Source organism: Oncorhynchus kisutch, linkage group LG17 (genome assembly GCF_002021735.2).
Source record: "Oncorhynchus kisutch isolate 150728-3 linkage group LG17, Okis_V2, whole genome shotgun sequence".
Classification (NCBI taxonomy): domain Eukaryota; kingdom Metazoa; phylum Chordata; class Actinopteri; order Salmoniformes; family Salmonidae; genus Oncorhynchus; species Oncorhynchus kisutch.
In genome coordinates this window covers 20,118,053-20,190,141 of record NC_034190.2, presented here as the reverse complement: position 1 = coordinate 20,190,141, position 72,089 = coordinate 20,118,053, and the positions used below count along the sequence as shown (strand labels likewise).

The window sequence follows — 72,089 nt, the reverse complement described above, 5'->3', positions numbered from 1 at the left end:
CATCAGATTAAAATAAAAGCAACAGTGTCCCTTTCCAGATGATCATAAATCCCAAACCGATTATAGATTATAGGAAGATGTATGCTGCTCATCAACAGGCCCGATAGAATTGTGTATCACGGAGTAGATATGAAAAATTTCTAGTATAGAATTAGCATAAGATTACTGTTCTAAAAATGCCATGACGATTCAAATATTTTTGTTATCTAAAGTTCACTAAATTAGACTGTCCCAAGTACATTACTCTTTTGGAAAAGAGTCCACATAAACGCATACACACACACACACACACAAATACACGCACTTCTGTAATATAAACCAACATGTCTTTCAGTGATTGTGTGCATGTCAATTCAATGCAGCCCCCTGCTCCCTTCTCCCCTGCTCCCTCCTCCCCACTCCCCTGTCAAATCAAATCAAATCCAATTTATTTATATAGCCCTTCGTACATCAGCTGATATCTCAAAGTGCTGTACAGAAACCCAGCCTAAAACCCCAAACAGCAAGCAATGCAGGTGTAGAAGCACGGTGGCTAGGAAAAACTCCCTAGAAAGGCCAAAACCTAGGAAGAAACCTAGAGAGGAACCAGGCTATGTGGGGTGGCCAGTCCTCTTCTGGCTGTGCCGGGTGGAGATTATAACAGAACATGGCCAAGATGTTCAAATGTTCATAAATGACCAGCATGGTCGTATAATAATAAGGCAGAACAGTTGAAACTGGAGCAGCAGCACGGTCAGATGTCCCCTCCTCCCCAGTCCCTACCTTTCCTGTTCCCCACTCCCCGCTCCCTACCTCCTGTGCTCCCTACCTCTTGTGCTCCCTACCTCCTGTGCTCCCTACCTCCACTGCTCCCTACCTCCTGTGCTCCCTACCTCCACTGCTCCCTCCTCCACGCTCCCAAACTCCTGTGCTCCCTACCTCCCGTGTTCCCTACCTCCACTGCTCCCACCTCCCCGCTCTCTACCTCCCGTGCTCCCTACCTCCACTGCTCCCTACCTCCACTGCTCACTCCTCCGCGTGCCCTAACTCCCGTGCTCCCTACTCCCGTGCTCTCTACCTCCACTGCTCCCTACCTCCACTGCTCCCTCCTCCCCGTTCCTTACCTCCCGTGCTCCCTATCTTCTGTGCTCCCTACCTCCACTGCTCTCTCCTCCCCGCTCCCTACCTCCCGTGCTCCCTACCTCCACTGATCCCTCCTCCCCGCCGCCCTACCTCCTGAGTTTCCCTACTCCCGTGCTCCCTACCTCCACTGCTCCCTACCTCCCGTGCTCCCTACCTCCACTGCTCCCTCCTCCCCGCTCCCTACTTCCCGTGCTCCCTACCTCCCATGCTCCATACATCCACTGCTCCCTCCTCCCCGCTCCCTACCTCCCGTGCTCCCCTACTCCTGTGCTCCCTACCTCCACTGCTCCTTATCTCCACTGCTCCCTCCTCCCCGCTCCCTACCTCCCGTGCCCCCTACTCCCGTGCTCCCTACTTCCCGTGCTCCCTACCTCCACTGCTCCCTCCTCCCCGCTCCCTACCTTCCGTGCTCCCTACCTCCACTGCTCCCTCCTCCCTGCTCCCTACCTCCTGTGCTCCCTACCTCCCATGCTCCCTACCTCCACTGCTCCCTCCTCCCCGCGCCCTATCTCCCGTGCTTCCTACTCCCGTGCTCCCTACCTCCACTGCTCCCTACCTCCACTACTCCCTCCTCCCCGCTCCCTACCTCCCGTGCTCCCTACCTCCACTGCTCCCTCCTCCCCGCTCCCTACCTCCCGTTCTCCCTACCTCCCGTGCTCCTACCTCCACTGCTCCCTCCTCCCCGCTCCCTACCTCCTGTGCTCCCTACCTCCGGTGCTCCCTACCTCCACTGCTCCCTCCTCCCCGCTCCCTACCTCCCGTGCTCCCTACTCCCGTGCTCCCTCCCTCCACTGCTCCCTACCTCCACTGTTCCCTACCTCCACTGCTCCTCCTCCCCGCTCCCTATCTCCCGTGCTCCCTACCTCCACTGCTCCCTCCTCCCCGCGCCCTACCTACCGTGCTCCCTACTCCCGTGCTCCCTAACCTCCACTGCTCCCTACCTCCCGTGCTCCCTACGTCCACTGCTCCATCCTCCCCGCTCCCTACCTCCCGTGCTCCCTACCTCCACTGCTCCCTCCTCCCCGCTCCCTACCTCCCGTTCTCCCTACCTCCCGTGCTCCCTAGCTCCCGTGCTCCCTACCTCCACTGCTCCCTCCTCCCCGCTCCCTACCTCCCGTGCTCCCTACTCCCGTGCTCCCTCCCTCCACTGCTCCCTACCTCCACTGCTCCCTACCTCCACTGCTCCCTCCTCCCCGCTCCCTACCTCCCGTGCTCCCTACCTCCACTGCTCCCTCCTCCCCCGCGCCTTACCTACCGTGCTCCCTACTCCCGTGCTCCCTAACCTCCACTGCTCCCTACCTCCCGTGCTCCCTACGTCCACTGCTCCATCCTCCGCGCTCCCTACCTCCCTTGCTCCCTACCTCCACTGCTCCCTCCTCCCCGCTCCCCACCTCCCGTGCTCCCTACTTCCCGTGCTCCCTACCTCCACTCCCTTCTCCTCCCCGCTCCCTACCTCCCGTGCTCCCTACCTCCACTGCTCCCTACCTCCACTGCTCCCTACCTCCACTGCTCCCTACCTCCCATGCTCCCTCCTCCCCGCTCCCTACCTTCCGTGCTCCCTACCTCCACTGCTCCCTCCTCCCTGCTCCCTACCTCCCGTGCTCCCTACCTCCACCGCTCACTCCTCCCCGCTCCCTACCTCCCGTGCTCCCTACTCCCGTGCTCCCTACCTCCACTGCTCCCTACCTCCACTGCTCCCTCCTCCCCGCTCCTTACCTCCCGTGCTCCCTATCTTCTGTGCTCCCTACCTCCACTGCTCTCTCCTCCCCGCTCCCTACCTCCCGTGCTCCCTACCTCCACTGATCCCTCCTCCCCGCGCCCTACCTCCTGAGTTTCCCTACTCCCGTGCTCCCTACCTCCACTGCTCCCTACCTCCCATGCTCCCTACCTCCACTGCTCCCTCCTCCCCCGCTCCCTACTTCCCGTGCTCCCTACCTCCCATGCTCCATACATCCACTGCTCCCTCCTCCCCGCTCCCTACCTCCCGTGCTCCCTACTCCTGTGCTCCCTACCTCCACTGCTCCTTATCTCCACTGCTCCCTCCTCCCCGCTCCCTTCCTCCCGTGCTCGCTACTCCCGTGCTCCCTACTTCCCGTGCTCCCTACCTCCACTGCTCCCTCCTCCCCGCTCCCTACCTTCCGTGCTCCCTACCTCCACTGCTCCCTCCTCCCTGCTCCCTACCTCCCGTGCTCCCTACCTCCCATGCTCCCTACCTCCACTGCTCCCTCCTCCCCGCGCCCTATCTCCCGTGCTCCCTACTCCCGGGCTCCCTACCTCCACTGCTCCCTACCTCCACTACTCCCTCCTCCCCGCTCCCTACCTCCCATGCTCCATACATCCACTGCTCCCTCCTCCCCGCTCCCTACCTCCCGTGCTCCCTACTCCTGTGCTCCCTACCTCCAGTGCTCCTTATCTCCACTGCTCCCTCCTCCCCGCTCCCTACCTCCCGTGCTCCCTACTCCCGTGCTCCCTACCTCCACTGCTCCCTACCTCCACTGCTCCCTCCTCCCCGCTCCTTACCTCCCGTGCTCCCTACCTCCACTGCTCACTCCTCCCTGCTCCCTACCTCCCGTGCTCCCTACCTCCACTGCTCACTCCTCCCCGCTCCCTACCTCCCGTGCTCCCTACTCCCGTGCTCCCTACCTCCACTGCTCCCTACCTCCACTACTCCCTCCTCCCCGCTCCCTACCTCCCGTGCTCCCGTGCTCCCTACCCCCACTGCTCCCTCCTCCCCGCTCCCTACCTCCCGTTCTCCCCACCTCCCGTGCTCCCTACCTCCCGTGCTCCCTACCTCCACTGCTCCCTCCTCCCCGCTCCCTACCTCCCGTGCTCCTTCCCTCCCGTGCTCCTTCCCTCCACTGCTCCCTACCTCCACTGCTCCCTACCTCTACTGCTCCCTCCTCCCCGCTCCCTACCTCCCGTGCTCCCTACCTCCACTGCTCCCTCCTCCCCACGCCCTACCTACCGTGCTCCCTACTCCTGTGCTCCCTAACCTCCACTGCTCCCTACCTCCCGTGCTCCCTACGTCCACTGCTCCATCCTCCCCGCTCCCTACCTCCCTTGCTCCCTACCTCCACTGCTCCCTCCTCCCCGCTCCCAACCTCCCGTGCTCCCTACTTCCCGTGCTCCCTACCTCCACTGCTCCCTCCTCCCCGCTCCCTACCTCCCGTGCTCCCTACCTCCACTGCTCCCTACCTCCACTGCTCCCTACCTCCACTGCTCCCTACCTCCCATGCTCCCTCCTCCCCGCTCCCTACCTTCCGTGCTCCCTACCTCCACTGCTCCCTCCTCCCTGCTCCCTACCTCCCGTGCTCCCTACCTCCACTGCTCCCTCCTCCCCGCTCCCTTCCTCCCGTGCTCCCTACTCCCGTGCTCCCTACCTCCCGTGCTCCCTACCTCCACTGCTCCCTCCTCTCCGCTCCCTACCTCCCGTGCTCCCTACCTCCGGTGCTCCCTACCTCCCGTTCTCCCGACCTCCACTGCTCCCTCCTCCCCGCTCCCTACCTCCCGTGCTCCCTACCTCCAGTGCTCCCTACCTCCCGTGCTCCCTACCTCCACTGCTCCCTCCTCCCCGCTCCCTACCTCCCGTGCTCCCGACCTCCACTGCTCCCTACCTCCCGTGCTCCCTACCTCCACTTCTCCCTCCTCCCTGCTCCCTACCTCCCGTGCTCCCTACCTCCACTGCTCCCTACATCCATTGCTTGCTACCTCCCGTGCTCCCTACCTCCACTGCTCCATCCTCCCCTGCCAGTGTTGTTCTACATGACCCAGCTACTGTATTAACCCTTACATTTCCTCAAAACAGCTCTCTCTCTGAAGTTCAGTTCTCTAACTTAATGTATTGTAATTCCTGCTGTAAACTCTCTCTGAAGTTCAGTTCTCTAACCTAACGTATTGTAATTCCTGCTGTAAACTCTCTCTGAAGTTCAGTTCTCTAACTTAACGTATTGTAATTCCTGCTGTAAACTCTCTCTGAAGTTCAGTTCTCTAACCTAATGTATTGTAATTCCTGCTGTAAACTCTCTCTGAAGTTCAGTTCTCTAACCTAATGTATTGTAATTCCTGCTGTAAACTCTCTCTGAAGTTCAGTTCTCTAACCTAATGTATTGTAATTCCTGCTGTAAACTCTCTCTGAAGTTCAGTTCTCTAACTTAATGTTTTGTAATTTCTGCTATAAACTGGATCTGGCTGGCTAGCTCTTGTTGTTCTGTACTGTCCTCTCTGCTGCTATAGCAAAGCTTGGAGTAGTCTGGGGCTGTTTTTCACAGTTTTTTTATGTTTTCATCCGTGTTGTTTCTAGGTCAAGGGCTCTCCCTGTGGCGGCCTGCCAGTTGTATCCACAGTTTCACATAATTCAGATACATAAATCAAGCTAGCCTCCACAGAAATTCTCCTCCCAGCCTCGCTCCGCTTGGCCATCTCCTGCACAGACAAATACACCCTTGCCAGTCAGAGAGAGTGTTTGTGTGTGTGTGATTGTGTGTGATATTGTGTGTGTGTGATATTGTGTGTGTGTGTGTGTGTGTATATGCGTGTGTTCATGGGGGCAGAGCATGTCAAAGTGTGTGAGTGTTTCTGTATGTCTGTGTTTGCTCTGAGAGGAGAAATTTTGACAGGAAGCTGATTGCCAGTCATGCACCAGACAGTGTCTTCTCCGGCATGATGGGATTTATTGACTGTCTGACTCCCCACCCCCCTCTCTCCCCTACTCTCCTCTACCCTACTCTCCTCACTTTCTCCCTCTCTCCTTCTCTCTCTCACTCCTCTCCTTCTCTCCTTCTCTCTCTTTCCCTCTCTCTCTTTTTCTCTGACTCTACCAGTACTGCAGATCAGACCATTAAAGTAACAGTTTGTAAAGTTTCAACTAATTTCATTTCACACAATATAGCCATTGAACAGAGTGTGGCTTTAAGAAGTGGAGGGGGGCCTACACTTGCAGATTGAGTGACTGGCACTACCTGTTCCTCTTCATTGAAACCTGGGAATGTCCTGAACTCTGACACGTGTCTGGCCCTGGTCGTGGTGTTATAAACAGGGTCAACACACACGCACGCACACAGGCAGGCACCCACACACACACACACACACACAAAGGTACCCCCACCACATTTGCACACACTAACAAAATGACTCAAAACCTGTAGTCTATATGAGAAAGTTGACATGTTTTCTGTGTGAGTATTCATTCAGTGGCCATATCCCTTCCTGTAGCACACTGGACCACGGGAGTCTCACTAGTCTGTGTGTGTGTGTGTGTGTTTGGTTTTACTATCCTTGCGGGGACATTTTGCCCGTCCCCTTAACGAAAAAGGCTATTTTAGGCTTAGGGGCCAGGTTTAGGCTTAGGGTTACAATTAGGGTTAGGGTTAGACTTAGGGGTTAGGTTTAGGTTGAGGTTTAGCGTTTAAGGTTAGGTTTAGGGTTAGGTTAAGGGTTAGGGTTTGGTTTAGGGGTCAGGGAAATAGTATTTTGAATGGAAATCAATTGTTTGGTCCCCAAAAGGATAGTAAAACAAACATAATTAGTAGAGAAGAGAGTTCTTACTAGAGAGCACTGAGATAATACACATACACATGCGCGCACACACAAACGTTTTTTGACTATCCTTGTGGGGATCAAACAAATTATTCCCATTCAAAATCCTATTTTCTCTAACCCCTAAACCTAATCCTGATCTAACCTTAACCCTAACTTTAAGCCCAAAACCATAACCAGTGGTGGAAAAAGTACCCAATCGTCATACTTCAGTAAAGATACCCTAATAGAAAATGACTCAAGTAAAATTCACCCAGGAAAATACTGCTTGAGTAAAAGTCTAAAAGTATTTGGTTTTAAATATACTTAAGTATCAAAAGTATAAATCATTTCAAATTCCTATAAAGCAGACGAGACGGCATCATTTTCTTGTTTTTGACATTTACGGATAGCCAGGGGCATGCTCCAACACTGAGACATCACTTACAAACAAAGCATGTGTTTAATGAGTCAGATCAGACGCAGTAGGGATGACCAGGGATGTTCTCTTGATAAGTGTGTGAATTAGGCAATTGTCCTGTCCTGCTAAGCATTCAAAATGTAATGAGTACTTTTGGGTGTCAGGGAAAATGTATGGAGTAAAAAGTACATCATTTTCTTTGGGAATGTAGTAAAGAAAAAGTAAAAGTTGTCAAAAATAGAAATAGTAAAGTACAAAAAACATTCAAGTATTTTTCCTTAAGTACTTTACACCACTGACCCTAACCCTAAAACAAAACCTAACCCTAGTCCTAACCCCTAACCCTAATTGTAATCCGAACCCTAAACCTAAACCTATTCCTTGTGGGAACCGGTAACATGTTCCTGTGTTCCTGTGAGGACACACACACCCCACATACTATAGCAGCCGGTCTCTTTCTGTGTATGCCTCAGTACGTCATAGCTCCCCAGGAGTAAAGGGGCCTGCATTCCATGCTGACAAAGGAACCAGGGGATCCAGAGGAGAAGTAGACTTCCATTAAGGCAGCATTCAGAAAAGTCTTTTAGACACCTAACTCACAAAGCAGCGACAACTAGACTAATAAATTCACCCAACTCTCACTTATTGTATGACTGCATCACTCCTCTCTCTTTACAGTGTACAGTCCAAGCTTTCTCTGTACAGTAGGTACAGTCCTACCTGCTAATGTATATATTGAGTCTCACACTAAGTGACTGAGCTCTCTGTCATCACACTATACCACTGATGTGGTATGCATTGTTCTGCTACTGTAGAGAACTCCCTTACTCATGGCCACTTAGTTCTCAAGGTACAAACAGAAGAAGAAGAAGATGATGGTGATGGTGATGAAGATAGTGGTGATAGTAATGGTGATGGAGATAGTAATAATGGTGCTGATGACCACGATGATGATGATGATGATGATGATAGGGGTGATGATGATGAGGATATGATGATGGGGTGATGATGATGGGGTGATGATGATGATAGGGGTGATGATGATGGGGTCATGATGAGGATGATGGGGTGATGATGAGGAGGATGATGGTGCTGATAGGGGTGATGATGATGGGGTCATGATGATGGGGTCATGATGATGAGGGTGATGGGTGATGATAGAGGTGATGATGATGGGGTCATGATGAGGATGATGAGGAGGATGATGGTGCTGATAGGGGTGATGATGATGGAGTCATGATGATGGGGTCATGATGATGATGATGATGATGAGGGTGATGGGTGATGATGATGGTACTGATGAAAGGGGTGATGATGATGATGGTGAATATGGTGGTAGAGGTGGGGCTCTGTTTTATGACAGTAGGACTGATATCATCTGCTTTGTGTAACCACTTACATGACAGTCTTCCGTGACTCAATCTATGGGAATGAATATAAGGTCATAAGTGCATAAGGTCACTTGTGTCATGGACCATGCGATTCCTTACACACACACAGTGGAGTCCTCGTGGGGAGCTGTGAGTGCAGATGGTGATCCTCTGGTCATGGTTTATTACAGTATGTGTGGGTTGGGTAGCAACCTATGCTGGTCTATTTTTACCAGCCCTCCAAGTACCACCCCTCTATGCTTTAATGTGTGTGTGTTTGTGTGTGAGTGTGTGTGTATGTGCGTGCTGTGTGTTAATGTGTGCATGCGTGTGTGTTGTCAGTCAGCAGTGGAAAAGATTAGATTGTTTTTCTACCATCTGTGACTGTATTATGTTTCACATACAGTATCCCCTTTTACTGCATGGCATTGGCCACAGGGCGTGTGTTGAAGGCCATGTTGTTCTGAATGGTTTGTTGATTCTGCTGATGCAGGGTCGTAAAACACTCACAGGCGTGTATTACCAGCTCTCGCAGTCTCACGTCAGAATGAAATGTTCATCCATGTTTCGCGAACGTCACATTTTGAAGTTGTTCCAAACGTCAAATTACAAAGTGTTTAAGGTTAAGTTAAGGCATTAACTCTAAATTCTTAAGATTAGGCATAGACTGAAGTTAGGTAAGGTTTGGGATAGACTTTAAACAAAAATATCAAAAACCACTTTTGTTGGAATCAGAGGCAGATGCTTACGCCTGTCCACAATGCCCTAGCAATACTGAAACCTATTTGAAGGCAACAGTGTTCACTTTTGCCCCTTGTGGCTGGTTTCAACATCATCTCCTGACATCCTCAGAGTGGATGGACGTTGAATACTGACTTGTGTCGCAAGTGACCTGTAATTCTGTAATTATGCAAGCACATTCACAGCCATTCACACAGCCATTCACACAGCCATTCACACAGCCATTCAAAGCAGTGATGAGATACAGGTCTTGAATGACACACACAGGTCACAGGGGTCACAGCACACTCTGAACTATATGCTGACCTGATTTAGATAGCTGATTCAAGTCTGAGGCGTCACTCATCAACCGTTCTGACATTCTCTTATCAGACAACTTACTCTTCTCCACCTCCAGCCCTCTCCTTCTCTCTCCCCCCTCTCCTTCTCTCTCTCCCCCCTCTCCTTCTCTCTCTCCCCCCTCTCCTTCTCTCTCTCTCCCCTCTCCTTCTCTCTCTCCCCCCTCTCCTTCTCTCTCTCCCCCCCTCTCCTTCTCTCTCTCCCCCCTCTCCTTCTCTCTCTCCCCCCTCTCCTTCTCTCTCTCCCCCCTCTCCTTCTCCACCTCCAGCCCTCTCCTTCTCTCTCTCCCCCCTCTCCTTCTCTCTCTCCCCCCTCTCCTTCTCTCTCTCTCCCCCCTCTCCTTCTCTCTCTCCCCCCTCTCCTTCTCTCTCTCCCCCCTCTCCTCCACCAGTCAGTCAGTGATTATTTTAAAGGCATGAGCTGTTGAACTCCTGACATACAGTACATACCTCCAACCACGCTGACCAGACCAGGTGGCTATAGCAGCCCCACCATGGGGCACTAATCCTGGGCTGCTACGGCCCCCTCACCCCCAGGCCTGGACTGGGCCCCGTCCCTACAGTGCACACCAGGGCGTTAAGGCCTCGGGGACCAGCATAGCTGAACTTGGTCTACCCTGGCCTCATACCCACAACAGGTGCCCTTTGAAATCAACACCTCATGATGTTTGACTAGGGCATTATGGTGATACAGCACATTGTTTTTATTTAACCTTTATTTAACTAGGCAAGTCAGTTAAGAACAAACTTTTATTTACAATGACGGCCTACCCCGGTCAAGCCCTAACCAGGACGACACAGGGCCAATTAAGCGTCGCCCTATGGGACTCTCAATCACGGCCGGTTGTGATTCAGCCTTGAATCGAACCAGGGTCTGTAGTGAAGCCTCTGGCACTGAGATGAAGTGCCTTAGACCGCTGCGCCACTCGGGCTGTCATTCAACCACATTACAAACATGGCATGCTGCTATAAAGTAAAAACATGTTTTTACTAGGCCTATTGTACATTGTAGGTTTCTCTTTTCTAATAGCCTAATATTAATTTCTGGAGAAAAATGTACTTTAATCAAGGATGTTGACACTTTACACTTGGGGGAATTGGCCTATATGGATAGGGCCAAATGTAAATGTTTCACACGACTGCGGGTGGCATTGTAAATAGTACAGACTCGAACGAGCGGGGGTCTGACAAGGTGCAACAACCACATTGCAAACACAAAGTCAGTACTAGAGATAAAAGGGAAGCAAAGTATAACAACAGACTGGAGCGACATAACTGGGGCAATATGGGGAGCAGAGTTTATACAACCTTACAATCAGTAGAAAAGTAGGAGGAAGGGAGAGTGGGACTCGGACTTGAGCACTCCACTCCAGTCGCCATCACACTGGCTCTTTATCTTTCCTTGATTCCTCACATTTTATCTCCTCGCCTCCTCAAAACGTGTCGGAGAGGAAGGTCTGAGGGGAGGGATCTTGAATGTTTTCCTCCGATACGGGGTTGAAGGAGGCAAAGTGATAAGAATAGAAGAATCGCGGAAAAACAAATTGAGATGTCTCCATAATGACATTTCAGTGGAAGACAGATGATGTGCAACATTTTTATGATGCATTAGGAAAACAACCACCCATCAGAATCTCCCTACTCTACGGTATTTTTTTAAATTGTATTTTATTTCACCTTTATTTAACCAGGTAGGCTAGTTGAGAACGAGTTCTCATTTGCAACTGCAACCTGGCCAAGAAAAAGCAAAGCAGGTCGACACAAACAACATCACAGAGTTACACATGGAATAAACAAACATACAATCAATAATACAGTAGAAAAAGTTCATATACAGCATGTGCAGATGGGGTAAGATACGGGAGGTTGTCACGTTCTGACCTTAGTTATTTTGTTATGTCTTTGTTTTAGTATGGTCAGGGCGTGAGTTGGGTGGGTTGTCTATGTTCCTGTTTTGGGATTTCTGTGTTTGGCCTGGTATGGTTCTCAATCAGAGGCAGCTGTCAATCATTGTCCCTGATTGAGAACCATACTTAGGTAGCCTGGTTTCACTTTTGAGTTGTGGGTGATTGTTTCCTGTGTTTGTACCACACGGGACTGTTTCGATTTTCGTTTGTTCATTCACGTTGTTATTTTGTATTTTTGTAGTGTTCAGTTTTATATATTAAAATGGACACTTACCACGCTGCACATTGGTCCGACCTCTCTTACTCCTCGTCAGATGAAGAGGAGAGTCGTTACAGAGGTAAAGGCAATAAATAGGCCATGGTGGCGAAATATTTACAATATAGCAATTAAACACTGGAATGGTAGAATGTGCAGAGGATGAATGTGCAAGTAGAGATACTGGAGTGCAAAGGAGCAAGATAAATTAAATAAATACAGCATGGGGATGAGGTAGTTGGATGAGCTATTTACAGATGGGCTATGTACAGGTGCAGTGATCTGTGAGCTGCTCTGACAGCTGGTGCTTAAATCTTGTGAGGAAGATAAGAGTCTCTAGCTTTAGTGATTTTTGCAGTTTGTTCCAGTCATTGGCAGCAGAGAACTGTAAGGAGAGGCAGTGAAAGGAAGAATTGACCTTCTGGAGCGCTTGCTACGGGTGGGTGCTGCTATGGTGACCAGTGAGCTGAGATAAGGCAGGGCTTTACCTAGCAGAGCATTGTAGATGACCTGGAGCCAGTGGGTTTGGCGACGAGTATGAAGCGAGAGCCAGCCAGCCAACGAGAGCATACAGGTTGCAGTAGTGAGTATTAATGGGGCTTTGGTGACAAAATGGATGACACTGTGATAGACTGCATCCAATTTGTTGAGTAGAGTGTTGGAGGCTATTTTGTAAATTACATCGGTAGATCGGTAGTATGGCCAGTTTTATGAGGGTATGAGTGAAGGATGCTTTGATGCGAAATAGGAAGCCGATTCTAGATTTAATTTCCTAGCCTCAGTACAGTGGGCAGCTGGGAGGAGGTGCTCTTATTCTCCATGGACTTTACAGTGTCCCAGAACTTTTTTGAGTTTGTGCTACAGGATGCAAATTTCTACTTGAAAATGCTGGCCTTAGCTTTCCTAACCTAGCCTGTGTACTGTATATTTGTTCCTAACTTTCCTGAAAAGTTGCATATCACGGGGGCTATTTGATGCTAATGCAGGACGCCACAGGATGTTTTTGTGCTGGTCAAGGGCAGTCAGGTCTGGAGAGAACCAAGGGTTAAATCTGTTCCTGGTTCAAATTTGTTTTGAATGGGGCATGCTTATTTAAGATGGCGAGGAAGGCATTTTTAAGAATAACCAGGCATCCTCTACTACGGGATGAGGTCAATATGCTTCCAGGATACCCGGGCCAGGTCGATTAGAAAGGCATGCTAGCTGAAGTGTTTTAGGGAGCGTTTGACAGTGATGAGGGGGGTCGTTTGACAGCAGACCCATTACGGATGCAGGCAATGAGGCAGTGATCGCTGAGATCTTGGTTGATAACAGCAGAAGTGTATTTGGAGTGCAAGTTGGTTAGGATGATATCTATGAGGATGCCCATGTTTACGGATTTGGGGTTGTACCTGGTGGGTTCATTGATAATTTGTGTGAGATTGAGGGCATCAAGCTTAGATTGTATGGTGGCCCGGGGTGTTAAGCATGTCACAGTTTAGGTCACCTAATGGCACGAGCTCTGAAGATAGATGGGGGACAATCAAATCACATATGGTGTCCAGAGCACAGCTGGGGTCAGAGGGTGGTCTATAGCAAGCGGCAACGGTGAGAGACTTGTTTCTGGAAAGGTGGATTTTTAAAAGTAGAAGCTTGAATTGTTTGGGTACAGACCTGGATAGTAAGACAGAACTCTGCAGGCTATCTCTGCAGTAGATTGCAACCCCACCCCTTTTGGCAGTTTTATCTTGTCTGAAAATATTATAGTTAGGGATGGAAATTCAGGGGTTTTGGTGGTCTTCCTAAGCCAGGATTCAGACATGGCTAGGACATCCGGGTTAGCGGAGTGTGCTAAAGCAGTGAATAAAATAAACTTAGGGAGGAGGCTTCTAATATTAACAAGCATGAAACCAAGGTTTTTACAGTTACAGAAGTCAACAAATGAGAGCACCTGGGAAGTGGGAGTGGAGCTAGGCACTGCAGGGCCTGGATTAACCTCTACATCACTAGAGGAACAGAGGAGGAGTAGGATAGGGTATGTATACGGCTAAAGGCTATCAGAACTGGTCGTCTATTACGTTCAGAACAGAGAGTAAAAGGAGCAGGTTTCTGGGCACGATAGCATAGATTCAAGGCATAATGTAAAGACAGAGGTATGGTAAGATGTGAGTACATTGGAGGTAAACCTAGGCATTTGAGCAATGATGAGAGAGATATTGTCTCTAGAGACGTTTAAACCAGGTGATGTCACCGTATATGTGGGTTTAAGGCATATTGAGCAGGGCTAGAGGCTCTACAGTGAAATAAGACAGTAATCACTAACCAGGACAGTAATGGACAAGGCATATTCATATTAGAGAGAGGCATGCGTAGCCGGGTGATCAATAGGGGTCCTGTGAGTGGTTGGGCTGGCTGGAGACACGGCAATTCAGACAGCTTGCAGGCCGGGGATAGCAAGCTAGCAGAGGGCCTTAGATGGAGCTCTCGACGGAGGCAAGTCTGTTTTATTCTCCGCTTGCGGTGACGTCGATAGACAAGTCGTGATGGATTAGTAGGGTTCCGAGGAGGAGAGGGGTCCAGATCCAATTGGCAGAATAGGTATAGTGGCCCAAGAAATTGGCCAATGGATCTATACAGCTAACAGTCCAATGTGCTCTAGACAGCTAGTGGGCCACGGCTAGCAGCTAGCGGGCCGCGGCTAGCAGATGGGCATTCAGGTGACATCGCGATGTACTGGCCAGTTGAGTCTCTCGAGCAGTTTATGCCGTAGTCCAGACGTGAAGGATCAACGGGGTTCCGGGCCCCGTACCGGTAGTAGAAGGGGTCTGGGTATTGTAGCCCAGGAGTGGCTGATGGGCCTCATTAGCTAGCCAGGAGAAAGGGCCTAGCATGGGCTATCTCCAGGCTAATTTGTGCTTGCTTCAGGACCGACGTTAGCTGGAGTATTAACTCGGATAGCGGCTAGCTAGCTGCGATGATCCAGGTGAAAATGTCCAGAGCTTGCAGTAGGAATCCGGGGATATGGAGAGAAAATAGGTCCGGTATGTTCTGGTTTGAGTCGCGTTGTACAAACTGGCAAGAGCTTTCCAAGCTAAAGGTTACTTCCTTTCCCACACGTTGTGTGTGTGTGTAGGGCGGCTGCTGTAAAGACTTGGGTGGCTGCCTGGGAAATGTACAAGGAAGAGAGAGGAGAGACAGTGTGTGTGTGAGTGTGAGTGTGAGAGAGACAGTGTATGTGTGTGTGTGAGTGAGAGAGAGAGAGAGAGCGAGACAGTGTGTGTGTGTGTGTGAGTGAGAGAGAGAGAGAGACAGTCAGTGTGTGTGTGTGTGTGTGTGTGTGAGTGAGAGAGAGAGACAGTGTGTGTGTGTGTGTGTGTGTGAGTGAGTGAGAGAGAGACAGTGTGTGTGTGTGTGTGTGAGTGAGAGAGAGAACAATGGAGAGACAGCGACAGAGAGAGAAAAACACTATGTAAAAAGAAGGATCAGTATGTCAGAAATCAGCTCCATGTAATTGAAGAATCCATAGACTCCAACCACTTCCAGAATGGAGATGTATGGGTGAACCACTTCTCCAGTCTGCTTGGCCCTATAAACAGAGAACAAACAGTAAAAACATATACATGATCAAATACCAATCTTATAATCAACTATTAAAGACTACCACAACCCACTGGATTCTCCAATTGAATGAACTACAGGACAAAATACAAACCCTCCAACCCAAAAAGGCCTGTGGTGTTGATGGTATCCTCAGTGAAATAATAAAATATACAGCCAACAACTTCAAATTGGCTATAGTTAAACTCTTTAACATAATCCTTAGCTCTGACATCTTCCCCAATACTTGGAACCAGGTACTGATCACCCCAATACACAAAAGTGGAGACAAATTTGACCCCAATAACTACCGTGGGATATGCGTCAACAGCCACCGTGGGAAAATCCTCTGCATTATCATTAACAGCAGACTTGTACATTTCCTCAGTGAGAACAATGTACTGAGAAAATGTCAAATTGTCTTTACCAAATTACCGTACGACAGACCACGTACTCACCCTGCACACCCTAATTGACAAACAAACAAACCAAAAACAAAGGCAAACTCTTCTTATGCTTTGTTTGTTAAAAAAAGCCATTGACTCAATTTGGCTTGAGGGTCTGCTATACAAATTGATAGAAATGAGTTGAGGGAAAAACATACAACATTATAAAATCCATGTACACAAAAAAGCATGCATTTCTTTCCACAGGGCCATGGGGTGAGACAGGGAGGCAGCTTAAGCCCCAGCCTCTTCAACATATATATATATCAATGAATTGGCGAGGGCTCTAGTACAGTCTGCAGCACCCGGCCTCACTCTACTAGAATCTGAAGTCAAATATCTACTGTTTGCTGATGATCTGGTGCTTCTATCACCAACCAAGGAGGACCTACAGCATTATTCTGCACAGATTCTGTCAGACCTGGAGGGCCTACAGCAGCACTTAGATATTCTGCACAGATTCTGTCAGACCTGGGCCGACAGTAAATCTCAGTAAGACAAAAATAATGGTGTTCCAAAAAAGGTCCAGTCGCCAGGACCACAAATACAAATTCCATCTAGACATCATTGCCTTACAGCACACAAAAAACTATACATGCCTCAGCCTAAACATCAGCACCACAGATAACTTCCACAAAGCTGTGAAAGAGCTGAAAGACCAGGCAAGAAGGGCATTCTATGCCATCAAAACGAACATAAAATTCAACATACCAATTAGGATCTGGCTAAATATACTTGAAATCGGTTATAGAACCCATTGCCCTTTATGGTTGTGAGGTCTGGGGTCCGCTCACCAACCAAGAATTCACAAAAATGGGACAAATACCAAATTGAGACTCTGCATCCAGAATTCTGCAAAAATATCCTCAGTGTACAATGTAAAACAACAAATAATGCATGCCGATACCCGCTAATTATCAAAATCCATAAAAGAGCCGTTAAATTCTACAACCACCTAAAAGGAAGCGATTCACAAACCTGTCAATACAAAGCCATCACCTACAGAGAGATTAACCTGGAGAAGAATCCCCTAAGCAAGCTGGTCCTGGGGCTCTGTTCACAAACACAAACAGACTCCACAGAGCCCCAGGACAGCAACACAATTAGACCCAACCAAATCATGAGAAAACAAAAAGATAATTACTTGACACATTGGAAAGAATTAACAAAAACACAGAACAAACTAGAATGCTATTTGGCCCCAAACAGAGAGCTTGGTAGCCTTGCTATTGAGAAAGGCCACCTTAGCCTTAGCACACTGACCACAAAATGAGGTGGAAACTGAGCTGCACTTCCTAACCTACTGCCAAATGTATGACCATATTAGAGACACATATTTCCCTCAGATTACACAGTGTTTGTGTACAGAACTCCAGGACCAGCTTGCTTAGGGGGGCTATTCTCCAGGTTAATTTCTCTGTAGGTGATGGCTTTGTTATGGAAGGTTTGGGAATCACTTCCTTTTACTGTAGGTGGTTGTAGAATTTAACGTCTCTTTTCTGGATTTTGATAATTAGCGGGTATCGGCTTAATTCTGCTTTCCTCCCCTTGTCTGGTGGAAAGCAGACTGAACCAGGTTTTCCTCTAAGATTTTGCCTGTGCTTAGCTCCATTGTGTTTATTTTTTATTCAGAAAAACTCCCCAGTCCTTAACGATAACAAGCATACCATAACATAATGCAAGGGCGACTATGTTTGAAAATATGGAGAGTGGCACTCAGTAACGTTCGTCGTCTTCCTCTGATGAGGAGTAAGAGAGATCGGACCAATTTGCAGTGTGGTAAGTGTCCATATTGATAATTTATTATCATAAGAACACTAAACAAAATAACAACGAAGAATGAACGAAACGAAACACCTGTCTGGTGTAGACACAAAACAGACAACAATCACCCACGAAACACAATACAAAACAGGCTACCTAAATATGGTTCTCAATCAGGGACAGCGATTGACAGCTGCCTCTGATTGAGAACCATAACAGGCCAAACACAGAAATAGCAAATCATAGAAAAACTAACATAGGCAACCCACCCAACTCACACCCTGACCATACTAAAACAAAGACATAATAAAATAACTAAGGTCAGAATGTGACAGTACCCCCCCCCCCCCCAAAGGTGCGGACTCCAGCCGCAAAACCTAAACCTATAGGGGAGGGTCTGGTTGGGTGTCTGTCCGTGGTGGCGGCTCTGGCGCGGGACGTGGACCCCACTCCACCATTGTCCTCTTTACCCGCCTCCATGGCCTCTTTAACGCGGCGACCCTCGCTGCCGACCTCGGACTGGGGACCCAAGCCCCGGGTCCCGAATGGACGGGAGATTCCGGCAGCACCGGACGGACGGGAGACTCCTGCAGCTCCGGAGTGAAGGGCGATTCCGGCAGCTCCTGACTGACGGGCGACCCCGGGCAGCTCAGGGCAGGCGGGCGACCCCGGCAGCTCAGGGCAGGCGGGCGACCCCGGCAGCTCAGGGCAGGCGGGAGACCCCGGCAGCTCAGGGCAGGCGGGAGACCCCGGCAGCTCAGGGCAGGCGGGAGACTCCGGCAGCTCAGGGCAAGCGGGAGACCCCGGCAGCTCAGGGCAAGCGGGAGACCCCGGCAGCTCAGGGCAGACGGGAGACCCCGGCAGCTCAGGGCAGGCGGGAGACTCTGGCAGCGCTGGGCAGGAGGAAGACTCTGGCTGAGCAGGCGGGAGCACCTGTAGGAAGGAGATGGAGAGACAGCCTGGTGCGGGGTGCTGCCACCGGATGGCTGGTGCGTGGAGGTGGCACCAGATAGACTGGACCGTGAAGCGCACTGGAGCTCTTGAGCACAGAGCCTGCCCAACCTTACCTGGTTGAATGGTCCCCGTAGCCAGGCCAGTGCGGCGAGGTGGAATAGCCCGCACTGGACTGTGCTGGCGAACCGGGGACACCATGCGTAAGGCTGGTGCCATGTACACCGGCCTGAGGAGATCAGATGCGCTGAGCCGGCTTCATGGCACCTGGCTCGATGCCCACTCTAGCCCGGCTGATACGAAGCGTTGCTATGCCTGCGCACCGGGCTATGCCTGCGCACCGGGGACACCATGTGCCTCATGGCATAACATGGTGCCTGCCCGGTCCCTCTCTCTCCACGGTAAGCACGGGGAGTTGGCGCAGGTCTCCTACCTGACTTCGCACACACTCCCCGTGTGCCTCCCCCAATACATTTTTGGGGCTGCCTCTCGGGCTTCCAGCCGCGCTGCCGTGCTGCCTCCTCATACCACTGCCTCTCAGCTTTCGCTGCCTCCAGCTCAGCCTTGGGGTGGCGATATTCCCCAGCCTGTGCCCAGGGTCACTTACCGTCCAGAATCTCCTCCCATGTCCAGAAGTCCTGAGATCGCTGCTGCTGCCCTTTACCACGCTGCTTGGTCCTTTGGTGGTGGGTGATTCTGTAACGTTTGTCGTCTTCCTCTGATGAGGAGTAAGAGAGATCGGACCAATTTGCAGTGTGGTAAGTGTCCATATTGATAATTTATTATCATAAGAACACTAAACAAAATAACAACGAAGAATGAACGAAACGAAACGAAACACCTGTCTGGTGTAGACACAAAACAGACAACAATCACCCACGAAACACAATACAAAACAGGCTACCTAAATATGGTTCTCAATCAGGGACAACGATTGACAGCTGCCTCTGATTGAGAACCATACCAGGCCAAACACAGAAATTGCAAATCATAGAAAAACTAACATAGACAACCCACCCAACTCACGCCATGACCATACAAAAAAATACATAATAAAAGAACTAAGGTCAGAACATGACAGTAATGTGTTGTATTGGATTTGCCCCAAACATAACACTTTGTATTCAGGACCAAAATGTAATTGCTTTGCCACATTTTTTGCAGTATTACTTTAGTACCTTGTTGCAAACAGGTGGATGTTTTGGAATATTATTATTTTGTACTGTGGCTTCCTTCTTTTCACTCTGTCAGTAAGGTTAGTATTGTGGAGTAACTACAATGTTGTTGATCCATCCTAAATGTTCTCCTATCACAGCCATTAAACTCTCTAACTGTTCACTATTGGCCTCATGACGAAATCCCTGAGCGGTTTCTTTCCTCTCCGGTAACTGAGTTAGGAAGGAGGCCTGTATCTTTGTAGTGACTGGGTGTATTGATACAGGATCCAAAGTGTAATAAATAATTTCCCCATGCTAAAAGGACCAATAGGTTCACTTTTTTTGCGAGGCATTGGAAAACCTCCCTGGTCTTTGTGGTTCACTGCTTGCCTGGGGGACCTTACAGATCATTGCATGTGTGGGGTACAGAAATTAGGTAGTTATTCAAAAATCCTGAGTTCTTTGAAACATTGTGACTTGTTAAGCACATGTTTACTCCTGAACCTTTTTAGGCATGCCATAACAAAGGGGTTGAATACCTATTGACTCAAGACATTTCAGGTTTTCATATGCAATTCATTTGTAAACATTTCTAAAACACAATTTAACTTTGACATTATGGGGTATTGTGTGTAGGCCAGTGACACAAAATCTCAATTGAATCCATTTTAAATTCAGGCTGTAACACAAGAAAATGTTGAAAACAGGGATGTGAATACTTTCTGAAGGCAGTTATTCATCCATGAAACAACACCGTTGTTGTTAAGCCAGAGCCTGGATAATGTCTGCTTCCCAAATGGCACCCTATTCCTTAAATAGTGCACTACTTTTGACTAGAGCCCATAGGGCTACGGTCAAAGCGAGTGTACTATATAGGTAACAGGGTGCCATTTAGGAAGCAATCTGGATCATGTTTTTACTCTAGAATCCTACAGCCAGCGAGTTCCAGGGAGTTTATTAAGGAGAGAGTTTTAGATTAGAAAACTAGGTCAAAGTACTGATCAAATTCCAACCATGTTATGTCTCTGTTGTGCGATGTTGTTATCTGATTTGTTCAGCAGAGGTTTGAAACAATGCGTGTGCTTGCGGCTTGGTGCTCGAGGCAAGGAGTAAGCCTACCAAGCCAGTTATTGACTAGGAGGACGAGGAGGAACACTATAAGTGCAGCTGAGACTACATTCTGAACACACACACTACGGCTCTGTCATCAAGTGGTTAAGGTGTCTGACTAAGCAGCAGCAGTGGCGGAGCTGACATCAGCACATGCCGACCCAGCACATTCCACATTATTACTACTACAGATGTTTGTTTTCCAGAAGCGATCTGATTGGCTCTGAAATGGGGACGGGACAGCCAATGAGGAGCAGACACTGGGGAGCAGCCAGGGAAGAGATAGTAAATCAATGAAGGATGACCCTCCTTCTGCTAGTTGAATGACTTTCAACTCTGTCATAACTACACTATATATATATATATATACAAAAGTATGTGGACACCCCTTCAAATGAGTGGATTTGGCTATTTCAGCAACACCAGTTGCTGACATGTGTATAAAATCAAGCACACATCCATGCAATCTCCATAGACAAACATTGGCAGTAGAATGGCCTTACTGAAGAGCTCAGTGACTTTCAACATGGCACCGTCATAGGATCTCACCTTTCGAAAAAGTTAGTTAGTCAAATTTCTGCCCTGCTAGAGCTGCCCCGGTCAACTGTAAGTGCTGTTATTGTGAAGTGGAAACATCTAGGAGCAACAACGGCTCAGCCGTGAAGTGGTAGAACACACAAGCTCACAGAACGTCAGTAAAGTCAGTAAGTAAGAATGGGACTGCCGCGTAGGTTCCAAACAGCCTCTGGAAGCAGCGTCAGCACAAGAACTTTGTCGGAGTTTCAAGAAATGGGTTTCCATGGCCAAGCAGCCGCACACAAGCCTAAAGATCACCATGCGCAAATGCTAATTATTGGCTGGGGTGGTGTAACGCACACCGCCATTTGACTCCGGAGCAGGGAAAACGTGTTCTCTGGAGTGATAAATCACGCTTCACCATCTGGCAGTCCAAAAGACGAATATGGGTTTGGAGAATGCCAGGAGAACGCTACCTGCCCTAATGTATAGTGCCAACTGTAAAGTTTAGTGGGAGGAATAATGGTCCGGGGCTGTTTTTCATGGTTCGGTCTAGGCCACTTAGTTCCAGTGAAGGGAAATCTTAACACTACAGCATACAATCTAATTCTAGACGATTCTGTGCTTTCAACTTTGTGGCAACAGTTTGGGGAAGGCCTTTTCCTGTTTCAGCATGACAATGCCACCATGCAAAAAACCGATGTCAATACAGAAATGGTTTGTCGAGATCGGTGTGGAAGAACTTGACTAGAATGCACAGAGCCCTGACCTCAACCCCATCAAACACCTTTGGGAAGAACTGGAACACCGACTGCGAGCCAGACCTAACCGCCCAACATCAGTGCCTGAACTCACTAATGCTCTTGTGGCTGAATGGAAGTAAGTCTCCACAGCAATGTTCCAACATCTAGTGAAGATATTCCCAGAAGAGTGGAGGCTGTTATAGCAGCAAAGGGGGGGACCAACTCCATAGTAATGTCCATGATTTTTCGACTAGCAGGTGTCCGCATACTTTTGGTCATGTAGTGTACATTGCCTCGTTCCATATTCCTGCAATATGACATTCTAGCTTTTATGGTTTTTGTGGACATTTGGTTTCCAAAGTCTCTCTTTCGGTTTGGTATACTTTTTAAGATGCTCTGTTCCTATAATATTTTTGCCTCCCTCTTGGCTACTCTCTCACACTTTCTCTGTCAGCTGCGAAAGATAGGCATACTGAAGGGCTAGACAAACACAAAGACAGCAAGTCAGAAAGACAGACATGTATTACAGACAGACAGACTGCCCTACGATCCCTCCCAGCTGTAGTCAATAGGAATGCAGCCAGCCAGCCCAAAGCAGAGTTATGAGATAGAGGCAGTATAATGGAGTTGGTTGCGTGCGGACCCGAGAGAGTCTGAATTCCCTGCCTTATTCAAACAGCTGACAGACAAGCTATGGCAAACTCAACGATCTTACTCTGCCATTTTATGACCGCAGCAGAACACAAAAATCAACTGTTGCTCCCTTCATCTGAGACCAGTGCACCTCTTCACCCCTTCACAACCAGCCTTCTCACAGGCCTTTAACATTAAGGAGAGAGGAACAGGCTATGAGTCATTCAAAGGAGGGGTTTTAGGGGTTTCTCTGTAAAATAGCACATGTTGTTTCGCTGGGAGAAAAACTGTAATTTGTTGGATCTTAAAGGGATACTTTTGGATGTTGGCAATGAGACCTTTTATCTACTTCCCCAGTTAGATGAACTCGTGGAGACTATTTTTATGTCCCTGCGTGCAGCTTGAAGGAAGTTGATAACTAGCATGAGCACAATAACTGAAATTCTATGGGTATCTGCTAGAAAGTTCTCCTGAAACACGGTGATCAAATTAAGATCCTGTAGTTGCTTAGGTTGCTGCTCTACCCTTGAAAATGCAGGTTTTGTCCGTTCTTTTATGTCATCAAGTTGGTGTTGTAGCAAGCACAAGTGGTTCCTGGAGACAGTTGGTGTTGTAGCAAGCACAAGTGGTTCCTGGAGACAGTTGGTGTTGTAGCAAGCACAAGTGGTTCCTGGAGACAGTTGGTGTTGTAGCAAGCACAAGTGGTTCCTGGAGACAGTTGGTGTTGTAGCAAGCACAAGTGGTTCCTGGAGACAGTTGGTGTTGTAGCAAGCACAAGTGGTTCCTGGAGACAGTTGGTGTTGTAGCAAGCACAAGTGGTTCCTGGAGACAGTTGGTGTCACCTTCAGCACGTCATAAATGGCTGGTGAATAAACTTTATAAACCTTTTTAACACCAGACAGAATAAAACAAGCCTGTCACATACTGACTGGGAGGTGAAGGAGTTCAACATGACCAACTTTCCTACCATTGTTTTCTCATCTCAGTATTATGTAACACCATAACTCTACTAACTCATAACATACTACTACTAATGACTATAGTGAAGAAGACAATGCTACAGTATGAAGAGGATATTAGACTAGTGTTGACAGCCATGTTATGAAGAATGAGGCCCCCTGCTGGGCTTCAAGAGAATTACAGAAATACCTCTCCTGACGCAGCTTTTGGGCAGACGTGACGATTTGCAGAGAGCATTTTCCCAGCTGTGGCGTTTCAGGATCCATGCTACTGTAGGCCTCTAACCCGACCTGATAGTTGTCCTCATTGGGCCAATAACGGGTAGGTAAAGAGAGACGGATGTACAGTACACTGACTGCAAACACAGACGCACAGATTAGGAGATCATACACAGGACTACATGTACCTGCCAGCCAGGTCTTCTGACCTCACTTAGCCTGGCACCAGACATTGGGAAGCCTGTTGTTACATTACAGAGGAACAGTACTGTTTGGGAAGCCTGCTGTTACAGTACAGAGGAACAGTACTGTTTGGGAAGCCTGTTGTTACATTACAGAGGAACAGTACTGTTTGGGAAGCCTGTTGTTACAGTACAGAGGAACAGTACTGTTTGGGAAGCCTGTTGTTACATTACAGAGGAACAGTACTGTTTGGGAAGCCTGTTGTTACAGTACAGAGGAACAGTACTGTTTGGGAAGCCTGTTGTTACATTACAGAGGAACAGTACTGTTTGGGAAGCCTGTTGTTACAGTACAGAGGAACAGTACTGTTTGGGAAGCCTGCTGTTACAGTACAGAGGAACAGTACTGTTTGGAAAGCCTGTTGTTACAGTACAAAGCAACAGTGCTGTTTGCTCACACGTTCAGACTTCCAGGAGCAACTCAGGTAAAGATCAGTGTTACCTTACAACGCAATGGTTGTGTGTTCAAATCCCACAGTGATCACTGCACTGTAAGTTGCTTTGGATAAAAGTGTCTGCTAAGGGTCTATAGAACATTTTTATTACTGTCATGTGACTTGCCATCTTTGTTGCCCTTATTGAAAAGTCTCTCGCCAATGTTTCATTACTCAAACTTCTACATTACAAGCTGTGCATCGGTGTACATAGGAGACTCATTAAAAGAGATATCAAACAGAACAAAAGAGGGCAAATGCCATGGTGTCTGTCTGCCTCTCTCCTGACAGAACAACAATTACAGCTATTGAAGAACAGAGAGAACAGAGATAGTGTGTCTGCGCCAGAGCCCATAGAGAGAAGCTGCTGAACTGTACTGGGCTCTTCTTGTATAATAACTGCTCTTGAGCTTTGGTGAGACTCTATGAATTTTAATCGAGTTATGCTGGGTATTCCATAGCCTCCAGTCCCTCTGGTGAGAGATCTGAAAGAATTTCCAAGCACGGTCTCCCTCTCTCTGACTCTCCCTCTCTGTGCCCCCTCTCTCCACATTGTATTAGATACACTTGGGCATAATTATTGCTAAGCCTCTCTCAGTTCTTTGGCGTAGAGGACAACTTTCTCCTCCCAGCAACAAATTTGCTAGTAAGATACCTCATCACAGCAGTGAACCCTTTACACATAGCTAGCACAATAAGCTATAATATGTTCATATAACTATCCAATTTCTCTAGCTTATGTTCTGTGTGAGACATTGTGGATACATGCATTGAGCCTTGCTAAACGCAGCTGGCAAAGGAATGCAATGGACAAAAGCACCAGCTTAGTGGGATACACACACACGCAAACACACACACACACACACACACACGAGTCACTTGATACTGTCCTTGTCACCCTGCTGCCTCCTTGACCTACATATTTCAACTGGGGGAAATATTTCATTACACTCATTCAGTCCCAGAGAAAAGAGAGTTGAGTTTTGGGCTTTGCACTGAAGGACGTATCACAATGCCAGCATCTGCTTGAGGACTGACAGAGAGAGGGGTAGAGAGACCGTGAGGAAGAGAGAGAGAGAGAGACAGAGAAAGAGAGCGACAATGCCCCTGAAAGCCAAGCCAAGATGATTTATAGCTTTTGCTTCATTTGTGCACATGGAGAGAGAGAGATAATGATGTGTGGAGACTAGTGATTACTAATGCATAAGAATGAATGGAGATGCTATTTAGGGAAGTGATACAGCTATACAGATCTATAAAGAAATGGAGAGAGCAGGCAGGCCAATGGTCTCTAACTGAAAAGCAGTGAGACAAAAACACCCACGGAAATCCTAATTTATGTGGTTCAGAATGATTGCAGGTTAAGATTCAAATGGATAGTTCACCCAAATTACAAAATTACTCAGGAAGGAAAGCAACATTTCGTTTTATAATTTGGATTAACTATCCCTTTAAGGAAAGTAAAGCTAGAGTTTGACCAAAACAAAATTCAACTAGAACAAACAATGGTCGATCTCATGGAAACCAACAGACAAACTTCCTTCCCACCTCTCCTTATACTTGCTATTTTCACGTTAGTAGACTCGTTATTTCCCCTTCCTCAACACCTCGTTTGCCAGCGAGAGCTCTTAATTGGCTATATCAGCACATTCATTCACTACAACTGTACATCATTTTACACATTTCAATTAGCTCAGCATTCTAAGTGAACAAAATCCTCTAATGAGTACAAAAATGATCAACTATATTATTCATCATAAAGTGGTGTATTTTCTACCTAACAACAACTTCTTGCTGTGATATAATAGAGCAAATAGTGAATGTGCACCACGTTTAGGATAACCTTAACACTATCCCATGGCTGTTGGCAAAACCCTAAATAATATTTTCACTACAACACAGGTCTAAGACCAATACCATAAGGCCTGACTCAGCAGAGAGCAAAGGATGTCCTAGGATGAGAAGGAATGCCTGCAGTGTAGTCAACTGCACATGTTTTAGTCCAGTGCATTTTCAGGACAGAGGCTGTGTTAGTTTGAGTGTCATCCAGGTTGAAGGGAGGGACAGACACAGTCAGACAGTTGGCATGTGCCTGCCAGATCAATGTTAGAGCCAGCCAGACAGCCACTGTGAGTCTTCAGTACAGTAACCCATCTATTCAAATAGAAGGTACTGTATGCATGTCATCTGTCACAGAATGTACAGCACATCAAAACACATATGCTCTCACTGCTGGTTATGACATGATCATCGTTAAAACGAGCCATTCAGCATTAGCCTGCTGTGTCATCAGCCAGCCAAAAGGAAGTGAGAGGGAGAGAGACAAAGAGGGGGGAAGGGAGACAGAGACACATCATTACAACACTGTAAATAGACATAATCTGACGTTTTATCTCTTTATTCTTTTGGAACTTTTGTGTGTGTAATGTTTACTGTTATTGACGGAGCGAGAGACAGAGCAAGACAGAGAGACACAGACAGAGTCACAGACAGAGAGACACAGACAGAGAGACACAGACAGAGAGACACAGACAGAGAGTCAGAAAGAGAGACACAGACAGAGTCAGAAAGAGAGACACAGACAGAGTCAGAAAGAGAGACACAGACAGAGTCAGAAAGAGAGACACAGACAGAGTCAGAAAGAGAGACACAGACAGAGTCAGAAAGAGAGACACAGACAGAGTCAGAAAGAGAGACACAGACAGAGAGTCAGACAGAGAGTCACATACAGAGAGACACAGACAGAGAGTCAGACATAGTCAGACAGAGAGACACAGACAGAGAGACACAGACAGAGAGTCAGACAGAGAGACACAGACCGAGTCAGACAGAGAGAGACAGACAGAGAGACACAGACAGAGAGTCAGACAGAGAGACAGACAGAGAGTCAGAAAGAGAGACACAGACAGAGAGTCAGAAAGAGAGACACAGACAGAGAGTCACAGACAGAGAGTCAGACATAGTCAGACAGAGAGTCACAGACAGAGAATCAGACAGAGAGACAGACAGAGAGACACAGACAGAGTCAGAGAGACACAGACAGAGAGTCAGACAGAGTCAGACAGAGTCACATAGAGAGAGACACAGACAGAGAGTCAGACAGAGAGACCTAGACAGAGTCAGACAGAGTCACATACAGAGAGACACAGACAGAGAGTCAGACATAGTCAGACAGAGAGACACAGACAGAGAGACACAGACCGAGTCAGACAGAGAGACACAGACAGAGAGTCAGACAGAGAGACACAGACAGAGAGTCAGACAGAGAGACACAGACAGAGAGTCAGACAGAGAGACACAGACAGAGAGTCAGACAGAGAGACACAGACAGAGAGTCAGACAGAGAGACACAGACAGAGAGTCAGACAGAGAGACACAGAGAGAGACACAGACAGAGAGACACAGACAGAGAGACACAGACAGAGAGTCAGACAGAGAGTCACATACAGAGAGACACAGACAGAGAGTCAGACATAGACAGAGAGTCACAGACAGAGAGACACAGACAGAGAGTCAGACAGAGTCAGACAGAGAGTCACATACAGAGAGACACAGACAGAGTCAGACATAGTCAGACAGAGAGTCACAGACAGAGAGACACAGACAGAGTCAGACAGAGAGACACAGACAGAGAGTCAGACAGAGAGACAGACAGAGAGTCAGACATAGTCAGACAGAGAGTCACAGACAGAGAGACACAGACAGAGAGTCAGACAGAGACACAGACAGAGAGTCAGACAGAGAGACACAGACAGAGAGTCAGACAGAGAGACACAGACAGAGAGTCAGACAGAGAGACACAGACAGAGTCACAGACAGAGTCACAGACAGAGAGTCACAGACAGAGAGACACAGACAGAGAGACAGACACAGACAGAGAGACAGAGAGACAGACAGAATCAGTACATTGTTTCTTTCTCTCAGACAAGTCACCAGAAAAGACAGCAAAGGAATTTGATGACTGACTACTACAGTTTAGAGCATGTGATGAGTGTGTGTGACTGAGTGTGTGTGTGTCACTGAGTTCAAGTGGAAAGGAATCCATGGAAAAACATGGTTGTTTATTGTTGACTAGTGTGAGTGTATCCTCAGTCGACCCCGCTCTACACTGTTCTAGTCATTCATTCCATCCAACTGGAGTTTATTAGCAGGAATTTCCCTGGACATACTGGCCTACAGGGCACTACTGGAGAATAGGAGGGGGGGGGGGGGGGAGCAGAGGAAATTGATGGTGCTTTTCCACTGAAACTTACCCCCACACTAGGGTGTCGTCAGTGTTTAATGTTAATGTACCTCTAGTGTTATTGTGCTTCCATCAGGAGTGTGACACTGAAGACTTGTGGTGAGCAGAATCAACAGTATGTGCATCATTCAGGACTGTTGCTTTGTCACACAGTGTTAAAGTCCACAATTGGCCATTGTTATGTAAATGAAAAGGACCCAGGGCCTTGCCTTGGCTCCAGGTTAGAGCAGGTCCACCGGAACACGGATGCAGAGAAACATTGATGCTGGCCTGTGTAGATGAAAATAGAAAAGTCAGAGCCTTTTGGGTTAAACACTGGGGTTAATCCTCAAATGTGGTATAATGAGCTTGGAAGACGAGAGGAAGCCTTGCATGAAGTCAAAAGTGATATATGCTGTTTAGTTTTCTACCTCCCCCCTGTGGTTAAACATTGTAACTGTTTTGAGTGTTTCACTACAGTGTGGTGGTGGTGGTGGTGATTAAGCATGAAACTAACAGACACAATAAAGCCACATATTAAAAAGCCATATATTAATAGACCCATGATACATTTACTATAACAAAATAGAAGTCCTGGACCTGTATTCATATGCTGAACTATAACATGTACCGTGTGTGCATGCTGTCTGAGAGATGTACATAAAGTGTAGTGTGTACAGTAGTGTAAAGAATTACATTGAAAACTCAGGGTGGTAATTTACACTCGTGCATTTAAGGTTAGCCTGTGTAAGGGATGAATTGTCAAATAGACTACCCTGAGTCATGGTTTGTGAGTCCTGACATAGCAGAGGTGTGCATTCCTGCACACACACACACACACACACACACACACACACAACCAGCCAACCTCCTATTTGTGAGGAAGAGTCTGGAATGTCCAGATTCTAATCTGTGATTTGGATCAGAATGACAAATGTCTGAGTCTGGCTCTGGTGAAAAAAGAACTAGACAGTAGAATGCAAACCTGCTGCTGAAAATGTGGCCCAGAAAGACAGACAGCCTCAAGGCAAAATTCAGAGGAGTTCAGTAAATTAAAAAAGACCCAAGTAACAGTTTTTAGTTCCATTTAGACAATGCGGAATGGCCACCGTCACATGGGGTTGCAGGGTAGCCTAGTGGGTAGAGCTGGACTAGTAACCGGAAGGTTGCAAGTTCAAACCCCCGAGCTGACAAGGTACAAATCTGTCATTCTGCCCCTGAACAGGCAATTAACCCACTGTTCCTAGGCAGTCATTGAAAATAAGAATTTGTTCTTAACTGACTTGCCTAGTTAAATAAAGGTAAAAATAAAAAAAAACGTTCATCTTGACCTGGAAAAAGCCCTATATCCATATACGAGTCAGTCTGCATATAAACATCACATACATTAATACAACTTCTCTAACATTCCATTGAAATATTCAGCTGTCAAATTCTATGTGGTAACTAGGGAAAGGTTTAGTAACCATACTTTATGAATGAAGACGATAAAACAACCATTCTGTTCTGCGGCCTCCCCATGAGACTTCTTTATAACGTTGTAACAAACTCCAATCTGTCCTGAGTGGGTTTCAGTCTGAGGCCTAGTTTTGTATTACAGGCCTTCGGTTCAGTTCTAGAAGCCCAAGGTCTGTTGTGTTCAATAGAGAGAAATGTTTTCATACTTAATGAAACAGGAAGGTACCTGAACATGTCCAATAAGAACACTGATTTACATTTTGTGTTGCAAAGTGTTATGCTATGGTGTTTCCCTACTGAACAGGACCCTGTTCAGATCAACTATAGGGTATTTTATCTGGCCCCTCTGCGCTGCACCACGATGGTACCAGCTACAACGTCATAGACAGTCCTGTTGTGTTGGAAGAAGAGGAGGATAATGAAGACGGGGAACAGGAAGGCAATGGAGAAGTTCTTGTTCAACGCCCGCACCGTGGAACTGGGAGGAGGGAGAAAAGATTGAAGTTAGGACTTGACAATATTAATTACATAGCAATAACCTAAACATGCAATACCAGGTTAAGATCAGTGGAAAAAGTAGAAAACAAGGGTTAAATCCCCATTTTCAAAGAATGCTTTTCTCCATTTCAGAGGTATGCTTCACATCTTCATAGCATACTACATAGCTACTGAACTTACAAGCACTCATGCTCCAGTGAGCATTTGTGTGGGTTTCATATTCAATGCTCACAGTCAAGTTATCATGGTCACACATTTGCATACGTAAATGCAGTCCTATTTTCATCTGTTTTTAACAGAACTAAACAAGATGTGTCACACGCAACCAGTGACTTACGCTGACAGGGTGACGTTAGATGCCGGTACCACCAGTACCCGGTTAGGTCGGACCAGGACTGAACTGTTACATGTCACGACCCGCAGACCAAGGAGGAACTTCCCTGGGGTGGCACCGCCCGCCCCCCAGATACAGATGATCTGTGAGGAGGAGGAAGGTCAGAGTGACAGTGGAAATATATCATGTCAAATATCAAATATTCTTCATAAAGATCAATGCTGATGCAATCCCCACATATCACCATGAGTCATTAACTGTGGTAGGACATGATTAATGTGTTTAGTACTAGCCTTAGCCTAGTACTAAACACATACTAGCCTTAACCTTCTCAGGTAGCTACACTGAGACTGCACGATTGTTCTCACTGGAAACTATAGCCTAATCTCAGACTGACAAAAGATCAATACTCAAATACCCACCTCATAGAAACAGACCAGCTCCATGTACCTCACAGATACTGTACCTCACAGAAATACCCACCTCAGAGAAACAGACCAGCTCCATGTACCTCACAGATACTGTACCTCACAGAAATACCCACCTCAGAGAAACAGACCAGCACCCTGTACCTCATAGATACTATACCTCATAGATACTGTACCTCATAGATACCGTACCTCATAGATACCGTACCTCATAGAAACAGACCAGCACCCTGTACACCAGAGATACTGTACCTCGTAGAAATACACACCTCATAGAATCAGACCAGCACCCTGTTCACCAGATACTGGCCTTTTTTGCCTTTACCTCCCTTCTCACCTCATTTGCTCACATTGTATATAGACTTGTTTATACTGTATGTTTGTTTTACTCCATGTGTAACTCTGTGTCGTTGTATCTGTCGAACTGCTTTGCTTTATCTTGGCCAGGTCGCAATTGTAAATGAGAACTTGTTCTCAACTTGCCTACCTGGTTAAATAAAGGTGTTCTCAACTAGCCTACCTGGTTAAATAAAGGTGTTCTCAACTTGCCGACCTGGTTAAATAAAGGTTAAATAAAATAAATAAATAAAGATACTGTACCTCACAGAAATACCCACCTCATAGAAACAGACCAGCACCCTGTACACCAGAGATACTGTATCTCATAGAAATACCCACCTCATAGAAACAGACCAGCACCCTGTACACCAGAGATACTGTATCTCATAGAAATACCCACCTCATAGAAACAGACCAGCACCCTGTACACCAGAGATACTGTATCTCATAGAAATACCCACCTCATAGAAACAGACCAGCACCCTGTACACCAGAGATACTGTATCTCATAGAAATACCCACCTCATAGAAACAGACCAGCACCCTGTACACCAGAGATACTGTATCTCATAGAAATACCCACCTCATAGAAACAGACCAGCACCCTGTACACCAGAGATACTGTATCTCATAGAAATACCCACCTCATAGAAACAGACCAGCACCCTGTACACCAGAGATACTGTATCTCATAGAAATACCCACCTCATAGAAACAGACCAGCACCCTGTACACCAGAGATACTGTATCTCATAGAAATACCCACCTCATAGAAACAGACCAGCACCCTGTACACCAGAGATACTGTATCTCATAGAAATACCCACCTCATAGAAACAGACCAGCACCCTGTACACCAGAGATACTGTATCTCATAGAAATACCCACCTCATAGAAACAGACCAGCACCCTGTACACCAGAGATACTGTATCTCATAGAAATACCCACCTCATAGAAACAGACCAGCACCCTGTACACCAGAGATACTGTATCTCATAGAAATACCCACCTCATAGAAACAGACCAGCACCCTGTACACCAGAGATACTGTATCTCATAGAAATACCCACCTCATAGAAACAGACCAGCACCCTGTACACCAGAGATACTGTATCTCATAGAAATACCCACCTCATAGAAACAGACCAGCACCCTGTACACCAGAGATACTGTATCTCATAGAAATACCCACCTCATAGAAACAGACCAGCACCCTGTACACCAGAGATACTGTATCTCATAGAAATACCCACCTCATAGAAACAGACCAGCACCCTGTACACCAGAGATACTGTATCTCATAGAAATACCCACCTCATAGAAACAGACCAGCACCCTGTACACCAGAGATACTGTATCTCATAGAAATACCCACCTCATAGAAACAGACCAGCTCCCTGTACCTCACAGATACTGTACCTCACAGATACTGTACCTCACAGAAATACCCACCTCATAGAAACAGACCAGCTCCCTGTACCTCACAGATACTGTACCTCACAGATACTGTACCTCACAGAAATACCCACCTCAGAGAAACAGACCAGCACCCTGTACACCAGAGATACTGTACCTCATAGGTACTGTACCTCACAGGTACATTACTGTGCAGCCGTATTCATTGATCTGGCCAAGGCTTTCGACTCTGTCAATCACCACATCCTCATCGGCAGACTCGACAGCCTTGGTTTCTCAAATGATTGCCTCGCCTGGTTCACCAACTACTTCTCTGATAGAGTTCAGTGTGTCAAATCGGAGGGTCTGCTGTCCGGACCTCTGGCAGTCTCTATGGGGGTGCCACAGGGTTCAATTCTTGGACCGACTCTCTTCTCTGTATACATCAATGAGGTCGCTCTTGCTGCTGGTGAGTCTCTGATCCACCTCTACACAGACGACACCATTCTGTATACTTCTGGCCCTTCTTTGGACACTGTGTTAACAACCCTACAGGCAAGTTTCAATGCCATACAACTCTCCTTCCGTGGCCTCCAATTGCTCTTAAATACAAGTAAAACTAAATGCATGCTCTTCAACCGATCGCTACCTGCACCTACCCGCCTGTCCAACATCACTACTCTGGACGGCTCTGACTTAGAATACGTGGACAACTACAAATACTTAGGTGTCTGGTTAGACTGTAAACTCTCCTTCCAGACCCATATCAAACATCTCCAATCCAAAGTTAAATCTAGAATTGGCTTCCTATTTCGCAACAAAGCATCCTTAACTCATGCTGCCAAACATACCCTTGTAAAACTGACCATCCTACCAATCCTCGACTTTGGCGATGTCATTTACAAAATAGCCTCCAATACCCTACTCAACAAATTGGATGAAACCCACCTCATAGAAACAGACCAGCACCCTGTACACCAGAGATACTGTACCTCACAGGTACTGTACCTCACAGATACTGTACCTCACAGATACTGTACCTCATAGAAATAGACCAGCTCCCTGTACCTCATAGATACTATACCTCATAGATACTGTACCTCATAGATACTGTACCTCATAGAAACAGACCAGCACCCTGTACACCAGAGATACTGTACCTCGTAGAAATACACACCTCATAGAATCAGACCAGCACCCTGTTCACCAGAGATACTGTACCTCATGGATACTGTACCTCATATAAATTCCCACCTCATAGAAACAGTCTAGCACCCTGTTGACCAGAGATACCGTACCTCATAGAAATACCCACCTCATAGAAACAGACTAGCACCCTGTTGACCAGATACTGTACCTCATAGAAATACCCACCTCATAGAAAAAGACCAGCACCCTGTAGACCTGAGATACCGTACCTCATAGACACTGTACCTCATAGATACTGTATCTCATAGAAACACACACCTCACAGAAACAGACCAGCACCCTGTAGACCTGAGATACTGTACCTCAGATACTGTACCTCATAGAAATACCCACCTTATAGAATCAGACCAGCACCCTGTTGACCAGATACTGTACCTCATGGATACTGTACCTCATAGAAATACCCACCTCATAGAAACAGTCTAGCACCCTGTTGACCAGAGATACTGTACTTCATAGAAATACCCACCTCATAGAAACAGACCAGCACCCTGTTGACCAGAGATACTGTACTTCATAGAAATACCCACCTCATAGAAACACCCACCTAATAGAAACAGACTAGCACCCTGTTGACCAGAGATACTGTACCTCATAGAAATACCCACCTCATAGAAACAGTCTAGCACCCTGTTGACCAGAGATACTGTACTTCATAGAAATACCCACCTCATAGAAACACCCACCTAATAGAAACAGACTAGCACCCTGTTGACCAGAGATACTGTACCTCATAGAAATACCCACCTCATAGAAAAAGACCAGCACCCTGTTGACACGAGATACTGTACCTCATAGAAATACCCACCTCATAGAAACACCCACCTCATAGAAACAGACTAGCACCCTGTAGACCAGAGATACCGTACCTCATAGAAATACCCACCTCATAGAAACAGACTAGCACCCTGTAGACCAGAGATACCGTACCTCATAGAAATACCCACCTCATAGAAACAGACTAGCACCCTGTTGACCAGATACTGTACCTCATAGAAATACCCACCTCATAGAAAAAGACCAGCACCCTGTAGACCTGAGATACCGTACCTCATAGACACTGTACCTCATAGATACTGTATCTCATAGAAACACACACCTCACAGAAACAGACCAGCACCCTGTAGACCTGAGATACTGTACCTCATAGATACTGTACCTCATAGAAATACCCACCTCATAGATAAAGACCAGCACCATGTACACCAGAGATACCGTACCTCATAGAAATACCCACCTCATAGAAACAGACCAGCACCCTGTAGACCAGAGCTACTGCCATCATCTTCTGCAGGTCCTCCATAGACGTGTTCTCATCTATCTCCTCAACTATGAAGTGGGTGATGAACTTAGTGATGTCCCTGTAGAGTAGAGTGGAATACAATAGAATAATCATGGCCTATGATGATGCTGAAAATAAATGTTAATTAATGTTATTTCCTTGTAATTTTTCTCCTCCTCCATGGGCATGGAAATGATAAAAGGCTACACTGATTGACTCACTTCATGCCACTAAGGTGCATAATCCACAGGATGATGGTTGCCTTGACACAAAATAAAATAAAGAAATCCACCGTCTCTGCTAGGAATCTGTGGAGGGGAGAAGGGATGGTGTATTCCCGACCTGAGGGGGAGAAGACAACTTCAGATATTGTACCCAGGTAGATTATGTTGAACTAATTTAGAGAGAATGTGAGCAGACCTACTTTAAACCCCTGACCAATCCATTTAACTTTGTTCAGCCAATTAAGTCAATGCATAGCTGACTTGCCATAGGTCAGGTGGTCTCGAGTGCTGACTTAAAATGTGTTCTATTCAGATCAACAAGGCCTCTGCAGATTGTAAAGATATGCATGAGTAGGTAGGTACACATCAGCTGTTTGCTCAAGAAGCTGCACATGTGATCCTGTACAAGCAACTAATTCTAGTAATGAACAAATAAAGGAACGGTGTCTTTGTTTGTTTGACCCGAGTAGGTCTAGATGTATTTGATTGAACTAGTTCGTTGCAACATGATGACACAAAAACAACCTGCTACGCCCAGCGTCAGTCAGTGAACGTAAACCTATAGAGCGATTGTCATCATAGAATTGCAGTGTACCTGCTTGAGGTGCGTTTCCGTTCTGTTGTTGCACTGGCCTTGCATCATGTGGCAGTGTCCCAGCTGTCATCTGCTGCCCTGTCTGAAACCCCGTAGTCGGGGGCGCAGGGAATGGAAAGGGGTACCCTATTCCCGGATAGTTGTACCCATATCGGGCATCTAAAGTTGGTTGTCCAGCGGGCCATGGAGTTCCAGTCGGTGCTTGATAGTTTCCAGCTACGGGAAAATTGCACGGGGGAAAAGGAAACGTAGTCAGAGTCATCCAGCTTTGCCAATTTGCATAGCCCCAGTAGTACTGCCACATCCATTCCTGTAACTTTGCGCAGTATTCAGTTGTGGCGTTGACATTTGTTTGCGCTTCTTGGCTCTCCTCGGAACGCGAAGTCGGCCCATTCTCTGTAGTACTGGCTGTGGCCATGGTTAAATCCCTTTTAGATCTCACTTAAATCCCTTAAAACGTCAAATGTCTTTCCCCAGCAGCTAATCTCCTGCTACAGTTACTCATCCTAGTTTACTCTGAGTTGGAAGGTTCCATGTTAGGTACAGAAAACAGGGATACCCGGAACAATGATTCCACAAATCTATCCAGTTTGCAAATGCATTAGATGTAAATTATATAAAATAGTTAATAATCGGGTTTTCATTCAACTTTACATTCAATCTAAATAAACATATAATCTTATTATTGGGTCATTACACCAATTACAATCCGATTACACCCCTAGAACAATAGTGGTTTTGACCATGTACTCTTGTTCATGTCAGGTTAAAGGGACAGTCACAAAGGATTTCAGTAACGTTCAAACCAAATATGACGTAGTATTATTTCGAGGAACTCACTTCAAATCTAGATTCCCAATTTATTCATTATTCGTGTCATTATGTCAGTGAGAATATTAATGAGTTATTAGGTTATATCAGTAGCCGTTGACTAGACCTCCATTTTGAGGTTATATCATTAGGCTATAAGTAGATATATTGCTTACTGTTTGGGGTTTTAGGCTGGGTTTCTGTATAGCAATTTGTGACATCGGCTGATATAAAAAAAAGCTAAATAAATACATTTGATTTGATTGATATACAGTACCAGTCAAAAGTTTGGACACATCAACTCATCCAAGGATTTTTCTTTATTTGTACTATTTTCTCCATTAGTGTTTGGGGTTTTAGGCTGGCTTTCTGTATAGCACTTCGTGATATCGGCTGATGTTTTTAAAAAACTATAAATAAAATCATTTTTTTAATTGATATACAGAATCTGGTTGAGAGAATTCCAAGAGTGTGCTAAGCTGTCATCAAAGCAAAGGGTGGCTACTTTGAAGAATCTCAAATATAAAATATGTTTGGATTCGTTTCACACTTTTTTTGTTTCTACATGATTCCATGTGTTATTTCATAGTTTTGATGTCTTCGCTATTATTCTACAATGTAAAAAATAGTAAAAATAAAGAAAAACCCTTGAATTAGTAGGTGTGTCCAAACTTTTGACTGGTACTGAACATATAATGTAACTTTTTCATGTCAAGTGAATAGGCCTAGTCCTATAATGTTATTGATTAACAACAAACTAGTATTCCCAGTTAGAGAGAACCAGTTTGAAGTCCTAAAACCTGGAAATGAGCTACATCTGCTGCTTTGTGCGCTATTGTTTTATTACATAAATGCTTCAAAATTCACACAAAGTGACATTAGCTGATGAAGATTATCTCATAGAACAAAATCTATAAGATCTCCTAAGCCTGTGTTTATTACAGACCTTATCTTCGATTTCTTACATTTCCCTATAGGCTTTGGCCAACGAGCCATAGCTGTTAGCCTCTGTTAGTGCCTACAAAAAGACGCCATTACTATTGCTCTCTAAATAGGCACTACACTGTACATGCAAGCATGGCAGACATGTACCACAAGGGAGCAGCAGTGTTTTTCATACATTTGGTAAAACTTTCGATTTTTAGAATTGAGCAGTTTTCCAACTGCTTTAGCTTCAGCCAAGCTCTTGACATATTTCCATCTTTAAAAGTTAACCCATACTGTAACTATCAGACCAAGATAATTTACCGTCGATACCTAGGCCTATATGTTCTGTAGTTTATGTTTTTCTAAGATACATAATAGCATGAGATATAGATGGAATTACACTACGTTCTAATGGCAATTAGGCTACCACTAGGTATTGGTATTGTTTTGGTATTTTGTAGGATCCCGATTAGCTGTTGCGAAATATGATATAATACAGAATATTAACCCATAAAGATCTAAGCCCAGGGATGGGGTGTTATACTATGCTATATGGAATTGTTTTAAGGTCATACCAAGGACAATTTAGCTATTTGATTTGGCATTTTAAGACCCCTTGAAGTATCCCAGAAATATATAGAAAAAATTTGGGCCTTACTGCTATTAGCCCATACAAATGTATTGAATAAGAGATTCACTACATGGAACAACAGATAGTCAGCCCCCCCTAAACATCAAAATTAACTTTGTTCTGAAGTGTCTGTCCCGTATCTGAGAGATATAAGAAAGATCAGGAAACATGTGTACTTTTTTGGGGCATATACAGTGCCTTGCGAAAGTATTCGGCCCCCTTGAACTTTGCGACCTTTTGCCACATTTCAGGCTTCAAACATAAAGATATAAAACTGTATTTTTTTGTGAAGAATCAACAACAAGTGGGACACAATCATGAAGTGGAACGACATTTATTGGATATTTCAAACTTTTTTAACAAATCAAAAACTGAAAAATTGGGCGTGCAAAATTATTCAGCCCCTTTACTTTCAGTGCAGCAAACTCTCTCCAGAAGTTCAGTGAGGATCTCTGAATGATCCAATGTTGACCTAAATGACTAATGATGATAAATACAATCCACCTGTGTGTAATCAAGTCTCCGTATAAATGCACCTGCACTGTGATAGTCTCAGAGGTCCGTTAAAAGCGCAGAGAGCATCATGAAGAACAAGGAACACACCAGGCAGGTCCGAGATACTGTTGTGAAGAAGTTTAAAGCCGGATTTGGATACAAAAAGATTTCCCAAGCTTTAAACATCCCAAGGAGCACTGTGCAAGCGATAATATTGAAATGGAAGGAGTATCAGACCACTGCAAATCTACCAAGACCTGGCCGTCCCTCTAAACTTTCAGCTCATACAAGGAGAAGACTGATCAGAGATGCAGCCAAGAGGCCCATGATCACTCTGGATGAACTGCAGAGATCTACAGCTGAGGTGGGAGACTCTGTCCATAGGACAACAATCAGTCGTATATTGCACAAATCTGGCCTTTATGGAAGAGTGGCAAGAAGAAAGCCATTTCTTAAAGATATCCATAAAAAGTGTCATTTAAAGTTTCCCACAAGCCACCTGGGAGACACACCAAACATGTGGAAGAAGGTGCTCTGGTCAGATGAAACCAAAATTGAACTTTTTGGCAACAATGCAAAATGTTATGTTTGGCGTAAAAGCAACACAGCTCATCACCCTGAACACACCATCCCCACTGTCAAACATGGTGGTGGCAGCATCATGGTTTGGGCCTGCAGGGACAGGGAAGATGGTTAAAATTGATGGGAAGATGGATGGAGCCAAATACAGGACCATTCTGGAAGAAAACCTGATGGAGTCTGCAAAAGACCTGAGACTGGGACGGAGATTTGTCTTCCAACAAGACAATGATCCAAAACATAAAGCAAAATCTACAATGGAATGGTTCAAAAATAAACATATCCAGGTGTTAGAATGGCCAAGTCAAAGTCCAGACCTGAATCCAATCGAGAATCTGTGGAAAGAACTGAAAACTGCTGTTCACAAATGCTCTCCATCCAACCTCACTGAGCTCGAGCTGTTTTGCAAGGAGGAATGGGAAAAAATGTCAGTCTCTCGATGTGCAAAACTGATAGAGACATACCCCAAGCAACTTACAGCTGTAATCACAGCAAAAGGTGGCGCTACAAAGTATTAACTTAAGGGGGATGAATAATTTTGCACGCCCAATTTTTCCGTTTTTGATTTGTTAAAAAAGTTTGAAATATCCAATAAATGTCGTTCCACTTCATGATTGTGTCCCACTTGTTTTTGATTCTTCACAAAAAAATACAGTTTTATATCTTTATGTTTGAAGCCTGAAATGTGGCAAAAGGTCGCAAAGTTCAAGGGGGCCAAATACTTTCGCAAGGCACTGTATTTAACCCCTAATTTTTGGAACTAAACAGTCTCCACATACCTTACTGCCTTTGGAAGTATTCAGACCCCTTGACTTTTTCCACATTTTGTTACGTTACAGCCTTACTCTAAAATTGATTAAATTTTTCCTCATCAATCTACACACAATACCCCATGATGACAAAGCAAAAACATTTTTTTATAATTTTTTGCTAATTTATTAAAAAGAAAACTTAAATATCACATTTACAGAAGTATTCAGACCCTTTACTCAATTCTTTGTTGAAGCACGTTTGGCAGCGATTACAGCATTGACTATTCTTGGGTATGAAGCTATAAGCTTGGCACACCTGTATTTGGGGAGTTTCTCCTATTCTTCTCTGCAGATCCTCTCAAGCTCTGTCAGGTTGGATGGGGAGAGTTGCTGCACAGCTATTTTCAGGTCTCTCCAGAGTCTCTTTGCCTTGATCTTGATTAGTCTCCCAGTCCCTGCTGATGAAAAACATCCCCACAGCATGATGCTGCCAGCACCATGCTTCACTGTAGGGATGGTGCCAGGTTTCCTCATGGTCTGAGAGTTTTTGGGTGCCTTATGGCAAACTCCAAGCGGGCTGTCATGTGCCTTTTACTGAGGAGTGGCTTCCCTCTGGCCACTCTACAATAAAGACCTGATTGAAAAGTTGTGCTAGTGTATTTTTACAGTATTTTTCTCTGTTTTCCTCTCTCTGTCTTATCTCACTCTCTTCCCCATCTCTCTCCCCCTCCCTCTCTCCCCCCGTCCCCCTTAACATCTCTCTCCCCATTCCCCCTTTAGCCTCTCTCTCCCCGTCCTCCCTTACCCTCTCTCTGTATCTCTCTCTCTCTTCTATCCAGGAGGGGTGTATTTGCTGACTGGACTGCACTGGGCTGGGTAGGCAGGTCTGGGGTTGTGAGTAAGGTCTGGCTGGCCTTAATGACTGTGCTGGCTGGCTGAATGGAGCCAGTCAGGCGGACAGAGATTGGACGACCATGAGGTTGACAACTACTGACAGACCTATAGGGTGACTGGTTCAAAAATAATCGGCCGCAAATAAAAGCCTAGTCCCGCTAATGCTGACTTCCATGGAACCCACCAACATGGGGGGATTACAGATTGGGTTGGGTTTAGTAGGTGTGTGTGTGTGTATGTGTTTGTGTGTGTGTGTGTGTCTCTCAATGTGTCGATGTGTGTCTAAGTGGGTATGCGACTGTTTGTGTGGTTGAATAGTCTAGCTTCAGCTGTATTTGTCACTGATGTTATCATACAGTAAACGGGGATACCTAGTCAGTTGCACAATTGAATACATTCAAACAAAATGTGCCTTCCACATTTAACCCAACCCCTCTGAATCAGTGAGCACTCACTACTACGACTGCAACTGTATGTAGCCTGTCATGTGTGTCTTACACACCTATGAAGCCCTTTAAAGGCAAAGTGGTTTACTGACCAGGCAGACATTATAGAGGCCCTGAGGGCCTAAGCTCTTTCCCTTTAATGTCACGATTCCTAGACAGGAGCAGGTTCTACAAGAATGTGCCTGTCAAAACATATCACTAGAGAGCAGGATGTGATTTCTAGACATTGAACCTGATACCTGTATGTGTGTGTGTGTGAGTCTGTATGTGCATGTGTTTGTACGTGTGTACGTCTGTCTGTCCGTTCCCCTGTGTGTATGCGCGTCCGTGTGTGTGTGTGTGTGTGTGTGTGTGTGTGTGTGTGTGTGTGTGTGTGTGTGTGTGTGTGTGTGTGTGTGTGTGTATGTATGTATGTATGTGTGTGTAAACTTTGTAGCTTGTTGTGTCAACATACGTAGGCTGTTCAGTGACCTGACAGACTGATGGGACAGACAGCATCATCTGTCCTGGTGTGACCTCGCTGCATCAACATCGTAAATGGCTGACAGGTGACCTTTTATCCCATATAAGGGGAGAGGAAGAATGCTATGGGTGCCAAATGGTTCCCATGATGTCCTTTACAAAATAAATTGTGCAACATATTCGGCAGGAAATAGGAGACAAAGGTTTGTGAAACATGGGTTTGATCCTGGACACATGAAAAGTGGGATGAATACAGAGGGAACTGGGCAACAGAAGACGAACAGCAGAGGGGCTAATGATCTTGGTGATGGGGAAAGGTCCGATAAACCAGGGGGAAAGTTTGCGGGACTCCATCCGGAGTGGCAGATCTCGGGTGGACAGCCATACCCTCTGCCCGAGACGATATCGGGGAGCAGGGGTCCGGTGACAGTCCATTTGCGTCGATACCTGGAAGTGGTCTTGAGAAGGCTCTCTTCCAGGTACGACGACAGCGGCGGACAAACATCTGGGTAGAGGGTATGCCGACCTCTTGCTCCAGGAAGAGCGGGGGCTGATAACCCAGGGAACAGTCAAAGGGCGAGAGACCCGTGGCAGAGCAAGGAAGGGTGTTGCGGGCATTTTCGACCCACACTAGTTGCTGGCTCCAGGTGGTGGGATTGGCGGAGACCAGGCAGCGAAGAGTCGTCTCCAGGTCTGGCCATTGGACTGGGGGTGGAATCAGGAGGACAGGCTGGCAGACCCCCCAACGAGCGTGCAGAACGCCTCCCAGAACTGGGACGAGAACTGAGGACCCTGGTCGGAGACCATGTCCACGGGTAGTCCATGGATCCGAAAGACGTGCTGCACCATGATCTGGGCCGTTTCTTTGGCAGAGGGTAGTTTGGGGAGAGGATGAAGTTGGAAACTTTGGAAAACTGGTCTACTACTGTCAGGATGGCGGTGTTGCCATCAGACAGGGGGAGACCCGTGACAAAGTCCAGGGATATGTGAGACCAGGGACGGTGAGGAACAGGCAGAGGTTGAGGGAGACCAGCCGTAGCTTGCCAGGGAGATCGTGCAAGCGGCGCCGAATGTGGAGACGTCAGGAACCAAGGTAGGCCACCTAAAGCGTTGTCGCAGAAAGACCAGGGTCCGACGGGAGCCTGCGTTAGGCAAGTTTGGAGGAGTGGGCAGCTCCAGGACCAAGGAGTGGACAGTGTCAGGAACAAACATCCGGTTATCTGCCCCCCCCCCCCCCGGCTGGGAACGCTGCACATCATCAACCTGCTTCCCTATTCCTATGAGAGGGAGAAGTTGAACCGGGTGAAAAGCAGGGCCCAACATAGTTTGCCTGAGACGCTTGGAGGTGCGGAGATATTCCAGGTTCTTGTGGTCTGTCCACACAATAGACGGATGTTCCGCCCCCTTCTGCCAGTGCCTCCACTCCTCCAACGCCATCTTCACTGTGAGAAGCTCCAGATTCCACAAATCATAGTTCCTCTCCATGGTGTTGAGGTGATGGGAGAAGAGGGTGCAGGGATGTAGCTTCAGGTCCAGAGCAGAACGCTGGGACAGGACAGCCCCCACTCCGACATCCAAAGCATCAGCCTTCACCATGAACTTGCGGGACGGGTCAGAATGAACCAAGATGGGAGCTGTGGTGAAACAGTGTTTGAGATCCCGGAACGCCCGGTCAGCAGCTGGGGACCACATGAACGGCCCCTTGGGAGAAGTGAGTGCAGACAGGGGGGAAGCCAGGGTGCTGTAACCCCAGATAAAGCCACGATAAAAGTTGGCGAATCCCAGGAAATGTTGTAGTTGCACTCTGGACGTAGGCTGGGGCCAATCCACCACCGATCTCACCTTCCTGGGATCTATCTGTACACTCCCTGCAGCAATGATGTAACCCAGGAAGGGGATGATGGAGCCAAAGCTGGTTCTACAGGAGGTGTTGGAGAACCTGTCGGATGTGGAGCATGTGTTCTTGGGCGGAGTGGGAGAAAACAAGGATGGCCTCAAGGTAGACGAAGATGAACCGGTTCAACATGTCGTGGAGAACATCATTCACCAGAGCCTGGAACATAGCAGGGGCATTGGTAAGGCCAAATGGCATGACCAGATACTCGTAGTGACCACTGACCACTGAGTCGATGTGTACCCGGAGAGATGGCATGAAAAGGGGTGCGAGTAAGGGGACAGGAAAAGTTTTCCTTATGAACCACCAGAGTACTCGCTCCTACTGGAGAGCCTGGACTTTTAGTGGACAGGTGGCCACGAAATGACCAGTAGTCCCGCAACACAGGCAATTCTTAGTGTGAAGCCTGTATAGCCATTCGGCTGGGGACAGCCTGGCTCTGCCTAGTTGCATCGGCTCGGGAATAGGAGAACTGGCAGACTTCGGAGACTCAGGGGAACTCGGAAGTCTCGCAGGTGAGGTGGAAGCTTTGGGTGGGCTAGTGAAATCGAACCTCCTCTCATTCCTTCGCTCCCGTAGTCACCCATCGATATAAATGGCCAAGGCGATGAGCGAGTCGAGATCCGTCAGTAGTTCCAAGGCTGCAAGCTAGTCATTTACTTCCTCCAATACTCCGTGCAGGAACATGTCAAACAGCACTTCTGGGTTCCAGGCACTCTCAGCTGCCAATGTACGGAAATCCACCGCATAGTCTGCCATACTGTGGGAGTCTTGCCGAAGCCGGAGTAACTTCCGGGCATTCTCTCTCCCGGACAACGGAGCCTCAAAAACTTTCTTTACCTCCGCCATAAACTCCTCCAGACTGAAGCATACGGCCGACTGTTGTTCCCATACTGCCGTAGCCCAGGCGAGAGCCCTCGCGGACATCAGCGTGATGAGGTACGCTATCTTAAAGCGGTCCGAGGGGAAGGAGGAGGGCTGCAGCTCGATGATGAGGGAACGCTGAGCGAGAAACGCCTGACTGGTGCACGACTCTCCATCGAAGCGTTCCGAGGGAGGTAAGTGGGGTTCCCAGGAAATTGGGGTGGCAGGGGAGGCAGCCCTACTAACAGCCGAGTTACTGAGGTGCTGGGAAGTTACCGTCGTGGTAGACTGCCTAACAGACAACCCGCGTAATTGTTCCAGAAATGTATTCAACCCTCGGTCATGGAGTTCGGCCAAGGTCTGGTACCCTTCCATGAGACCACGAAGCAACTCCTCGTGCCTCCCAATGGTGGCTCCTTGGGAGGAGATGGTATTGCGGAGCTGGTTCGAGTCTGCTGGGTCGGTCATGGCCAGTTCGTACTATCACGTTTCAGGAGAAGACCCAGATGCAGACAGTGTCGAAGTAACACAAGTTTATTACTAGAACAGGGGGCAGGCAAAATGGCAGGTCAAGAGCAGGCAGAGGTCAGTAATCCAGATCAGAGTCCATAAAGTACAGAACGGCAGGCAGTCTCGGGGTCAGGGCAGAGGTCAATAATCCAGAGTGGTGTGACAAGGTACAGAACGTCAGGCAGGCTCAGGGCAGGCAGAATGGTCAAAACCGGGAAAACTAGAAAATAAGAACAAGAAAAAGACAGGAGCAAGGGGAAAAACTGGTAGGCTAGATGAACAAAACAAAGTGGCAACAGACAAACAGAGAACACAGGTTTGGGCCTCCTGGGTGGCGCAGTGGTCTAAGGCACTGCATCGCAGTGCTAGTTGTGCCACCAGAGATTCTGGTTTCGAGTCCAGGCTCTGTCGCAGCGACCGGGAGGCCCAATGCGCAGCGCACAATTGGCCCAGCATCGTCCGGGTTAGGGAGGGTTTGGCCGGCAGGGATATCCTTGTCTCATCGCGCACTAGCGACTCCTGTGGCGGGCCGGGCACAGTGCACGCTGACCAGGTTGCCAGGTGTACGGTGTTTCCTCCGACATATTGGTGCGGCTGGCTTCCGGGTTGGATGGGCATTGTGTCAAGAAACAGTGTGGCTTGGTTGGGTTGTGTTTCGGAGGACGCATGGCTCTCGACCTTCGCCTCTCCCGAGTCCGTACGGGAGTTGCAGTGATGAGACAAGACTGTAACTACTACCAATTGGATACCACGAAATTGGAGAGTAAAAAAAAAAAGAGAACACAGCTATAAATAGACTGGGGATAAAGGTGAAGATGGGTGACACCTGGAGGGGGATGGAGACAAGCACAAAGACTGGTGAAACAGATTTTTTGTGACAAAAAACATGCATGTCCATCATATTTCTAATGTTTATCATATAAAGAATGTAGCCAGCTACATTTCCTAATGTGTTGCTTGAAGTTAATCTTGCATTTTACCAGAGAAAAGTAGACTACACTGAGAAAAGGACAGGAGAAGAGTAGCTACTGTCTGCTGATAGAATGCCATTCGTAAATTCTCATCTGAGTGGAGAACTGTAACTGAAGTACAAAATTTGTCTGATGCTGAGCAGAAATTACATTAAAAAAGAAGCCTTTCAGATCTGCGTGAAAAACACAGAATGCTGCATTAACGCGACCCCTGCATTTACTATCCATATAGCATTAAACATAGTTTTCTAGATTGCATTTTGGAAACAACAAAAAATGTGATGCAAATATTCGATTGTGAATGAGACAACCTGGTTCAATTAGCAAAACCAGTTGAAAACTGTCACACCCTGATCTGTTTCACCTGTCCTTGTGATTGTCTCCACCCCCTCCAGGTGTCGCTTATTTTCCCCACTGTATTTATCCCTGTGTTTCCTGTTTTGAATTCTCCATTTCTAGTCCTCCCGGTTTTGACCCTTGCCTGTTTCTGGACTTTGTACCTGCCTGCCTGACCATTCTGCCTGACTTGACCACGAGCCTGTCTGCCACTCTTTACCTCCTGGACTCCCATCTGCCTCCTGTGTCTGCATTTGGGTCTCGACTTGTGCCTTGATAGAAAACCATTGCTCTAGACAGCTGGCAAAACCCTTACAAGAAACAGGGACTTTTAAGGAGATTCTTCTTACTATAAATAATTTACATTATAAATAATTTTGAATGCCTGGGAAATGTTCCTGTTGGTTTTAAGTAGAGAAATGGAATAGATGCATTTCAATGAGAGAGGGAATGTAGAAGTCTGTTCAAATGGTTTCCTCATTTAACAATGTAGAAGGATAAGGTGCACAATGCAAAAATAACATGTTTTCTCTTGCTTACTTATTGAATCCAATATTAGCCAGCACTAACGTTTCAAAAAGCTTCTGGGCCTTTCTCGAGGGATGCTGCCATTTTTGCTTGATTCGGTGACTCCTGACCTACGTAATTCTACTATGTTTAACAGCAGAAAACCCCCCTAAATGTTATATTTCTTTCAACTTGAAATTCGACTTTTCCTCGAGTGATCACAACATTAGAAAAAGTGAAACATCACCTTTGTTCATATTTCCATGAAAGCTGTACACCACCAGGGTACAAAGATTGTCTTAGGGTCATTTTTGACCCGGTAGTTATAAAATAATTTACACACCACAAAAACCACAAAGACACACACACACACACAATGAGAAATTGAGATTGTGTGACCCTAAGACAATCAGCAGCTCCTGAAGAGGAAGATCACCATAGTTAGCACAATTAGAAAGAACAAGCCTGAGCTCCCCCCTGCACTTCTCATCAAAGTTTGCCTTCACCCCTCCCCCCACCACAGTTTCTTACCTCCCAAAGAGGACCATGAATGCGGTCCTCCTGAGCATACTGCACAAAACGGCTGAGATCAGTGATCGTGAGGACAGGAAGCCAGCCATCATCCTGGACCAGAACCACAACAAAGGAGGCGTAGACAACCTGGACAAGGTGATTGGAACTTGGAACAGCTGCAGGAGGGTTGTCTGCCTGCTGGCCCCTGGTCTTCCATCTTCCATAACATCATTGATATGTCCTCATACAATGCCTTTGTGATATGGAACAAGATCAACCCTACCTGGATGCCTGATAAGCAGAACAAGAGGGTGTTCCTGGAGCATCTGGGAAAGGCACTTGTAAGCCCACACATTCAAAGAAGGGAGAGCCTATCCCGCACAGGAGCCTTTGCAGTGCTTGTGAAAGCTGTTCAGGAGGATGAATCTTGTCCTAATCCACTTGAGGCTGCAGCTAGGGCAGGCAAGAGGAAGAGATGCCAATTCTGCCCTCCAAAAGAAGAACTGTAAAACAATACTATGTGCTGCACATGTGAGAAATGCATCTGCAAGGTCCATGCACAGACACTTGCATACTGTCCTACATGTGCTAATTAGAGTTGATGGATTTATGTTCTTCATGTTTTTGTTTTGTATCTATTATCTTATTTTATTCTTATATTGTTGTTTATACACCTTGTGAGTGGGGGCAATGGTTTTAAAAAATGGGAGAAGACTAGTATTTGTAGTTTAATTCCTCATTATTCAGTATATAAGAATATATCACTATGTTGACAAAAAAGTTCAAGACTGTTGTTGTTTCCCTTAAATAAAATGCCTTCAGATTGCTGTCTGCATATTTCTGCTACTTTCATAGGCTATGCAAGTGCCATTTTTTTACACCTATGCAGTACCTTTAGCAATAATAGTAATAAACCTCTACTTTAGTAAAGAAAACAATTATGACAGGTGTGTTCTAATAAAAACAAGTGTTCACTCATTAAATGCAGTCTTTCTGCATTGTGAAAAGGGAAAACCCAGATATTCAATCAATGTGTCAGAGGAAACACCGTACACCTGGCGACCATGTGAGCATGCAGGTGCCCGGCCCAACACAGGAGTTGCTAGAGACCGATAGGCTCTTCCCTAACCTGGACAACACTGGGTCAATTGTTGTACCGCCCCATGGATCTCCTAGTCGCGACTGGCTGCGACAGAACCTGGACTCAAACCAGGATCTCTAGTGCCACAGCTAGCAACTGCAATGCAGTGCCTTAGACAACTGCGCCACTCAGGATGCCTGAATATATTTATAAATTAATGTTAAGTGTGTGATTTATTGAAGATTTGAATGGCATGAGCAAAAACAACTGAAAATATTTGTATCTCTAGGTGATTTAATAAGAATAAGTATTTAAAACACTGGACTGGAGAGCACTCATCAGCCATATGAGATCGTATAAAGTTAAAAAGGCACTGCTGTTTCAGCAGAAGTAATACCAAAGATGGTGGATGAATGAAGAGAGTTCACTCAGGCCGTTTACCCTTTAAACAAATGTGTCAGTTCCGGTCTACTTAACAGGGTGGCACCAATGCAATAGCAGCTGGGTCTGGTCTACTTAGTTCATTGACATTCATTGAACCAGAAAAAAATTGTGTGGAGTGTCGCGCTTCCTCTTCCATCTCTGGTAGTACTTATTGGTCGGGCATGGAGTTGTTCCTGAACACGTCATCTGGTCCCATGTAGCACAATTTCTGCCAGAAGTGTACTTACAGGACCTAGAGTTTTTCCTTGTCAGAGTAAACTCCTGGCCCTCCTCTTGGGCAACCAACCTTTGGCCCTTTGAACAAGCCAAATATTTCCTGAGAGATTTGTAGCTTGCCTTATATATTTCACAGACATAGCCCAATTAGCTGAATTATATCTGCTTTCTTCAAACTCACGGACAGGAACGCACACGTCTGGGGACTGCAAAGCACTGCAAAGGAGCATACCTGGGTTCAAAAAAGATTTGAAATTGGCTCTAGCCTGCCTGGAGTTGCCAAATGGGCGGGGTTTTGAAATACTATTTGAACCCAGATCTGCAAATTAGTGTCTGTCCCACCTCCACCACCTCCCTCTTCCCCCCCTTCTTTTTGAACGAGAGCAACATCTCTGACTTTCAGCTCAGTGTGAAGCATTTTTGTCCTCTGAGTCACATGGCTGACTCCCTTTTCTGGATCAAAAGTCCTCATGAGAAAAAAAGCCAAAGACATATGACCCACTGAGGGTGTTTGCTTGCTTTACGTGCAGCTGTGTAGTCAGTGGAAAGGGAGCCTATTATGAGTGTGTGTGTGTGTTGTTTCAGTAAAGGCGTAGTTGGCTTTCTACAGTTCAGAGAGAGAGAAAGGGAACTATAGCTTTGTGTGTGTGTGTGTGTGTGTGTGTGTGTGTGTGTGTGTGTGTGTGTGTGTGTGTGTGTGTGTGTGTGTGTGTGTGTGTGTGTGTGTGTGTGTGTGTGTGTGTGTGTGTGTGTGTGTGTGTGTGTGTGTGTGTGTGTGTGAAGTAGAATCTATAAAAACAACTCATAAACAGTCAAACACTACTCAATTATTTTGTATATCCCTGGCTGTCACTATATTGGTTATTTGTATTCATGCAGTTGCATGCCATGCAAAATGATTTGAGCATTGGTAACCTCTATATAAATTCTATAAATTATCACTGTAGGTTGAGCTGAACAACAAGAGAATAGAACAATAATGTAGGAACTAACAGCCAACAACCCAGCTAACAATTGTTGGGAGAGAGAATGTTTTTGTAATGTTACCCGTAATGTTCCCCTAATGTTTGAGTGTCCAGTTCTCTGTAGGTTAGGAGACAATTCCATCAACATCCCACCAAACATACACGGACCATGGTTGCCATGTTCTCAGAATAAAATATAGTAATGTTCTAGACACGTTTCATGGGAACAGTTATGTCTCCAAAAACATATTCATTACACATCACGTTACCAAGACAATTAAGGCCCTGATTTGTGAACCAGTGATAGCTCTTTGTCTGTGTGCAGGATTAGGGATACTCATGTGCTTTTAACTTACATATTTCACATACATGATTACAGTGCGCAGGTTCATTTACACAGTTGAATGTCTCCACCTGGGATTTAAACTCACAATCTCTTGGTTGACAGTACACCAAGATTCCTGCTGCGCCACCATGTACGTGTCAGGTATCAGTTAGACCAACTATTCTCATCATTGATTTGATGTACTTATTTCAAAAACTGAAGGGCCTTCTGTATATATGTCTAATTCTGGTGGGGCATATTGACCTGTTTAATTATACTCCTGAATCCCTATGATCAATAAAAGTGTTTCTTGGGTGGACTTTCAAAAGACCTGAGATTTACTTCATAGAGAATTCACCTTATTGCTTACACCTATCAAGTTGTTTCAGATCTATACAAGTGCCTAATGAAGAGGGTTTATGGTTTCTGGACATGGTCTAACTTTATTGGCTCAATAAGCACATGTCCTAGTGATATCCCTTACTGGGAAAGAGAAAGGGGGATACCTCGGCAGTTGTACAACTGAATGCCTTCATAAATGTGTCTTCCGCATTTAGACAGTGGTTAGGGCATTTGTCATTGGTGCTGATGGCCTGGGTTTGGCTATTTTTTTTATACATGTTCTGTGTATGTTTTGTGGGACATTGATGGAGTATTCTCCTAACCCTCAGAAAACTGGACACTGAATGTTCCTGCAATGTTCTCATGTAACATGTCTAGAACAATAATATCTCATACTGTGAGAACATTGCAACCATGTCCTGTGTCCTGTCTTAAATAATCCCACAGCACACCCCTTCGCATCCCTTCCTCACCCCGACCCTCACAAAAAAGCATTTCATGAACTAGCATTTGCATTTGACCCCCCTTACTAGATCTGTCTTTGCTGATAGCTACCTTATTGATGAAAATGTGGTTGTCCCACCTAGTTATCTTAAAATGAATGCACTAACTGGAAACAGTTCTGGATAAGAGAGTCTGCTAAATGACTAAAAAGTACATGTGTACAGTCATGGCCAAAAGTTTTGAGAATGACACAAATATAAATTTTCACAAAGTTTGCTGCTTCAGTGTCTTTAGATATTTTTGTCAGATGTTACTATGGAATACACAAGTATAATTACAAGCATTTCATAAGTGTCAAAGGCTTTTATTGACAATTTCATGAGGTTGATGTAAAGAGTCAATATTTGCAGTGTTGACCCCTCTTTTCAAGACCTCTGCAATCCACCCTGGCATGCTGTCAATTAACTTCTGGGCCACATCCTGACTGATGGAAGCCCATTCTTGCATAATCAAGCTTGGAGTTTGTCCGAATTTGTGGGTTTTTGTTTGTCCACCCACCTCTTGAGGATTGACCAGAAGTTCTCAATGAGATTAAGGTCTGGGGAGTTTCCTGGCCATGGACCCAAAATATCTATGTTTTGTTCCCCGAGCCACTTAGTTATCACTTTATGGCAAGGTGCTCCATCATGCTGGAAAAGGCATTGCTCATCACCAAACGGTTCCTGGAGGGTTCGGAGAAGTTGCTCTCGGAAGATGTGTTGGTACCATTCTTTATTCGTGGTTGTGTTCTTAGGCAAAATTGTGAGTGAGCCCACTCCCTTGGCTGAGAAGCAACCCCACACGTGAATGGTCTCAGGATGCTTTACTGTTGGCATGACACAGGACTGATGGTAGCACTCACCTTGTCTTCTCCCGACAAGCTTTTTTCCGGATGCCCCAAACAATCGGAAAGGGGATTAATCAGAGAAAATGACTTTACCCCAGTCCTCAGCAGTCCAATCTCTGTACCTTTTGCAGAATATCAGTCTGTCCCTGATGTTTTTCCTGGAGAGAAGTGGCTTCTTTGCTGCCCTTCTTGACACCAGGCCATCCTCTAAAAGTCTTCACCTCACTGTGCATGCAGATGCACTCACACCTACCTGCTGCCATTCCTGAGCAAGCTCTGTACTGGTGCTGCCCCGATCCTGCAGCTGAATCAACTTTAGGAGATGGTCCTGGCGCTTGCTGGACTTTCTTGGGCGCCCTGAAGCCTTCTTCACAACAATTGAACCGCTCTCCTTGAAGTTCTTGATGATCTGATAAATGGTTGATTTAGGTGCAATCTTACTGGCAGCAATATCCTTGCCTGTGAAGCCCTTTTTGTGCAAAGCAATGAGGACGGCACGTGTTTCCTTGCAGTTAACCATAGTTCACAGAGGAGGAACAATGATTCCAAGCACCACCCTCCTTTTGAAGCTTCCAGTCTGTTATTCGAACTCAATCAGCATGACAGAGTGATCTCCAGCCTTGTCCTCGTCAACACTCACACCTGTGTTAACGAGAGAATCACTGACATGATGTCAGCTGGTTCTTTTGTGGCAGGGCTGAAATGCAGTGGAAATGTTTTTAGTGGATTCAGTTCATTTGCATGGCAAAGAGGGACTTTGCAATTAATTGCATTTTATCTAATCACTCTTCATAACATTCTGGAGTATATGCAAATTGCCATCATACAAACTGAGGCAGCAGACTTTGTGAAAATTAATATTTGTGTCACGTGCGTCATAGTGAGGAGACCAAGGTGCAGCGTGATAAGCGTACATCTTCTTTCAATGGAAGAACGAACACTGAACATAACTAACAAAACGACCGTGAAGCTATATAACACGAGTGCTGACATGCAACTATACATAGACAATAACCCACAAAAAACAAAATAGAAAATGACAACATAAATCGGATCCCCATTCAGAGACAACGATAAACAGCTGCCTCTGATTGGGAACCAATTCAGTCCACCATAGACCTACATTACCTTTACATACAAAAAACCCATAGAATTACAAAAACCCTAGACAGGACAAAAACACACATACCCATCCTCGTCACACCCTGACCTGACCAAAATAATACAGAAAACATAGATAACTAAGATCAGGGCGTGACAATTTGTGTCATTCTCAAAACTTTTGGCAACGACTGTATGTTTGGTGGGGCGTTGATGGAATATTCTCTTAACCATCAGAAAATTGGACGCATGAATGTTCTTGCAACATCCAATGAAACATGTCTAGAACATTCATATTGTATATTCTGAGAACATGGTAACCATGTTCTGTGTATGTTTGGTGGAACGTTGACAGAATATTCTCTTAACCCTCAGAAAAATGGACACGAGTGTTTCTTGCAACATCCCATAAACATTACACAGTAGAAAATGTATGTTGTATATTCTGAGAACATTGTTACCACGTTCTAAAAAAATTCTGCTGACATTAAGAGAATGTTCTCCTAACTTTAACACCAACACATTCTAAAAATGTTCTCAGAAGGTTTTTGCGAACATAAATAGAATGTTCCCCTAACGTACAGAAAACTGGACACATGAATGTTCTTGCAAAGTTCCCATGAAATGTTCTGAGAACATGGTAACCACGTTCTGGGTAAGTTCTATTTAGCATTAAGGGAATGGTCTCTTGGAAACATTCCTTGCACATCACAGGAACATTCCTATGAAAGCGTTAGTTAATGACCTAATGAGACTCTTGACGGAACCTTCTCTAAAGTTGTGGGAACATTTGTTGTTAGTTGGGAATTGGCTGTTGAGATTTCACTTAGACTTGAGAGGGTTAAAGGGAGAGGAACTGTTTTGCTTTTAACTGGTGGACGGACGCTTTTCGAGCCATTTGGAGAGAGGTCAGCTCATGACAGATGGTTTCCTTTTTCCTCTGGACTATCACAGGCCCTGTTGCAGCACCCTGTTATCTTTCCCCTACATTGTGGGGAAGTGTGTGTTGTGTGCAGCATTGTGCTTGAAAGTGTTCGAGGGAGTTCGGATGCCTATTGTTTTGTGTTTATGAACCACAGTAAAGATCTAACTGCATTTTGTGTCTTTATTTTGTGACCAATCAATGACAACCAATTCTAAATTCTATAAACAAAGTATACATTGTTATGGTTTTATACTGGAATTGAAATGTTCTCATTTTTGCTCAGTGCCAAGATATCTTGGCTCTGATTGTCCGAATATTGCAGTCTAAATTGTTGCACTTAAATGGATACTTCGGGGTTTTGGCAATGAAGCCCTTTATCTACTTCCACAGAGTCAGATGAATTCATGGATACCATTTTATTGTCGCTGCATCCATTATGAAGGACGTTAGAGGTAGCTTCGCAAGCCAATACTAACTAGCATGCTAGCAATTACCATAGACTTCCAGTCAACGCGCTAAAAATGGTATCCACAAGTTCATCTGACTCTGGGGATGTAGATAAAGGGCTTCATTGCCAAAATCCCAAAGTATCCTTTCCGGAACTGTCTTTATTATTGGTCTAATTTAATTTACTGCCTGGTGATGTCACAGGCCAAAACTCCATCCCACCATAACAGGCTGAAATTTCAGGTTGTATTTTCTAACAGTTTTCCACTAAAAGAGCATTATCTTCATTTTCACAATTTCACAGTATTATTCCAACCTCAGTGTGAAAATATATATAAAACGCAGGAAATTCATGTTTTTGGCTGCACAGGGCCTTTAAACAGAATTTTATTCAAAATATGGAACTTTACTGTGTACTCGTTCGTGAAGAAAAGGTAGATTATTTTGCAGACAGTCCAATATTGTTTTTACTGACTTTTACTGACGATACTGTAGCTTTTCTGGTCTCACATCACAAATCATGTTCTCTCCAAAGTTCTGTGAGGTATTAGGAAGAATTCCAGCCATGTACAATACACCACAACAACAATACCCACTGGGCAAGAACTGGTTCCATCAATGTTGTTTCCAAGTCATTAAAATAATTAGATGTGATGATGTTGAATCAACGTGGAAAACTGATTGGATTGGCAAAAATTCATCAATGTAAGGGAATTTAGTCTTTTTTCAACTAACTTGTAACCTAAATCCAATGAAATGGTGGCATTTTTTGTTGATTTCACGTTAGTTGACATCTCAACCAAATGCAAATGAAAACTAGACGTTGAAATGACGTCTGTGCCCAGTGGGTATGGCCTGACTTGTGATAAGGCCACTGTCTTGTGACCCCAGCACCTCCATTAGAAGTCTGTGGTGGCTTCGTAGAGCTCAGACGTAAACAAAGAACAGTTCTCCATATCAACATCTTACAGCTAGGAGATTCCAGTCATTCCCACTCTTTGCATTTTCGTTGGAGAACAGGAATCAAGACAGACACAATCTTTTACTGTTGACCCTAAATGACTCATTCCCTAGTAGACAGTAGCACAGTACAGTCTGACTGTAGTCTAGACAATAGTCTAACAGTCAAGCCATGTTCTGACCTCTGAGCATTTTTTATTTATTTTTTTATTTCACCTTTATTTAACCAGGTAGGCTAGTTGAGAACAAGTTCTCATTTGCAACTGCGACCTGGCCAAGATAAAGCATAGCAGTGTGAGCATACAACAAAGAGTTACACATGGAGTAAACAATTAACAAGTCAATAACACAGTAGAAAACGAAGGGGGGGTCTATATACAATGTGTGCAAAAGGCATGAGGAGGTAGGCAAATAATTACAATTTTGCAGATTAACACTGGAGTGATAAAAGATCAGATGGTCATGTACAGGTAGAGATATTGGTGTGCAGAAGAGCAGAAAAGTAAATAAATAGAAACAGTACGGGGATGAGGTAGGTGAAAAGGGTGGGCTATTTACCAATAGACTATGTACAGCTGCAGCGATCGGTTAGCTGCTCAGATAGCTGATGTTTGAAGTTGGTGAGGGAGATAAAAGTCTCCAACTTCAGCGATTTTTGCAATTCGTTCCAGTCACAGGCAGCAGAGTACTGGAACGAAAGGCGGCCAAATGAGGTGTTGGCTTTAGGGATGATCAGTGAGATACACCTGCTGGAGCGCGTGCTACGGATGGGTGTTGCCATCGTGACCAGTGAGCTGAGATAAGGCGGAGCTTTACCTAGCATAGACTTGTAGATGACCTGGAGCCAGTGGGTCTGGCGACGAATATGTAGCGAGGGCCAGCCGACTAGAGCATACAAGTCGCAGTGGTGGGTAGTATAAGGTGCTTTAGTGACAAAACGGATGGCACTGTGATAGACTGCATCCAGTTTGCTGAGTAGAGTGTTGGAAGCCATTTTGTAGATGACATCGCCGAAGTCGAGGATCGGTAGGATAGTCAGTTTTACTAGGGTAAGCTTGGCGGCTTGAGTGAAGGAGGCTTTGTTGCGGAATAGAAAGCCGACTCTTGATTTGATTTTCGATTGGAGATGTTTGATATGAGTCTGGAAGGAGAGTTTACAGTCTAGCCAGACACCTAGGTACTTATAGACGTCCACATATTCTAGGTCGGAACCATCCAGGGTGGTGATGCTAGTCGGGCATGCAGGTGCAGGCAGCGACCGGTTGAAAAGCATGCATTTGGTTTTACTAGCGTTTAAGAGCAGTTGGAGGCCACGGAAGGAGTGTTGTATGGCATTGAAGCTTGTTTGGAGGTTAGATAGCACAGTGTCCAAAGACGGGCCGAAAGTATATAGAATGGTGTCGTCTGCGTAGAGGTGGATCAGGGAATCGCCCGCAGCAAGAGCAACATCATTGATATACACAGAGAAAAGAGTCGGCCCGAGAATTGAACCCTGTGGCACCCCCATAGAGACTGCCAGAGGACCGGACAGCATGCCCTCCGATTTGACACACTGAACTCTGTCTGCAAAGTAATTGGTGAACCAGGCAAGGCAGTCATCCGAAAAACCGAGGCTACTGAGTCTGCCGATAAGAATATGGTGATTGACAGAGTCGAAAGCCTTGGCGAGGTCGATGAAGACGGCTGCACAGTACTGTCTTTTATCGATGGCGGTTATGATGTCGTTTAGTACCTTGAGTGTGGCTGAGGTGCACCCATGACCGGCTCGGAAACCAGATTGCACAGCGGAGAAGGTACGGTGGGATTCGAGATGGTCAGTGACCTGTTTGTTGACTTGGCTTTCGAAGACCTTAGATAGGCAGGGCAGGATGGAGCATCAACAAACCCTGTAGTTCTTTAAGGGCCAGTGTAACGGACACAGGTTAAGCCTAGTCCAGGACTTGGCTCAACCTGTCTCTTAACCTGGGCCTAGGTGGTCAAGATGATTTGGGTGTACATTTGCAGCTTTCTTAAACCTGAAGACCTGAAGACTTGTGTTAGCTCCTCAAGCTAATGCAACTTAAACTTAGCCCAACCTCACTGATGCTCTTGTGGCTGAATGGAAGCAAGTCCCCACTGCAAAGTTCTAACATCTAGTAGAAAGCCCTCCCAGAAGAGTGGAGGCTGTTATAGCATTAAAAGGGGGACCAACTCCATATTAATGCCCATGACTTTGTAATGAGAAGTTCGACGAGCAGGTGTCCACATGTAGTGTATCTTCAGGTCCCCACCTAGCCACTCCACACCTACAGACATTGTTTCTCCTTCACAGCTCTCCCTGCATTACCCTACAAAAGATAAGAGATCACATGCCTTGAGGCACCATGAGAAGTGAGAATGCCAGTAACAGCTGGTTTGTTGGTCTGTTGGTCATGATCAGAAAAATTCCAACACACAATGGGGATTGATTTAAAAGTTGTTAGACAGTTTTTATATCAGGACATGAGTTCTTTATTTCAGCACTCAACACTTGCAGGCTTGTCAGCAAATATGACTATAATGTAGCTCATGAGATTAGCCAACCCCGCTTCTATGACAGTAAATGCACAGTAAAGCAGCCTTTTAAGACTGTCATCACCCCAGTTCTTTTTTTTACTACTTCTCATATCTTTCCCTTGGGGATGACATGAATCTCAAACGAGGGTTTAATCCCCTTGCTCGAAATGGGAACAGAAAGGTTTTTCAGAGTACATTTTGTGTATTGAGGAGTGACTGATGACAGATTATAATTTTCATCCATCAATTGATCAACCTTAAATCCCTAATCCCTGTATTTCAATCGACTTGTAATTTACTAGAAATACAACACACATAAAACACTTGACAAATATATATATTTTTTACTCTGTGATGTGTTGCTTCTGGAGTGAACCCAAACCAGGCCAGGCTGTCCTTTCCTTCCTTGCATAACATAACGCCCAAGCCCAGAGCTGATGCAGTTCAAATCAGAAAGACTTCATCCAATCCTCAGTTAAACTGGATTTGGAAGTAGTTCAAATTCAGCTTCCCTGCAGTTCCACTGAGGCCAGGGCTGACATACCTAACCTTCCTACCCATCAACCCCCTCTCTACCCAGCAGGCCGCAGGACCAGGCTGTACCCAAGGTCCACTTCACTCCAGAGTAGACCCAGATTCAAATAGTATTTGAAATCTTTCAAATGCTTTAGCTGTGCTTGATTGGGTGCAATATAACCAATGGAATAGTCCCAAAAGTGCAAACACCGCCCAACTAGCACTTCAAGCAGGATCCACAAACACTCAAAGCAATTGAAAGAGTTCAAACACTATCTGAACCCAAGTTTGCTTTAGAGTTCCTGTTACAACCTGAGTAGATCAATAAGATAGAGGATAGAAGAGGACGATAGAAGAGGACGATAGAAGAGACTGCAGAAGGATAGAAGAGGAGGATAGAAGAGAAGGATAGAAGAGAAGGATAGAAGAGGTGTTTTTATAAAGATTATGTTATGAAATCTTATATAGGATAGTGTCACAAATTTTACCTGAGGGGAGAAAATGTGTTTTTATATGGTCACAGTAAGAGTTGCCAGTGTTGGTAGGAACATTAAATGCGAATTAGATGATTGATTTCAGGTAAAAGCGATATTTGCCGTATCAAATACCCTGTTCTCAGGACCCAATGGGTGAGGCTGAGGAAAACAAAGTGAACTATCGTAAACTGTGTTGCATTTGTGTGTGCGTACATGTGTGTTAGGCTACTATAGCCTTGGTGCTGGTGTGTGTGTGTGTGTGTGTGTGTGTGTGTGTGTGTGTGTGTGTGTGTGTGTGTGTGTGTGTGTGTGTGTGTGTGTGTGTGTGTGTGTGTGTGTGTGTGTGTGTGTGTGTGTGTGTGTGTGTGTGTGTGTGTGTGAGAGAGGAAGGGGACAGCGGAAGGGTGTGGGTGGACGTATACTGCGAGTGGAGCTTTCCAGATGTGACACAAAGGATGTGATTTCATTCCTGTAATGTCCAGGCTGTCTGGTCAACAAGATACCCCTGTGTATGAAAAGGCACACACATACGTGTAACATTCTTGCTTCCATCGCTCTCCTTTAAACATTTTTTTTTACATTTCAGCTTTATTTAACCAGGTAGGCCAGTTGTGAACAAGTTCTCATTTACAACTGTGACCTGGCCAAGATAAAGCAAAGCAGTGTGACACAAACAACAACACAGAGTTACACATGGAATAAACAAACGTACAGTCAATAACACAATAGAAAAGCCTATATACAGTGTGTGCAAATGATGTAAGATTAGGGAGGTAAGGCAATAAATAGGCCATAGTGGCAAAATAATGACAATTTAGCAATTAAACACTGGAGTGATAGACGTGCAGAAGATGAATGTGCAAGTAGAGATACTGGGGTACAAAGGAGCAAAAAAAAAGAACGATACAGGGTTGAGGTAGTTGGATGGGCTATTTACAGATGGGCTATGTACAGGTGCAATGATCTGTAAGCTGCTCTGACAGCTGATGCTTAAAGTTAGTGAGGGAGATATGAGTCTCCAGCTTCAGTGATTTTTGCAATTCATTCCAGTCATTGGCAGCAGAGAACTGGAAGGAAAGGCGGACAAAGTAGGAATTGGCTTCGGGGGTGACTAGTGAAATATACCTGCTGGAGCACGTGCTACAGGTGGGTGCTGCTATGGTGACCAGTGACCTGAGATAAGGCGGGGCTTAACCTAGCAAAGACTTATAGATGACCTAGAGCCAGTGGGTTTGGCGACGAATATGAAGCGAGTGCCAGCCAACGAGCATACAGGTCGCAGAGGTGGGTAGTATATGGGGCTTTGGTGACAAAATGGATGGCACTGTGATAGACTACACCCAATTTGTTGAGTAGAGTGTTGGAGGCTATTTTGTAAATGCCATCGCCGAAGTCAAGGATCAGTAGGATAGTCAGTTTTACGAGGGTATGTTTGGCAACATGACTGAAGGATGCTTTGTTGCGAAATAGGAAGCCGATACTAGATTTAATTTTGGATTGGAGATGCTTAATGTGAATCTGGAAGGAGAATTTACAGTCTAACCATACACCTAGGTATTTGTAGTTGTCCACATAGTCTAAGTCAGAACCGTCCAGAGTAGGGATGCTAGACTGGCGGGCAGGTGCGGGCAGCGATCCTTTCCCCAACCTTGCCTCAAACCAGGGACTCTCTGAACACAGGGAAACAACTACTTCAAGGTCTCTGAGCGAGTGACGTCACTGATTGAAACTCTACTAACACGCACCGCTAACTAGCTAGCCATTTCTCTCTCTCTCTCACACACACACACACACACAGTCTCAAAAACATCCCTCTGGGTGTGTGAATAGACCTAATGTGATACACAGACATTGTATCAGGCCCTGTAGTGTAGACTTTTGTCACGTTCTGACCCTAGTTCTTGTGTTATTTCTTTGTTTTAGTTGGTCAGGAAGTGAGTTGGGTGGGTATTCTATGTTTTGTGTTTCTAGGTTGGGTTTCTTGTTTGGCCTGATCAGAGGCAGCTGTCTATCGTTGTCCCTGATTGAGAACCATATTTAGGCAGCCTGTTTTGTGGGTGGTTATTTTCAGTCTTTGTGTGTCTGCACCAGATAGAACTGTTTCGGTTGTCACTTTGTTGTTTTGTGTTTTTGAAGTGTTCAGTTTTCCATTAAAAAGATGAACACTAACCACGCTGCGCTTTGGTCCTCTCTATCTCCAGACGACAACCGTTACAACTTTATCATTCCCAGACACTGTTGTATTAGTTTTGAGCAGGACTTTACTGTTGGTTTCCCTGACACAGATTATGTAAACCTGGACTAAATTGCTCAATGTAGAATCTCCATTGAAAGTGCATTTTAGTCCACGACTAGGCTTAAATTGTGTCTGGGAAACCGACCTGACTTTCTCTTCTGTGGTAAGCAATGACAGAAGCCTAATATGTATCCCAAAATACAATTATTTATCTTCACACAACTTTGTTTCGTTAAACATTTCTAATGTTTACTGTGGCTCTCTCTCCTCTGACAGATCTCATGTTGTGCTCTCTTTATCACTCTCTTCCCGAGGAGATTCCTCACGGTGCTGTAATTACCTCTGGCCACAGCTACAGCGGATCACTGAACTACGAGCTGTTATAGTAATGTTTCCTTTCCCGTTACCACCAGCCTGCTGCTTTCACACAGAGGCTGTGTCTAAATGGACACCCTATTCTCTATTCTCTATTTAGTCCACTTCTTTTGACCATGGCCCATAAAGTAATGCACTATATCGGATGTCATTTAGAACACAACCAGAAGCAGCTGAGACTTGTATGGATTAAGGCTTGGGTGGTATTATTTTAGATGTCTCTCTCGCCTCAGAAGGAACTTGTACCCTTGCGCACACAAACACATACACACAAATATACAAACACACATAACACATACACACACACACTAATAACTTACTCATTCCAAGATGGCGTAGCAGTGAAGACGTGTTTGTCTTGTCCTCTCGTGTACTTTTATATTTTTTGTATTTTTTGTATGCATATTTCAATTTATTTTCAATCTCTTTTTGATTTTTAATTCAATTATACCTTCCGGTAACCTGCCTCACCCAATGTGATACGGAATCGCTATTATTTAATTTTTTTGAACACATTCAAGAACCTCCAGAAGCTAACCAGCTAATTAGCTATAAGCTATTTAGTCATTGTTAGCCACTGCTAGCGGCTTTTACCTTCTGCACAGATACCAGCCCTGTTTTTAGCCTGGATAATTACTCCCTGGTCTACCAGTATCGGACTGTCTCTCCACAACAACGCCGGATTCCTGCCGTAATCCCTGAGGCCCACCTCCCGGCCTACTCAGCTGTTCACCCGAACCCCACTCATTCACGGCTAGAGCCCAATACTCCACCGGATCCTTGCTATAAACTCTGGACCTTGGCACCGGATCACCGCTGCTACCAATTGGATATATTGGCTAACGCCACTTCCACGAAGCTAGCACCAGTTAGCCGTGAGCCAGGCACATCTCCCGGCTAGCAAACTAAATTCCACAATACCTCTTTCGCCATCTGGCTTGGATTCTCTGTCGACACGGCGCCCCGCCACACCACCACGACTGGTCTGCCGACGAATACTCCCTCCACTGTGCCTTCATCCGGCCTCCGTCGGAGCAGACGCTCCTACTAGCCCAGGGCTACTAACTTTAAACGCTGTGTCACGGCTTCCCTATTCCATCTACTGTTGCCCCCTGGCCACCATGATCACTTGGTTACATAGCTGATGCCTGCTGGACTGTCCATTAATCACGGTACTCCATTCTGTTTATTTATTTTTTATCTGTCGGCCCCAGCCGCGAACTCAGGCTCTGTGTGTTGTTAATCCGACCCTCTCTGCCTAGTCATCGCCATTTTACCTGCTGTTGTTGTGTTAGCTGATTAGCTGTTGTTGTCTCACCTGTTGTTTTAGCTAGCTGCGATTACTTTATGCCTCGCTGTATGTCTCTCTCAAATGTCAATATGCCTTGTATACTATTGTTCAGGTTAGTTATCATTGTTTTAGTTTACAATGGAGCCCCTAGTTCCACTCTTCATACCTCTGATACCTCCTTTGTTCCACCTCCCACACATGCGATGACCTCACCCATTACAACCAGCATGTCCAGAGATACAACCTCTCTTATCATCACCCAGTGCCTGGGCTTACCTCCGCTGTACCCACACCCCACCATACCCCTGTCTGCGCATTATGCCCTGAATATATTCTACCACGCCCAGAAATCTGCTCCTTTTATTCTTTGTCCCCAACGCTCTAGGCGACCAGTTTTGATAGCCTTTAGCCGCACCCTCATCCTACTCCTCCTCTGTTCCGCGGGTGATGTGGAGATAAACCCAGGCCCTGCATGTCCCCAGGCACCCTCATTTGTTGACTTCTGTGATTGAAAAAGCCTTGGTTTCATGCATGTCAACATCAGAAGCCTCTTCCCTAAGTTTGTTTTACTCACTGCTTTAGCACACTCTGCCAACCCTGATGTCCTTGCTGTATCTGAATCCTGGCTTAGGAAGGCCACCAAGAATTCTGAGATTTCCATACCCAACTATAACATTTTCCGTCAAGATAGGACTGCCAAAGGGGGAGGAGTTGCAGTCTACTGCAGAGAGAGCCTGCAAATAATGTCATACTTTCCAGGTCCATACCCAAACAGTTCGAACTTCTAATTTTTAAAATTAATCTCTCCAGAAATAAGTCTCTCACTGTTGCCGCCTGCTTACCGACCCCCCTCAGCTCCCAGCTGTGTCCTGGACACCATTTGTGAATTGATCGCCCCCCATCTAGCTTCAGAGTTTGTATTGCTAGGTGACCTAAACCGGGATATGCTTAACACCCCGGCAGTCCTACAATCTAAGCTAGATACCCTCAATCTCACACAAATCATCAAGGAACCCACCAGGTACAACCCTAAATCTGTAAACAAGGGCACCCTCATAGACGTTATCCTGACCAACTGGCCCTCCAAATACACCTCCGCTGTCTTCAATCAGGATCTCAGCGATCACTGCCTCATTGCCTGTATCCGCTAAGGGTCCGCAGTCAAACGACCACCCCTAATCACTGTCAAACGCTCCCTAAAACACTTCTGCGAGCAGGCCTTTCTAATCGACCTGGCCTGGGTATCCTGGAAGGATATTGACCTCATCCCGTCAGTTGAGGATACCTGGTCATTCTTTAAAAGTAACTTCCTCACCATCGTAGATAAGCATGCTCCGTTCAAAAAATACAGAACTAAGAACAGATATAGCCCCTGGTTCACTCCAGACCTGACTGCCCTCGACCAGCACAAAAACATCCTGTGGCGGACTGCAATAGCATCGAATAGTCCCCGCGATATGCAACTGTTCAGGGAAGTCAGGAACCAACACACGCAGTCAGTCAGGAAAGCAAAGGCCAGCTTTTTCAAGCAGAAATTTGCATCCTGTAGCTCTAACTCCAAAAAGGTCTGGGACACTGTAAAGTCCTTGGAGAACAAGAGCACCTCCTCCCAGCTGCCCACTGCACTGAGGCTAGGTAACACGGTCACCGCCGATAAATCCATGATAATCGAAAACTTCAACAAGCATTTCTCAATGGCTGGCCATGCCTTCCTTCTGGCTACTCCAACCTTGGCCAACAGCGTCACCCCCCCGCCCCCCCCGCAGCTACTCGCCCAAGCCTCCCCAGCTTCTCCTTTACCCAAATCCAGATAGCAGATGTTCTGAAAGAGCTGCAAAACCTGGACCCGTACAAATCAGCTGGGCTTGACAATCTGGACCCTCTATTTCTGAAGCTATCTGCCGCCATTGTCGCAACCCCTATTACCAGCCTGTTCAACCTCTCTTTCAAATCGTCTGAGATCCCCAAGGACTGGAAAGCTGCCGCGGTCATCCCCCTCTTCAAAGGGGGAGACACCCAAACTGTTACAGACCTATATCCATCCTGCCCTGCCTATCTAAGGTCTTCGAAAGCCAAGTCAACAAACAGATCACTGACCATCTCGAATCCCACCGTACCTTCTCCGCTGTGCAATCTGGTTTCCGAGCCGGTCACGGGTGCACCTCAGCCACGCTCAAGGTACTAAACGATATAACCGCCATCGATAAAAGACAGTACTGTGCAGCCGTCTTCATCGACCTGGCCAAGGCTTTCGACTCTGTCAATCACCATATTCTTATCAGCAGACTCAGTAGCCTCGGTTTTTCTAATGACTGCCTTGCCTGGTTCACCAACTGCTTTGCAGACAGCGTTCAGTGTGTCAAATCGGAGGGCATGTTGTCCGGTCCTCTGGCAGTCTCTATGGGGGTGCCACAGGGTTCAATCCTCAGGCCGACTCTTTTCTCTGTATATATCAATGATGTTGCTCTTACTGCGGGTGATTCCCTTATCCACCTCTACGCAGATGACACCATTCTGTATACTTCTGGCCCTTCCTTGGACACTGTGCTATCTAACCTCCAAACGAGCTTCAATGCCATACAACACTCCTTCCATGGCCTCCAACTGCTCTTAAACTCTAGTAACACCAAATGCATGCTTTTCAACTGTTCGCTGTCTGCACCCGCACGCCCGACTAGCATCACCACCCGGGATGGTTCCGACCTAGAATATGTGGACATCTATAAGTACCTAGGTGTCTGGCTAGACTGCAAACGCTCCTTCCAAATCTAGAATCGGCTTTCTATTTCGCAACAAAGCCTCCTTCACTCACGCCGCCAAACTTACCCTAGTAAAACTGACTATCCTACCGATCCTCGACTTCGGCGATGTCATCTACAAAATAGCTTCCAATACTCTACTCATTAAACTGGATGCAGTTTATCACAGTGCCATCCATTTGTTACTAAAGCACCTTATACCACCCACCACTGCGACCTGTATACTCTAGTCGGCTGGCCCTCGCTACATATTCGTCGCCAGACCCACTGGCTCCAGGTCATCTACAAGTCCATGCTAGGTAAAGCTCCGCCTTATCTCAGTTCACTGGTCACGATGGCAACACCCACCCGTAGCACACGCTCCAGCAGGTGTATCTCACTGATCATCCCTAAAGCCAACACCTCATTTGGCCGCCTTTCCTTCCATTTCTCTGCTGCCTGTGACTGGAATGAATTGCAAAAATCGTTGAAGTTGGAGACTTTTATCTCCCTCACCAACTTTAAACATCTGCTATCTGATCAGCTAACCAATCGCTGCAGCTGTACATAGTCCATCGGTAAATAGCCCACCCAATTTACCTACCTCATCCCCATACTGTTTTTATTTGTTTACTTTTCTGCTCTTTTGCACACCAGTATCTCTACCTGCACATGACCATCTGATAATTTATCACTCCAGTGTTATCTGCTAAATTGTAATTAGTCGCCTACCTCCTCATGCCTTTTGCACACAATGTATATAGACTCTTTTTCTTTTCTTTTTTTCCCTACTGTGTTATTGACTTGTTTATTGTTTACTCCATGTGTAACTCTGTGTTTCTGTCTGTTCACACTGCTATGCTTTATCTCGGCCAGGTCGCAGTTGTAAATGAGAACTTGTTCTCAACTAGCCTACCTGGTTAAATAAAGGTGAAATAAATAAATAAAATAAATAAAGATCATAATTATGAACCTTGAGTCATTGGTCCAACGTTACTCATGTGACCTATTGTCATCCATATGAATATCAAAATATTGATGAAATATTTTGATCACGCTGTATATGGGCAGGAGACTTCCATTAGTGTGTACAGCAGTCTGTAACTTCAACTTGGCTCTGCTACACTGTACCAATCAGTCTATACCTTTGCTGCACGTCTCAAGTTGTGTTTATCCTACCAGCATTTGCAACTGTGATAAACTTGGCAACCCACCCGCTGTGCAAACTTTATACAGCGTAGGCAGGGGCCTGTTTGCATTGTCCTGCCTAAATGTGATGTCGGTGGAGAGTTGGCCCACAGTTCCACCTAATTCAGCTGTTTTCGCCATTAACCACAATCAGTATATCTGCTCTGTTTCCTGCCATGGGAAAGTGGCTTTCGGCTAACTGTCGCTCTCTGGAACAATCTCAGCTCGAGTCCCTGCCAAAGGGAGTGACTCCAGGGAGACCCACAATGCTCTGGGTTCCCTAAGTTACGCACCACTGCAACTATGTGGCCTACAACATGAGAAATGTTCCAGACCAAAAAAAGGAAAGGAATACATATCCTCTGTGACCTCTAACACTGGTCCCCTCTGATAATCAAAAAGCATTCACATCCTAGTAGAGTAGGTCTGGTGGTCCCCTGCCAACAACAAGCATTCATCATGTAACTTTCCAAGATCTAGCTACTTGACCCCTCCAAACCTCCCAGGCTTAGCTAGCCTTCCATCTGAACATTTTGAAGTACGTAGCTTTAATTTGTCTTGTTCTGCCCATGCTCGAGAGAAGTGTGTTATTGGATGTGATCCAAATACAAACTAAACAGATAAACGTTGACTTGGGGTTGAGATGAAAAATGTTTCCAATGGCTCCTGTTGCTATTCAAACTTTCACAAGGTCTTCAGCTCTTGACAGTCCTGTTATGACTCAAACCACTCAAATGTTGCTTTGAGCAAAACAGCTTAACATACAGTAAATAGGCTGTCCATGTTGATGTACTGTACAGTAATCCTTCAAAATCTACATTCCATGTCAATTTGACTTGTACAGTGTTTGAAAGTGTTAGCTAAAGCTAAATTAGCATAATAAAAGTAATCCCCATATAAATCTGTCAGATTAAACTAGAGATATTTTTTTTTGCGTTGGATATGTCTCGATCCACCGTGCTTGTCAGACCATGAGATATCCTGAAAATCGGTCTTCTCACAAAATAGTCTGTAACGTCCGTACGGTTTGGCCTAGAAACTGTTGCGACCCTCGCAGTGTCTTGGGACTCGTCTGAAGTCTGTACAGCCGAACTACCAACTTTTGTCTGTGGAGTCCGAACAGTTTAGGCTATACAGTTTGGGCTTCCACTCTGTGGAAAGGTGAGACTCTCACAAACACATACATGTTGCTTTATTTGCTCTAGGATGCCCACAGGCCTCACAAGACTCATCTGAAGAACCCTCCTGGTACCAGTTAAAAACAACATGGAAGTATACAGAATATGGAGACTGTTTAGTGACAAAAAAAGGGGTTAAATATATGTAAAGAAAACTAAAACAAATCTTTCCTGACACTTCAGAACAAACTTCCTTTAGATTTTTTGGGGAGGGGGACTATCTGTTGCTCCATCAAGTGAATCTGTTATTCAATGCATTTGTTCAGCAAATATTTGTATTTTATTTTTGGGGGATCTTTCAAGGAGTCTTAAAATTTTAAATCAAATAGCAAAATAATCCTTGATATGACATTCTTAAAACAATTCCATATAGCTTACCAGAACCCCTTCCCCGGCTTAGACAAGACCAAGACTGTAATGGGTTAAACACATGGTTATGATAGAGCCAAGGGAGCTGACAAATATCGATGTTTACGATAATCAAATATACTTAATTATTTGTTGCAGAAAACAATGATGGATTTGTTCATTGTTAAAGCTCATTGCAATCAAGAAAGACATCTGTTATTTAAGGAGAAATGTGGCAACACGATGGGATGAAATCTCCCACATTTTGTGTCAAAGTCTATGAATAAAATGTGTTTTTGTCTTATGTCTCATTATTTTTTATATGTTTAGAGTTAAAAAAGTAAAACATACATGTAAGTCTTTAGTGGTCAATATTGTCCCTACTGTCACATCTGGAGAATCCAACCAAGACATTGTGCAATAATTCCAAATGAGAACAGAGGGAAATTTAAAGTTTTTTATTAAAACCAAAACAATGTTTATAACCAAATGTATTATATTGAAGTATTACAATGCATAAATTTGTTTGGCAATACAATGAATAATATGAGCAATACGCGCTGTAACTTTAGCTTTGCTGCTCATTGAACTGAGCCTGTCGTCATCTGAAACAAAATGGTCCTGAGTCCCATTACACCTCCTTCATGTATGTCCTCACCGCAATCACATCTCCCATCATGCATTTCTGTAAGGATGAGAAGTAAGAGTGGAAGAGGAGTGGAAGAGGAGTGGAAGAGGAGTGGAAGAGGAGAGGAAGAGGAGAGGAGGGGAAAGGAGAAGAGAGGAGAATAGGAGAGGAAAATAGGGTGTGTTACAGTAGGTCAGAGTTGAGATGTTTCAGGTGCAGGCGAAGAGCCAGGAATACACATTCCGGCATATGTTTTAGGTTAAAGGGTGATAAAACACTTGTCCAATGTCAGATGTAAAATGGTTGAGCTTATATAGTCAAGTGTGACTTAACTTTCCCAACAAGTTTCATTGGCAACATTTCAACTTTGTGGTGAAAAAGTTTTTTAAAATGCATTTATATCATACATTTTTACATTAGTCTGTCAAGTTTAGAAGTTATTTACAAATACACAAGCACTACAAACATGCCGAAAAAGACTACAGGACCATTTGAGAAACGTTTATTTATTTATATAAGTAAGTAAACAACGATTCCTTACCGCTATCAACTTTCCATCACCAGTCACCTCTCTCTCTATTGTTGTCTCTTTGCCGTCCCACTTCTGGTTTTGCACAAGTTTGCAATTTTCAAGACTAAAAACGGTCTGGAGATGAAAGGGAAAAAATGAAAGTTATTTCCAATGACCCGTTAACCCAAATCAACGGACTTTCACACACAGATTTTTATCAAAACCAACCATTGTTTTTCTGTCGTCTGCGGTTGTTTCTTCGAAAGGCTCGTTGAGATTGAATTTAACCTCAACCGTTTTGAAAGTGCTCTGAGATTTCAAACAGATCATTCCTTGGTCGTCCATGTTGATGATCAAACTGGGCTTGGTGCGGTTTCCCACCTGTCGGGTCGCGAAACCAACACCTGCACAACGGAGAACAAACTGTCAAGAGGGATGTATTGACAGTGTGGCGTGGTGCAACCCAATGCATAATACATAATAATTTATGTAAATAAAAATGACTAGCCTTATCATAGCATCATGTTATATGTATATTATTATATACATTCATATGTAATTAATCATTTAAGATTGGACAAATATATCATACCCAAAGCTTTCATGTAGTCATCAAAGTTCTCGCTGGAAATCATTTTCCAGGTCCCCACAAACTTGTCAACCATCTTTCCAGTTAGCCTATCTGCAATATTCCCAACAGTTCAGTCAATTGGTCCAAGCTCAACTCTACTCACTCCGTTGAGAACGAGCCACGGTTTTAAAGGGATCTCTCTGGCTCGCGCATTCTAAAACTACCCAATCACAGTCACGAACGTCACTGTATGTAGTTCCTCAATTTTCGATGGATGGAATAATGCTAGAATGGGTGAAAGGTTTTTGAGTGCCACATCTACTACTGTGCCAAATTACGTTTAGTTTACTATGTCAGAGGCTATGCGTTTCACAATGTCCTTTCAAACGCTTAAAAGAGTGTCTATTACTCTGCAAATAGTTGACAAATCACATGCTCCAAAACTATGACAGAGGGAGATAATATAATCTAATAGCCTACATAGAGTGGACAACGATTGTCTTAAACTTGGCAGAAAAAAATACAATAATTTTCACTTCAAATAAGTCTTATGCCATCGAACCTAAATAACTTAAAAAAGTGAAAATGCACACAATACAACTTCGCTAAACGTAAAAACCATTCAATAACTTCTATAATTGAGTGAAAACCAACACAGAACAGTTCAATTAAAGTATTTTATTATAAACATTTACAAATACCAACACAGAACAGTTCAATTAGGGTATTTTGGGTGGGACTGCTTCTTGGCGGTAATTTTGGCCTGGGGTCCTTGGCTACACATCGGGACTGCAGTGCTGTCAGCATCTCCTTGATGGTCAGTCTCGCTCCCTTCATCATTAGCCTTTCTCCGTCCACTGTAGGGAAGAGGGTAAAGCACTCGTTGAGCTGAGGCAGGATAAATGTTACACAAAACCAAATTGGGAACTCAGCTACTTGGTACCAAATGGTGAGGACCCCAAAGAATCCAATAAGCTAATTACTATTATGTTGGCTAATTATGTTTTTGTAAATACTGGTCTGGAACAAAAGCCTGCACACTATATCTCTCCAGTACCAGGATTGGTGACAACTGGCAATATAGTCCTACCGTAGGCCTATATTATGTAAAGCTTAGGTAAAAGTCAACTTTATTCTACTTACTAAATGTAATGTCCACCAGTGGTTCAGACTGGTCATGCTTCACTTCTGTCATCACCTCACAGTTTATACTGGTAGATCTGGCCTTCTCAGATCCAACCATGACCAGGAACTCCCTGCAGGACACCAACAAGGAACGTCACATTAACAGGGATTGCATCTCTGTGTGGGGATTGATCCATCACCGGAATAAGAAATATAGATTAACTTCACCCATTCAGAAGAGA

At 45.5% G+C, this 72,089-nt stretch overlaps 3 protein-coding genes across 3 annotated transcripts in view; all 3 read right to left on the bottom strand.

The window, feature by feature from the left end:
• Positions 1-28,459: 28,459 nt before the first annotated feature.
• On the bottom strand, positions 28,460-36,928 carry LOC109907291 (protein FAM8A1). Its single transcript, XM_020505177.2, has 5 exons — positions 36,405-36,928; positions 35,807-35,927; positions 35,541-35,664; positions 30,935-31,074; positions 28,460-30,577 (listed from the first exon to the last, which is right to left on the bottom strand). Exons 1-5 carry the CDS (start codon positions 36,820-36,822, stop codon positions 30,433-30,435), a joined length of 948 nt encoding a protein of 315 aa, XP_020360766.1. The 5' UTR covers positions 36,823-36,928; the 3' UTR covers positions 28,460-30,432.
• Positions 36,929-69,455: 32,527 nt separating this feature from the next.
• LOC109907289 (fatty acid-binding protein, heart-like) lies at positions 69,456-70,898 on the bottom strand. The gene is made up of 4 exons (XM_020505175.2): positions 70,744-70,898; positions 70,380-70,555; positions 70,182-70,286; positions 69,456-69,697 (listed from the first exon to the last, which is right to left on the bottom strand). Exons 1-4 carry the CDS (start codon positions 70,814-70,816, stop codon positions 69,644-69,646), a joined length of 408 nt encoding a protein of 135 aa, XP_020360764.1. The 5' UTR covers positions 70,817-70,898; the 3' UTR covers positions 69,456-69,643.
• Positions 70,899-71,385: 487 nt separating this feature from the next.
• Positions 71,386-72,089, bottom strand: part of LOC109907290 (39S ribosomal protein L53, mitochondrial-like) — a 1,562-nt gene continuing 858 nt past the window's right edge. The window contains exons 2-3 of the mRNA XM_020505176.2: positions 71,866-71,978; positions 71,386-71,579 (exon numbers count right to left, since the gene is read on the bottom strand). Of these exons, the coding sequence (XP_020360765.1) occupies positions 71,404-71,579; positions 71,866-71,978 (289 nt within the window). The 3' untranslated portion in view covers positions 71,386-71,403. The remainder of the gene's footprint in view (positions 71,580-71,865; positions 71,979-72,089) is intronic.

Coding starts and splice junctions, on each gene's coding strand:
- LOC109907291 (XM_020505177.2), bottom strand. CDS start 36,822: ATGGCCACAGCCAGTACTACAGAGAATGGGCCGACTTCGCGTTCCGAG. Junction 35,665..35,806: donor ATGCACCTTAGTGGCATGAA/GTGAGTCAATCA, acceptor TCTACTCTACAG/GGACATCACTAAGTTCATCA. Junction 30,578..30,934: donor TCTAACGTCACCCTGTCAGC/GTAAGTCACTGG, acceptor CCCTCCTCCCAG/TTCCACGGTGCGGGCGTTGA.
- LOC109907289 (XM_020505175.2), bottom strand. CDS start 70,816: ATGGTTGACAAGTTTGTGGGGACCTGGAAAATGATTTCCAGCGAGAAC. Junction 70,556..70,743: donor TGACTACATGAAAGCTTTGG/GTATGATATATT, acceptor TCCGTTGTGCAG/GTGTTGGTTTCGCGACCCGA. Junction 70,287..70,379: donor CAGACGACAGAAAAACAATG/GTTGGTTTTGAT, acceptor TTTCATCTCCAG/ACCGTTTTTAGTCTTGAAAA.